This window comes from Vitis riparia, chromosome 13, assembly GCF_004353265.1.
Source record: "Vitis riparia cultivar Riparia Gloire de Montpellier isolate 1030 chromosome 13, EGFV_Vit.rip_1.0, whole genome shotgun sequence".
Lineage (NCBI taxonomy): Eukaryota > Viridiplantae > Streptophyta > Magnoliopsida > Vitales > Vitaceae > Vitis > Vitis riparia.
Genome location: NC_048443.1, coordinates 5409921 through 5482009, shown reverse-complemented (window position 1 = coordinate 5482009; position 72089 = coordinate 5409921). Strand labels below are relative to the sequence as shown.

The 72089-nt window shown below is 34.8% G+C and overlaps 3 protein-coding genes and 2 pseudogenes across 3 annotated transcripts; 2 read left to right on the top strand and 3 right to left on the bottom strand.

The window, feature by feature from the left end:
• Positions 1-32446: 32446 nt before the first annotated feature.
• Positions 32447-34610, bottom strand: LOC117928213 (senescence-associated carboxylesterase 101-like). The gene is made up of 5 exons (XM_034848132.1): positions 34275-34610; positions 34065-34208; positions 33755-33952; positions 33403-33579; positions 32447-33262 (listed from the first exon to the last, which is right to left on the bottom strand). The coding sequence occupies exons 1-5, from the start codon at positions 34608-34610 to the stop codon at positions 32447-32449; spliced, it is 1671 nt and encodes a 556-aa protein (XP_034704023.1).
• A 471-nt stretch (positions 34611-35081) lies between these two features.
• LOC117929331 (senescence-associated carboxylesterase 101-like) lies at positions 35082-37935 on the bottom strand. Its single transcript, XM_034849621.1, has 4 exons — positions 37656-37935; positions 37218-37551; positions 36344-36895; positions 35082-36197 (listed from the first exon to the last, which is right to left on the bottom strand). Exons 1-4 carry the CDS (start codon positions 37685-37687, stop codon positions 35283-35285), a joined length of 1833 nt encoding a protein of 610 aa, XP_034705512.1. The 5' UTR covers positions 37688-37935; the 3' UTR covers positions 35082-35282.
• A 7489-nt stretch (positions 37936-45424) lies between these two features.
• On the bottom strand, positions 45425-48081 carry LOC117927970 ((-)-alpha-terpineol synthase-like). Its single transcript, XM_034847708.1, has 7 exons — positions 47820-48081; positions 47471-47738; positions 46941-47316; positions 46627-46845; positions 46379-46517; positions 46018-46266; positions 45425-45908 (listed from the first exon to the last, which is right to left on the bottom strand). The coding sequence occupies exons 1-7, from the start codon at positions 48042-48044 to the stop codon at positions 45612-45614; spliced, it is 1773 nt and encodes a 590-aa protein (XP_034703599.1). The 5' UTR covers positions 48045-48081; the 3' UTR covers positions 45425-45611.
• Positions 48082-51439: 3358 nt separating this feature from the next.
• LOC117928212 lies at positions 51440-53770 on the top strand (annotated as a pseudogene).
• Positions 53771-69521: 15751 nt separating this feature from the next.
• LOC117928211 lies at positions 69522-70534 on the top strand (annotated as a pseudogene).
• Positions 70535-72089: the final 1555 nt, after the last annotated feature.

Below are 72089 nucleotides of genomic sequence, written 5' to 3'. Positions count from 1 at the left end.
GAGCTTCTATTATTGATATTGGGCTTCGACATTGGATATTCAATTGGGCCTTTATCTATTCAATTTTTGGGCCTAGTTTTTTTTCTTGGGTCTAGACTCTTTTGATAAATTGTAAAACTTTTTAAAAATAAAATAAAGTTAAAATTATTTTGTAATATAACTTTTCTAAAATTGATACACGATCAAGGACAACCAAATTTTAGAAGACTTCTTGTGGGGAGTTTAGATTGTGTTTCTCAAACAACTATTTAAAGACTACTATCTTCTTTAAATTAAAAAATATTGAGGGCAAATTGAAACAAAAGATGCCCACGAGAAAGGAAAATAAAATATTGGAAATAGAAAATGTCATTTTGATATACAATTCTCTTGATGTCAAATCAGACCATGTTTGAGAATGATAGAAAGGAAATATTTTCAAATGGGAAAATTTTTATTAGAATATTACTTTGAAAAAAAATTACCAAAGAAAATTAAAGATTTAGAAGACTAATTTCGAGTCCCACCTTATACACATGACAACGCATAAACATGTTTCATCTTAAGGGGGGAAATTTGTGAACAAAAAAATTGATGGACTATATTCCTACTAAATTAATCATCAAAATTATGAATGCTCAATTCAAAAAATTTGAATTCCGTAGGTGATATGGATCAAATTTAGGAATATGAAATTCAATTCGCAATGTTCCATCTATGAATAAAAGTGATTATTTTCAATTCAAATACGATTTGAAAGTTAAAGCATGAAAATATATCAAGTGCTAGCACATGCTCTTGACCATATTGAAAGGTCAACCAAATCATTATGGGGATGTAAAAGATTGAAACATGCACAAGACGTCTCTTAATTTTGTGAAAGCAAAGAAATCATACACATGCTCCCTACTAAGGATGAAAATATCGGTAATTATGAATATATTAGTACTTGGATTTTATGGATATATTGGAGATATATCGACGAATATTTTGATACAAAATATCGATAAACCAAAATGCATCAAAACTTATGAAAATATAAGAAAAAAATTTTAAAAATGAAATTAGAAGTATAATAGATATTTTAAAGTTGTTTTATTGAAGAAATTAATATATGTATGATATGATTTGTGATATTAAATTTAATTATACAGTGTCGGCTGATAAGAAATGTGAATTTTGTAAATGTATACTAATTATAAAATTAAATTATTACAAATATACTAATTATGTCATTTAAATATATTGCTATGTTAAGTTAATTTACTTATCTCTATTGAAAATACATTAATTAATTGTAAAAATGTACTAATTTAAAAATTTGCTAAGTTAATTTATTTTCAATATACTATTATTACACTTGAATATCAAAATAAAATAAAATTATTAATTTAAAACTAAATTATTGCAAATGTACTAATTATGTTATTTAAATATATTTATAATTTTTATTTAAAAATATTGATTCATTTTGATACAAAATATTTTTATTTAAAAATATTGATAATTTTATTTATGATTCTATATTTGTTTTATATTTAATTAGTATACAAAATAAATTATAAAACAATTAAAATTAACTTATTTATAATAATTTAATTTTTTTTTATTGATTTTTTCACCGATATATCCAATATATCTTCGAAATTTCAGCGATTTTTTCCCATTTAGGGCCAATATTTTACTTGTATCACTGATATATCCGTGATTATATTATCGATATATCGCCCATATTTACTAATATTTACCAATATTTCTGTTAGATGATATATCATACCTATATATCGTATCCACTTTCTCGACAATATATCACCGATATTTTCGTCCTTGCTCCCAACCATCTTCAAAGATCAACAAAGTCACTTGAGAATAAGTCATGTTAGACCCTCTATTAAACTTCCATAAAAAAAATATAAATAAATAAAATAAAAAATATAAAAAATCTTATATCATTATCCTTTGGATCATGATCTCAACAATCAAATTAAGGGAAAATATTATTTTCTAAAGAATATTATCACAAAATATTTACCTCCCATTATTTTAATACAAACAATTGTCTTGATATTTTTCTTGTTACTTTACTTATGATGTTAAATATAATATTATTTATTCAATGACCTAAGTAAATCTTTCAATTATAAGTACTCAGTCATTTAAATTCATTTATTATAACCTTCATAAATCATAGAGCACAATATTTCAATAGGATATTTGAAAATAAAAGTATGACTAAATGAGACATCATCTTTAAATAAACTCCATAATAACTCCTAATTTTGTGATACAGTACATTTAGGGATGACAACAAGGTGGGTTTGGGACGAGCTCCCCCTATCCCATTCTCGTCCCAAAATATATAATTATTTTCCATCCCTGTCCCAAACTTGGGGTGGGGCAGGGTTTGTGGTCCCATTCTTGTTTTCAAATAACCATTAAAATACCATCCCCAGCCCATCCCTACCCGTGTATGTCTTTTCCCACACTTTCACGGAAATCAAACAGAACATAGAGAAAAAAAAAAAAATGATTATGGATTATGGAGTTGTTAAATTCTAAATAGCACATAAATGAAATCTATGTGAAATGGAAAATTTGAAAATAAATACGAAAATAAAAATTATAATAAAAATGATTACGAATTTCAAACTAGGGTTAAAGCAAAGATTTTTTTTTTTTTTTTACAATTAATGAATTGATAAAAAGTAGATTAAAAACATAAAATCATTCATTGTTTTCATGCATGTGAAGCCACTAAATCAAGGCTTTGACAATAACAAATTACATAGAGATTTTAGGAAAAAAAAGAAGAGGAATTCGAGCAAATAAAACCTAGAAATTTAGGGTTTTTTTTATACCTGAAAACAAGAAATCCAAACAAAACCAAAGCCTTTAGATCTCGGATTTTGGTACTTTAGGTGAGCTTCGACTTCGTTTTTTTCATGTTTCAAGAAGGTAGAAAATGAAGTTAGAGGGGTTGTCTTCTCCACAAGTTGTGAGCCCTATCTCCTTTCTCTCCTAACGACTCAAAATTTGAGATAAAAATTTTTTGAGTTGGGAAAATCAATCCGAGAGCTAGGCGTTTGAGAACAGTGAGAAGGGGAGATTTTTGTGTTGAAGGAGAGTAATTGTAAGGAAGAGACAGGAAACAGATATTAATTTATAGGTGGAGTTTTTTGGTATTTTGTAAGATATAAAGGGTAAACTTGTAATTTTATATCTGGGGTGGGGCAAGATGGGGCAGATTATTACAAAACCCGAACTCGCCTCGAACCCGATTCGGGTTTTAAAAATTAAGCCCAAACTTGTCTCATCCCCGATTATTGTGCTCTCATACCCGTCCTAACAAGGGTGGACCGGGCCAGGTGACTCGACAAACCTACGAAATTGCCATTCCTAAGTACATCACATTTCAAAAGGCAACAATCACAAAATTGATAAAATCATAGGTTAAGTTAGTTCCATGATGACCAATTCTTATAACTCAAGCAACATGCAATCTAATTTGTTACATAGTAAAACATGTGTGGATTCTCATTTTTATCCTTTTTACATAATTGATCTACTATCCTAAAATAAAGAGCTTGAATTCTATTAGCAAACTTTGAGATATTTTTGAGTAATTTGGATCATTAAAATATTTGGGATGTATTTGGTTTTTTGCATTGAACAAATAAATTACAATAAGTAAATAAATAAAAAAGGAAAAAAAATGAATGAATTCATTTGAATTGGTTATAAGAACAAAGAATAAGAATTATTTTTTGAATAGAACATGGGTGATTTGGACATATAAGTTAAAATAATTATCAAAATATAAAAATAATTTTTTAAATTTTATTAAGAAATAATTCTTTTTGAACACTTTTACTTCTTTATTTTGTTTGTCTTTAAAAATATAATCTTTCCACTTATTTTATTTATTTCACACAATAACACATTCATCCGTTCATTTATTTTTTTCCCTTGTCCATAACTATTTTATCTCTTAAATAACCCATTCTCGTTCTAATTAAGGTTAATTTAAGAAAAACCAGCAACAAAAAAAACCTAACCAAAAATCTCAAAAAAAAGAAAAAACTTGAAAATCCCACAAAAAAAAAAAAAAAAAAAAAAGAAGGCAAAAGATCACTACAAAAGCCTTAACAAAAAGTAAAGCAAAAATTTGAAAGATCTTGAAAAAAAATGAAAACTACGATTGATTTTTATCTATATATAAGTTTGAACTTCATTGAAAAATTCACTAAAAGAAGGGAAAGGGCATGGAGAGAACTAAGTCTAGAAAATGAGAGAGACAAGATATTTATAAGTAATTTGAGTCATGAATGGTATTATATGTGTTCTAAAATATTATACATATTTATAATTTTTGAGGTCAAAATGATAATAATAATAATAATAATAATAATAATTGTTTCAATAAAATATGCTCAAAATATTTGGTTCTATTTATTAAATAAAGAAATGATAATAAATGAAAGAAAAATTAATAAGAGGATGTTTAATAAATGATGATTAAATGTTCTAATACCAACTTAAATCACTGAATTTATTAATAAAAGATATTTAATTAATCATTTAAAACTCAACACTAACACCATAAGTAGGTGATATATTTTTTTTAAATCTAATAATTTTTTATTTTACATTTATATTTTTTTAAAAAATATTTTATTGTTTAAGCCATTTATTTATTATTTTTTATGAAATTTATGTTTTTTTTAAAATCAAAAATTGGTTTTGTGACTTAATGATGAGGAGCTATAAAAAATACTCTATGCTCATTGCTAAAATTTTGACAAATTCTTATTACTCAACTAACATGTAAGTAACCATCTCCAAACTATCCAATTACATAAATATTTAAGCAAATATACAAAATGGCAAAAGGTTTCAATTTTTAGTTTTAGATTCTTATAGCTAGCTAGTATAAGACAAACTAGTGCTAATCTTTTGCTAATTTTTACCCTTTTCCATGGAAGGAATAATAACAATAAATACTTTTGAATCTTTGAATTTTATCTTTGAAGTGCTTGGCCCAATAATTTTGATATTTTCAAAAGTTTGACTAAATTCAGAAGGATTACCTTTCACTTTTTTTTTTTTTTTTTTTTTCCAACTTGTATAAATCACTTTAAAAAATAAAGTTTGACTTAATGCAACATTATTTTCAAAATAAATTGATGTTGAAAAGGACGTATTTTGGGCCATCGTTTTTGTGTACCATGATGATAACTCCTAATTTTGTCATTAAGTACATCATCTTTTCTTGCATATTATTATGATAACTCCTAATTTCTTCATATGCTATAAGAATTCCTAGTTATACCTTCTTAATACGGTATGCCATTAACTTTGACAATTTTTCTACATGCTACAATATTTTTGCTAATTTTTACCTTTTTCCATGGAAGAAATAATAATAATAATATGTTTTTTTCATGTTCTAATTGTACCTTTGAAATGCTTTGCATGATAATTTTGATATTTTCAAAAGTTTGACTAAATTCAAAAGGATTACCTTTCACTTCTTTTTTTTCCAACTTGTATAAATCACTTTAGAAAATAAAATTTGACTTAATGCAACATTATTTTCAAAATAAATTGATGTTGAAAAGGATGTATTTTGGGTCATAGTTTTTGTGTACCATGATGATAACTCGTAATTTTGTCATTAAGTAAATCATCTTTTCTTGCATATTATTATGATAACTCCTAATTTCTTCATATGCTATAAGAATTCCTAGTTATACCTTCTTAATATGGTACGCCATTAACTTTCACAATTTATCTACATATTACAATATTTTTGCTAATTTTTACCTTTTTCCATGGAAGAAATAATAATAATAATATGTTTTTTTGTCATGTTCTAATTGTACCTTTGAAATGCTTTGCATGATAATTTTGATATTTTCAAAAGTTTGACTAAATTCAAAAGGATTACCTTTCACTTCTTTTTTTCCAACTTGTATAAATCACTTTAGAAAATAAAGTTTGACTTAATGCAACATTATTTTCAAAATAAATTGATGTTGAAAAGGACGTATTTTGGGCCATAGTTTTTGTGTACCATGATGATAACTAGGGGTCTCCAACGCGCGGGCCGTATATAGGAGGCCCGCGGCCCAGCTCGGGCCAGGCATATGGGCCCTTTGAATTTAGCCAAAATGGCTTTCAAAAAAGCCAAGGGAGGGGAGAGGGGGGATTCGAACCCCTCCCCTCATATTTAAACTTTAAGCTTCTAACCAGCTAAACTACATTCTTTTTATGTTTATTAATTGAGTTAGTTATATATATATAAAAATAAAGTATATTATTTTAAAAAAAAAAAAAATTAAAGGCTCCAACGGTCACATGGCCAATTATTTTGAATTTTGAATTTTTTTTTAACCTTCTTATAAATACATTTTCTTCCTTTTCATTTTTTCATCAAATTCTCTCTATTTCTCTCACATTCTACAATATTTCAAATTCTTTTATTTTTCCCTCAAATTATACAATATTGTTGGTGGTGCAAAACAAGCATTGGTGGCTCCAAGAGTTCAAATTTGCTAGGAATTTCTACATCGGTTCTCTAATTGAGTAATATACTTAACCCCTACTACTTTATTTTTTTGTTACATTTTTTTTTATATTCATTACTTTATTATTTTTGGCATAATATTTTATCAATAATTATAATATGACAAGGGCTTCTTCATCTAGTCCATGTGATGAAATATCATCAAACAAAAAATTTACTTCAAATATATGGAATTTTTTTTTTATAGAATAGAAATAATTTTAGAAAAAAAAAAAGGAAAATGTAAAATTTTTAATAAATTTCTTATTGGTGGCTCAAATGCAGGCACAAGTCATTTAAAAAGACATCATGAAAATTATAAAACTAAAAATAATGTAGATATTAGAAATTATATGCAATTAGGTAAAAATGAAAGTGGAAATTTAAAAACATTTTCTTATGATGAATCTAACTGTTGTGAAGAAATGATCGATTATATAATAAAAGCAGAACAACCTTTCAACATGATGAAAACTCATGATTTTGCAGGAACAATTCAACGAGGTATTAATCCTCAATTTAAAGGTTGGTCTGAAAATACAGTTAAAAGAGATATTATGAAAAAAATTTATACACAAAAAGAAATTTAAAATTTTTTTTTTTGCAAATTTTGAAGGAAATATTTGTTTAACATCTGATATTTGGACATCTTTAACTCACACTGGTTTTTTATGTATAATTGCTCACTACATTGATAATGAATGGAAATTAAATAAAAGAATAATTTCATTTAAATTAATAAATGCTCCACATAGTGGTAAAATATAGCATCTTTAATAAATGATGAAATTATAGATTTAGGCATTCGTGATAAAATATTGACAATAACATTAGATAATGCTGCTAATAATGATGCAGCAATGCATAGACTAAAACGATATTGGCAAGTAAAAGAAGATCATGCTAAAATATTTCATGTGCGTTGTTGTGCACATGTTTTAAATTTAATTGTAAAGGATGGATTAAAAAATGTTGATAGTACATTGGAAAAAATTAGAGGCATTGCATATAGTATTAATAGTTCTCAAGCAAAACATGAATTATTTTTTTATTGTTGCAAAATGTTAAATATGAAAAGAAAAAAATATAAATTTGGATATGGCCATTAGATGGAATTCCACATATAAACTTTTACAAAATATTACAAAATATAGAAAAGTAGTCGAATTATATGAAATACAATTAATTAACAATGATTGTGAAGCAGATATTTATGCATTAAATGATTATGATTGGCATATTGTGGATCTTTTAAGAGATCTTTTTGAGATTTTTGATACTTCAACAAACATTTTTATTGTACATAATCATTTATTGTACTTCAAAAATATTTAAGTTTTGAAATATTTAATGATACAATATTTGCAATGATAGAAAAATTTAGAAAATATTGGGGAGAAATACCTTTAATTTTTTATATTGCTTTAATTGTGGACCCTAGATTGAAATTTGAAGCTTTGAATGAATGGTTAACAATTATTTATTTTAATGACCAAATAAAAATTGAAGAAATTAAAAATGAAATAAATTCATTATTATATAATTTATATAACTATTATAAAGAAAAATATGGTAATGATATTAATACTATTAAATTACCACCTACATCTACAAACTCCTCATCTTTTTATAAAGGAGCTCTAGAAATGTTGAAAAGTCGAAAAAAGACAACAAATAGTTCTCCAAATAATACATCTGATTTAGATAAATATCTTAATACTGATATAATTTCATTTGAAGATCAAGAAGATTTTGATATTTTAATATGGTGGAAATCACATCAACCCAAATATCCTGTGCTTTCTATAATTGCTCGTGATGTACTAACAGTTCCTGTGAGTACAGTTGCATCAGAAGCTGCTTTTAGTGCATGTGGAAGAGTAGTTAGTAAAAAACGATGCAACTTAGCGCCAGATGTTATTGAAGCAGGGATATGTGTGAAAGATTGGGAAATAGCAGATAAAATGATGTACGATTCCATTCGAGAAACAGAGATGCTTGCCGATATGGAATCTTTAAAATTATCAAGATCTTCATGGATGCATGATAGTTCGCCATCACCGTCAGAAAATAATGACTAAATGTATATTATATTTTTATTTTTATTTTTGTGGTTGAAAAATACAAATGATTGACAAATAAATAGGTGCCAACCTAGTTGGGATGTATTTATTTTGTAGTGATGTAAACTTTTCCCACATTTTCAAATGTAATTATACATTCAATGAATAAAATTTTGAAATGAATATTTTTTTAATACTATTTATTTTTGTAGTTTTTTTTTTTAAAGGGGCAGGCCTAAGGGCGGGCCTAAAATTAGGCCCGCGGCCCGGCCCGCCCAGAAACGGGCTCGGGCCGGGCTTTAGCCCATCGGGCCGGGCCGGGCCTAAAGCGGGCCGCGGGCTTTTTGGAGACCCTTAATGATAACTCCTAATTTTGTCATTAAGTACATCATCTTTTCTTGCATATTATTATGATAACTCCTAATTTCTTCATATGCTATAAGAATTCCTAGTTATACCTTCTTAATACGATACACCATTAACTTTCACAATTTATCTACATGTTACAATATTTTTGCTAATTTTTACCTTTTTCCATGGAAGAAATAATAATAATAATATGTTTTTTTCATGTTCTAATTGTACCTTTGAAATGCGTTGCACGATAATTTTGATATTTTCAAAAGTTTGACTAAATTCAAAAGGATTACCTTTCACTTCTTTTTTTTCCAACTTGTATAAATCACTTCAGAAAATAAAGTTTGACTTAATGCAACATTATATTCAAAATAAATTGATGTTGAAAAGGACATATTTTGGGCCATAGTTTTTGTGTACCATGATGATAACTCCTAATTTTGTCATTAAGTACATAATCTTTTATTGCATATTATTATGATAACTCCTAATTTCTTCATATGCTATAAGAATTCCTAGTTATACCTTCTTAATACGGTACACCATTAACTTTCACAATTTATCTACATGTTACAATATTTTTGCTAATTTTTACCTTTTTCCATGGAAGAAATAATAATAATAATATGTTTTTTTCATGTTCTAATTGTACCTTTGAAATGCGTTGCACGATAATTTTGATATTTTCAAAAGTTTGACTAAATTCAAATACATTACTTTTCCTTTTATTTTTTTCAACTCATATAAATCACTTTAGAAAATAAAGTGTGACTTAATGCAACATTATTTTCAAAATAATTATTTGCTCTTGAAAAGGACATATTTTGAGCCTTAGTTTTTGTATACCATGATGATAGCTCCTAATTTCTTCATATGGTATATTTCATTTCAAAGAATTCCTAGTTGTACCTTCTTGATAGGGTATGTCATTAACTTTTACAATCTATCAACGTGTTACAATATTTTGCTATTTTTTACCTTTTTCCATGGAAGAAACAATAATAATGTGCTTTTGGATCTTCTAATTGTATCTTTGAAATGCTTCTCTCAATAATTTTGATATTTTCAAAAGTTTTATTTCATTCAAATAGACTATTTTTCACTTTTTTTTTCCAACTCATATAAATCACTTTAAAAAATAAAATGTGACTTAATGTAACATTATTTTCAAAATAAATTGTTCTTAAAAAAGATAGATATTTTGGGGTTTAGTTTTTGTGTACCATAATAGTAACTCCTAATTTCTTCATATGGTATATCATATTTTCTTACATATTATAATGATAACTCATAATTTCTTCATATGGTATATCATATTTCCTCACATACTCTAATGATAACTCCTAATTTCATCATATGGTGCATCACTTTTCAAAGGAATTCCTAATTTTGTCATTAAGTACATCATCTTTCCTTGCATATTATTATGATAACTCCTAATTTCTTCATATGCTATATTGTATTTCAAAGATCTCCTAGTTGTACCTGCTTAATATGATACACCATTAACTTTCACAATTTATTTACATGTTACAATATTTTTGCTAATTTTTACCTTTTTCCATGGAAGAAATAATAATAATATGCTTTTTTCATGTTCTAATTGTACCTTTGAAATGCTTTGCACGATAATTTTGATATTTTCAAAAGTTTGACTAAATTCAAATACATTACTTTTCATTTTACTTTTTCAACTCATATAAATCACTTTAGAAAATAAAGTGTGACTTAATGCAACATTATTTTCAAAATAATTATTTGCTCTTGAAAAAGACATATTTTGGGCCTTAGTTTTTGTATACCATGATGATAAGTTCTAATTTTGTCATATTACCTTGCATATTTTCATGATAACTCCTAATTTCTTCATATGGTATATCGCATTTCAAAGAATTCCTAATTGTACCTTCTTAATAGGGTATGCCATTAACTTTCACAATCTATCCATGTGTTAATACTTATTTTTTAATAATTTAAGTTGATTTTAAGTTAAATTATACTTAAATTATCAACTTAAAATTTATTTCTTAATTTTTTATTTAAGTATTAAGTTTTTTTAATAAAATTAACTTAAAACATATTTAAAATTTTTAAATTGATATGTTTATATTTATAAATTATAATTAAAATAAAAGAGTGTAGACCCCCTTTGAGGTTGGTATACCGGGCAACACTTGAGATAAGTGGGGGCCCTCTTTTCTCTACACCCGGAAAATCAGCTGCATGGCATGGCAGCAGGCATGCTGATGGTCAGAGACTCCATCCTTGCTGACGAGAGGAGCAGTGGAGCCGATAGTGACTTGCTGAGGAAGACACAAGAACAGGGGAAATAGAGCTGGGAGGGATCTGGAGAAGAGGACACCTTAGGGAGGACCGAGCAAGGAACCAGAGGGGAAGCACCTTGAAGGGCGGAGGTTCAGGTATCCTTCTTTTGATTACGTTCAGTCCTCTTTATAGCATTATCCGAATATATATGAGATCCTATATGGGCGTTTGATGGTGTTTTGTTGGGGGTTTTCGTTTATTTTTATAGAATCTAAGCTTGTTTCACTTGTTGCTGAATATGGACCATCTCCTCTATGCTCTGATGATTGAGGAGATGCAAGAAAGGCTTGACCGTAGGCTTGTTGATGGGATACATTTTCATGCCATTTGATAATACCATATGGATCCATCATGCGAACGCCTTACCACCCCCACAAACCCGTTTCTCTCTCTACACCACACCACATCCCCCCACCACCTTTTCTCTCTCTTCTTCTCTTTCTCTTTTCCTTCCTCTTTCTCCTCTCCATGCGTCTCTTCTCTAGCGCAGCCGGCATAGCAAGATCGACGCCAATCCGAAGCGGCATGCGGTGGTTCCTGACCTCGCCATCTCAACCACCTCCGCCCTCATAGTCCTCGTCGCCTCCGGCGCCTTCATTGAGAGAAGATGCGTGGTTCAGCGACCTGCTCCAGCCATCGTGGGCGGTTGCGCCCGCCACCGCAGCGGCAGCGGCAGCGTTTGCATGGAATGCTGCTGGATAGCCGCCCTCCCTTTTCCTCCTCCATTGCGTCGCTGCTGGTGGAGATGGCGATGCCCAGGTGGAGGGGCGGGCTGTGAAGGTGATGGAGCTTTGGGGCCTGCCCATTGGTGGCAGATTTTGGGCTTGAGAAGCAGCCCAGCCCAAGCAAGCTGATGGAGGGCCTCATGCCCTCCATGCCAGCCACCTCCAGGCCCAATCTTGTTTTTGAAGTCCAAGGCCCATTTTTTAAGTCCAAGGCCTATTATTGTTATTATTTTTATTATCACTGTTATTATTATTATTATTGACGAATATTATTATTATTATTGTTAACGAATATTATTATTATTATTGTTATTATTGTTAACGGATTATTATCATTATTATTATTAACGAATATTATTATTATTATTATTATTATTAACGGATATTATTATTATTATTATTATTATTATTAACGGATATCTTCATTATTAATTATTATTATTGCTATTATTATTATTAATTATTATTATCATTACTATTATTATTATTATAACTATTATTATTATTATTATTATTATTATCTTTGTCATTATTATTATTTGTTCAATTTTTCAAATCTTATCATTGTTATTATTATTATTATTTAATTATTATTATTATTACTATTACTATTATTATTATTATCATCATTATCATCAATTAGAACTCTCGAAATTTTATTAATATTATTATTATTATTATTATTATTATTAATCCAAGCTTTCAAAATCTTATTAGTATTATTATTATTAATGCAACTTTTAAAATATTATCATTATTTCAAAATCTTGTTATTATTATTATTTCAAAATCTTGTTATTATTATTATTAATTCAACTTTTAAAATATTATTATTATTATTATTATTAATTCAACTTTTAAAATATTAGTATTATTATTATTATTAATTAATTCAACTTTTAAAATATTAGTATTATTATTATTATTAATTAATTCAACTTTTAAAATATTATTAGTATTATTATTATTAATTCAACTTTTAAAATATTATTCTTATTATTGCTATTAATGCCACTTTCAAAACCTTATTATTATTATTATTATTATTATTATTATTATTATTATTATTATTATTATTTCAAAATCTCATTATTATTATTTTTTGTTAATTCAACTTTTAAAATATTGTTATTATTATTGCTATTAATTCAACTTTCAAAATTTTGTTATCATTATTATTATCATTATTATTTCAAAGCCTTATTGTTATTATTATTATTATTATTTATTATTACTATCTCAAAGCCTTATTGTTATTATTATTATTATTATTATTAAAAATCTATATCCTCGTAATTTAATTTCCTAAAGTTCATTTCTTATTATTACTATTATTATTAAAAATCTACACTCTAGCTGTTCAATTTCCTGAAGTTCATTTCTTATTATTACTATTATTATTAAAAATCTATACTCTAGTCGTTCAATTTCCTAAAGTTCATTTCTTATTATTATTATTATTATTAAAAATCTATATTCTCGCAGTTTAATTTCCTAAAGTTCATTCCTCATTATTATTATTATTACAAATTCAACTTTCAAAACCCATATTCTCGCAGATCCATTTCCTAAAAGTTTATTCCTCATTTCCTTTGGCAAATTTCATTTTAATTACCGAAGCTCTAATTTTTTAAATTTAATTCCCAAAATCTCCAATTTTCCAATAAACTCCAAGAATCCAGTTTTCACCCGAATAGTTTTAATTCCATTTCAGTTCCTAAATAATATTCTGATCTCATTGATTTTACATAAGCAATAGTGAATTCTTCATAAGTCTAAAACACGGAATTTGTGAGACTAGTTCGTGAATAATAAATTGGGCTTTGGTGGGGGGCCCTATGTTTGATCCCTGTTGATTGTCAACTGTTGTGTTTAATATATTTTGCTTGATCTTCATTTTGCACTCCGATATGCATGAGCTATAATTTGTATTTGTTAATTGTGTACTAATCTCATTTCTTGAAAGCGCATTATGGCTCGTGGCCCAAGTACGCATACACTCTCATTATGATATTTCACCATACATGTTCCGATTCTCATATGTGCATGATCATTTAGGATATTAATTGATTTCCTCATCTATTGCCATGATTGCTTCATTCTATTAGTAGAGACCCGACTTTAGGGACTTAGAGGGGTGCTATGGTCTCTACCATACCTTCCCGATAAGTAACCTGACCCCTGAACCCGATCCGGTTTTTCACAGACCACCTTTTCCGAAACAAGGAGTCACACTTAGGGTTTTTCTTTCTTATTTTATTTACCCTTTAAAAACAAAATAAAAATAAGTGGCGACTCCATGTCATTTTCTTAATGAACTAAAAATCAATTTTTCAAAACATCAAAAATCGAGCTCGCCATCGAGTGGAAAACGCATGAGCCGAAATGCGGGGTCCACAAAATGGCGACTCCACTGGGGATCACTAGAGGGTCAAGCTTGAACATAAATTGAGGCAAATGTGGCGTTTGATGAGCCGATTAGTGGGTACCTATTTCTTGATTGCACATTGAGAGTTTTCGATACCATTGGATGCATGCTTGGGTGTTTGTTTTTACTTGGGGCATTGACATGTTGATTATGATGATTATTTATCTTGATTGTGGATTCCGATTGTGGCGATTTTTCCCGTGCTTCATTGCTATATTTGTTTGAGACATTAATATGCTGATTATGTTGATTGCTCATCTTACCTTGCTTAGCATAGTGACTCTGTTTTTGCCATGTTTGTTCTGATTACCTCACATGCATAAACTCACCATTGTATATGATTTGATTTGACATGATTGTTTCTCTCGGTTATATATTATCTTGACTATCATGGAACATGCTATCATTGCCAGATATTCTTCTCGATTAGTTTGTGCGTAGATTTGGATGATATGTTCCTGTTTTGCATGACTGTTTGTTGCATGACTCCCCTCATCCTGATGTGATTGCATGAGTTGCGTGTCTATGTGGGACACACACTTATCCCCTTATTTCCAAGTCCCTAATCTCGGTCGACATTGTTTTCCTTGATCTCGTATTTGATATGAGACTTGTTTGCTCTATTTGCTCTTCGACCGAGCTAGGGATTAGGAATAGGGTCTAGCAACGGGCTATATCATGTTTGGGAGCATTCTGGAGGTGGTCGACATATTGATGCTGGTTGGAGTCCGAACTTTGAAGACTTGTATAGCCCGGAGCTAGGTTTCATGGATATTTGTGCGACCAGTGTGTTTCCTTTTCTGCTCTAGATTCTTAGGGTTTTCGGATGCACCCACACCGCTCGCTGTGCACTTTAGTTGACTATTGAGTGTTGAGAGCTTGAGAGGTTTCCCCATAGGAGACCCCCTGGGTTGTCGAGGTAGTGCATGTGTGGAGGTGATGACTACCTTGCATGGAAGCACCCCGTCTCTTCAGAGGCGTGCAGAGGGTTGCGTACCGCCGGAGGGTATGATCGCTTCTGCTAGGGATTTTTAAAGTCCACCCATATCCATTTAGAGCCACCTTGACCTCGTAGGTTGAGCCGTAGATCCTTCGATTAGGACTCTCTTCCTACACGTAGGTGCATTTGAGGGCTCTCAGAGCCTCTGCGGTTACACTTCGGATTTGACACTCCCTCTTTTTAGCCTCCAGTTGAGAGTGCTCGGAGATCGGTGTGAGTTTGAGTATTGGTTGGATCACCTTCCATCTCGTCGCCTTAGTTTGTGTTTTTCGCTTGATGAGTTTAGCATGTTTTCTCCCTAGAGTTTTCGTTCTCATTTCTTGGCTCGACACACTCCTTTCACTTTGTTGTCACTCACTCGATACTTTGGGATATGTTCATTGATCATCTTTTTACACTGTCCACCCATCACAGGCTCAGTACCTCATTCTTCGTTTGATCCTTGGTTCGATTTTCAACTTGATGCTCATATTTTCATTACAAAAAGGTGAAAGGCATATTTTCATATTCACACATTTTTCGAAGATTCGCCTGGATCACCTTATCATTCTTTTTTTCTATTATAGAGCTTGAGTTGAAGGTCGAATCAAGAATATTTTGTTATAGATGGAGTATCGATCTCATGATAGTGTTGTTTTTCACACCTCATTCATTTTTTTTGGACCGTTGATAGAAATTCTTTAGTCACATTCGTAGCCATCTCATAGTGGACACCTTTATGGCCTTAGAGTTTCTGTCATATTTCCAGTTTTAGATTGACATCACAGGACCATATATCAAATGATGTGTTGTATTTTTGACTTGAGGTGTCTTTTCACTTGCACATTGTGGTCTTGAGGCCTGACCTATCATGGAGGATATTGAGCCTATTAGCCTAGGATCGGAGATTTGACCTAGGGAGTTTGAGACTATGACACATCTTCTTATGATCAGAGTCATACCTTGCTCACTTCCCACACCTTGACTCTTGTTTTGACCTACATCCATCCATTGTGAGCTTTGCACAGCATCGCCATTGAGACCATTATATGACCTTTCCATTCTCAGCTTTTCTAGCCTTTCATATCCCCTCTCTGATTCGACCAGGTAGAGTGTGAGGAGTTTGAGCCCAGGGTTGATATTGCATGACGATGGATGGCTTACGACCTTTCGGTGGCTTACAATGTGAGGATTGGTCGATCGCTTGATGAGACTGTCACTTATTTCTCCGTGAGTACAGAGGTTGATATTGTATGATGAGAGTTAGCTTATGATGGGAAGTCGTGCCTAATGAGATCACCATTCACTTTGCTTTGAGAGGATCATCTTTGAGGTTATTATGGAGCATTCGGAGTACGGTTGATATACGATCCTAGAGGGAAGTTCAGACCCAACTGAAGCAGACCTTATTTCATCAGGGAGTTGACCCCAGAGGGCGTTGCATGGTTGATGGATTTAGATGGAAACCGATTCTTCGAGCTGACCAATGTGGATCAGCTAAAGAGGTACTATGTTTGAGACCATGGTTGCAGGATGGGTGGCCATCATTTCGGTTAGCCATTACCTTGTTATTCATTTGTGATACATAGTCCGTTGCTAGCCCATTGAACCTCGCATGCGCATTATAGCCTTTCTTTCTTATCGCCTTGCTCACATTTTCACACCGGGATAGGGGCCCTTTAGTGTATGCATGCATTGTTTGGGAGTTTCCTGAGCTTTGGACCTAGGAGCGCGTTTGTCTCATTATCTTTTCCCTATCACTGCACCTCTGCATTTTCATCTCATTTCGTTGGTTGTGTTCCTCGTTTCTTCTTCCTTATCCTATCTACTACTTGTTCGTTTCATATTCTCTCCACCTTGAGTGGTGATCCTCCTCAGTTCATCACATGGAGGATAGTTACATCATTTCCACCATCTATCTCGCGGACACTGGTTTAGAGATCCTTAGTTTGAGAAGGTCATCTTGTCAGAGAGAGTTTGTTTGTTACCTTAGCACTTGGGAGTGTGTCCATTTGTTATTGATATCATCTTTGGGGTTCATTTGTTCATGTTCAGGCTACGCGTATTTGTATATATGTAAAAAAAAAAAAAAAAAAAAAAAAAAAAAAAATTAGCGCATGTGTGTATGTGCATAGTGTTCTCGATCATTGAGTATGTATATTGATGTTTGGGGGTCATTTTCATCGAGTATGTTCATTATTGGGAGTTCGTATGTGAGCTCTCTGAGATCCCATGTCATTTGTATTACTTTGTCAAATCTATTTGTGAGAGAGATGAGTGACCTTCTCCTAAGGACTCCGAGTCATTGTCCTTTCCATCATTACATTCATTATTGATGTGACTTCACTCCATGTTTGATCTGAGTCGATTACTACCTTTCTTCACATATTCATTGTTTCGCTGTCATTCTTATCGTTGCTTGTGATTCATCTCATTCACTCCACGTCTTATTCTCTTCTTGCAGCAACCCATCTCGGGTTTGATACTTACTTCACATCATCATTCCACATATCACTATCAGTTCATTTTGCTTCATTTGTCGCCTTATCGACATCATATTCATGTTAGGCATCCTCAGGTCCAGGGCTCACGGGACTTACTATACATGTTGCATTTCATATATGAGGGCATGGTTTTCTGATCGTTGGGTATTTGAGCCTAGTTTCCTTTCATTTCTATTACCCTATCACCCTAGCCTACGTTACGTCCCGTGTCTTAAGACCACCCTGAGGTCATGGGATCAGATGTCGTCTTCGATAGCCTCTACTTGGACCGGTGTTTGAGATCAGGTTGATGTTTGGATGTCGTCATGCTTCTTCTTCTAGGAGTCACCCCTTTGATGTGTAGGGCCAATTCAGTTGTGTTCGAATTACCGGGATCGTGAGTTTGACGATGATTGACTTGGTGTCACCCGATTTTTGACCTACCGTACCTCTGGTGCCACACCGGGGGCATATCCCACTTCATTTAGAGGTTTATGGATCCTCACAGACTTGCACGATCATTATCACTTATTGGATGCTCATTGAGACGTGGACATGATCGTTACTTTACGGAGCCCCCGAGATCCATCCAGCTAGGTCTGCATTTCTCGACACTTGGATGCCATCATACCTCTCCATCTAGGAGGTCATCTTGGATATATGTGCACTATTCAGTTATGGATTCGGATGACCAGTGTTACGTGTGCGACGATAGATGATTTCATGACATTTGTCTTTCGGACCTGTCGCGCACTTGATGTCATACTGGGGCATATTTTCCATTTCAGATGTGATTTATGGATCTTCACTTATGTCACATGATCGATGATAGATGATTTCATGTCGCCCGATTTCTGACTTGTCATACGTTCGATGCCCACACTGGGGCATATTTCCTTTTCGATTGAGATTTACGGATCTTCATGGAGTTGCACGCTCATCCCCACTTGCGAGATACACATTGACACGATGTTTCCTCCGTAGAGCCTCTCGGGAGTTACCCAGTTAGGCCTGCACCTCGCGACGCTTCGATGTCATCATGCTTTCCTTCCAAGAGACGCCCCTTTGATCTATAGGTCTGATTCAGTTGTACACGTGGATGACTTGGATCGCGCATTCGATGACGGGTGATCTGAGCTCATCTGGTTCTTTTGACTCATCATGCATTGTGTTTGATAGCTCTTATGTGAGCGATATCTGGGATTGATTCGGGAGCATTCTGATTGTGATGGACCAGGAGTTATGGTATGGCCTTACACTGGGGCATACCATCTCAGAGAGTTTTATTATCGGATGACCATTATGTCGAGGCATACTCTTCTCAGTCGATGACGGATTTTTGAGCCATGTCCCTTCCTGGGAGGATATCGGATGTCTTTTTTCACATTGGAGCATGAGACATGATTGGCGCGTTTCATCTGGTGTACTTTACACAGGGGCATACCCCTTTCGGTCCATGATGGTTTCTAGGCATAGTTGTTCCTTGGAGGCGATTAGCTTCATTTCCCATTGGAGTACGGGATATGATTGGGTGATATATTTGATGTGATCACAGGAGCATAGCCTTCTCATCATTGTTGACATATTTTTGAGATGATTGGATCAGGACACAGACACTTATGAGAGCATGCAGTGGAGCTTAGTCATTTCAGGGTTTGCCCTATACTAGGCCATAACCCTTTCATTGGCGGTTGATCTTAGAGATATCAGTTCACATTGGGACATGCTCTTTCTTTGGGGGAGGTCAAATATTCTCTTCACATTGCCACGATGGCTTTGATGAGCAGATGTTCATTTTGATAAGATGATGTATGATTGGTTGTATTCTTCTCATGGATGTTTGATTTGGAGATGCTTACACTGGGGAATAGCCCACTCATCTTGGTGATGATTTTGTGAGATGACAGTTTATACCAAACACTTACTTTCCAGAGATCATTCTGCATTGAGAGCTTACCCATTCTGAGATGATGCGTTCATGCTGGGGCATAGCCACCTTGCTGATTTTGACATTGAGACTCCACTTCTTGTTTATGATCGTTGCTCTCGATGGATTATAGAGTTGTTGGCACCCTGGGTTCAATCTTCTCAGCATACCTAGTTAGATTCGGACATTCACTTATCTTTGTTACACACCCATCCATCCTACATTGAACACCGTTATACTTGCACCCATCTTATCAGAGCCTTACATCTTTTGAGCCTACATATTTCATCATCTTACCTGACTATTATCCCTTTCTCTTGATCAGAGGAAGATGTAGACTAGTTTTGAGCTTTCTGGTTGAGTTTTCACATTCCTTTAGACATTATGTTCAACATCTCCCATGATGGTAAGGCCTATTAGATTGTTGATGCACTTGCGATGATGTTCTCATATCGATGGTTGAGACATCGGGTCTTGATTTGCTTAAATTTCAGACTTCGAGTCTTGGTCAGCATTTGTTTGATCCATCGTTTTAGTTTTGCTTTGTCAACATAGTTTCGGTGATGTTTGGTCTTGTTTTAGCATTGGTTCATTGAGGCTATGTATATCATTTTCATTGCATCATCATTGAGCATATCCCAGAGTATCTTGTTCGGTGACATTCTGTGTCCCATGTTGACTACTATCTTACACTGGGGCATACCCCCGTCCTTGAGTTCATCGATTCTCTTTTGCAGACTTTCTCGCTGCTCATTCTATTTCTTGACCTTTGTGAGTTGTCATACTGGGGCATACCCCCATCCTTGAGTTCATTGATGTTTTGCAGACTTCTCTCATTACTCGATCTATTTTTTGATCTTTGCGAGTCATCATACCGGGGCATACCCCCTCTCTTTGGGTTTACCGTGTCTCATGTTGATTTCATGGTTGTCAGACCCATCTGTCGATCTTTATGAGTTATCACCTAGGACATCCCCCTACCATCATCTTGTTTAGGGCATCCCCCTACTGTCATTTCGTTTAGGGCATCCCCCTACTGTCATTTCGTTTAGGGCATTCCCCTACCGTCATCTTGTTTAGGGCATCCCCCCTATTTTTAGTTTGTTTAGGGCATCCCCCTTTATTTCAGTTTTTCACCATCATACTTTTTAATCTATGAGCATTTATTTCAGTTATTTCACCACCATGGATTTTCACCCTTGGGCCTTCGAGATTATCACCACCATGGATTTTTATTTGTGGGCATTTGGGAGTTTCACCACCATAGATTGGCATCTATGGGCTTTTTTTTTCTATTGTATCACCACCGTAGGTTTTCACCTATAGGCCTTCTAGTTTAGTGTTAGAGTTAGTTTTTTTGGTTTGGCTTCCAGGGCCATTATTCTTCTGGTTTAGTGTTTAGAGTTAGTTTTTTGGTTTGGCTTCCAAAGCCATTATTCTTCTGGTTTAGCATTTAGAGTTAGTTTTTTTGGTTTGGCTTCCAGAGCCATTATTCTTCTGGTTTAGTGCTTAGAGTTAGTTTTTTGGTTTGGCTTCCAGAGCCATTATTCTTCTGGTTTAGTGTTTAGAGTTAGCTTTTTGGTTTGGTTTCCAGAGCTATTATTTTCTCAGTTTAGCATTTAGAGTTAGTTTTTTGGTTTGGCTTCTAAAGCCATTATTCTTCTGGTTTAGTGTTTAGAGTTAGCTTTTTGGTTTGGCTTCCAGAGCTATTATTTTCTCAGTTTAGCATTTAGAGTTAGTTTTTTGGTTTGGCTTCCAGAGCCATTATTCTTCTAGTTTAGTGTTTAGAGTTAGCTTTTTGATTTGGCTTACAGAGCTATTATTCTCTCAGTATCGGTGTTCAGAGCCATCCTCGTCGTTTTTTCAGTTTCGGCGTTCAGAGCCAGCACTTCTCAGTATCGGCATTCAGAGCCCATACTGAGGCATATTTCCGTTTCAGATATGATTTTACAAATCCTCACGGGTTTGCATGCTTATCCCCATTTCACGATATAGGTATTGAGATGATGGCGTGGTTGCTATTTTATGGCGATCCTTCAGTGGAGCCTCTTTGGGGCCATTCAGCCAGACCTACTATACACCTGATGCCATGCTGGGGCATATTTCCGTTTTGGATGAGATTTGCCGATCTTCATGGAGTTGCATGTTTATCCCCACTTGTGGGGTATGCGCTGAGACGATGACGTTTTCACTATTTTATGATGATCCCTCAGTGGAGCCCCGATGGAGCCACTCATCCAGGTCTGCATTTCTCGACATTAGGTTGTTTTCATACTTTTTATTCTGAGAGACGTTCCCTAGATGTTTGGATTTGATTTGGATCACAGAGATCACATGTCCGATGATAGATGACTCTGTATTACCGGATTTCTGACTTATCGTATATTTGATGCCACACTGGGGCATATTTCCATTTCGGATGAGGTTTGGAGATCTCCAAAGAGTTACATGATCGTTCCCACTTATGGAGTACGTGCCGAGACGATGATTTGTTCGCTATTGTTATGATGATTCCTTAGTGGAGCCTCTCGAGAGTCATCCAATTAGGCACGCACTTCTCGGCACTCAGATGCCATCATGTCCCTCTATTTGAGAGATGCATCTTAGCTTGAAGAGCGCGATGCTGTTATGGATTCGGATGACCGAGATTACATATCTGTTGATGCATGATTCGACGTCATTTGACTTTCCTGACTTGTCACACATTTGATGCCATGCTAGGACATATTTTCACTCTCGATCGAGATTTGCAGATTCTCGCTTTTACGTGATCGCCCTCAGTTACGAGATGTGTCGGATTGATGATTTGATTTCATTGTGTCCTGATACTCTCTGGAGCCTCTCTGGAGCCTTTAAGCCAGATTCACGTTTTCTGATATAGTCGTGATTCCTGGACAGAGTTATCTCGGGCACGTGGATTCCCTCGTCACCATTTTAGCGAGGTACATGTTAGATCCTTTGTACGTCCCCATGGAGTTACTCTTGAGCTATCAGGACAGATCGGGTATATACGATGCCATACTGGGGCATATTTCCCTCGTTTGGCTAGGGAGGCGATCGTTCTCTCACAGATCCTTCATAGTTTCCATCACTCAGCCGGGATATACTGTATTTGCCTTACTGATTGCTATTCCTGTGATTTTCGTCGAGATGAGCTTTCAGTGGAGCACGATGTTCGGGTTTGGATTGCCTCATTGGTTAGGACTATTCAGTAGATGGTTATGTCGAGATCATGGTGTGTCTCTTACCAGACTACTCCCTGAGACTATCATATTATCCGTTCGAGACGACGATAGGTCCTTCAAGCAGAGCATTATGAGTTAGAGGGGAGTTCGGCTCATTACGACACTCTGCCAGACCTCGTGATTTCTTGGGGGAGGCCCTGAGACTATGTTCATCGTCGACCTGATCATTCTGACTAGCTAGCAGAGCGTCTTTTAGGGCTTATATTCAGACCTTTCCAACGGATTGAGATTTGTAGTGGCATGCCACACTGGGGCATATTTCCCTCTCATCATTTCCTTGTAGTTCGGCGTTCAGAGCCACCATCACTTTTCAATTTCGGCGTTCAGAGCCATCATCATTCTCAGTTTAGCGTTCAGAGCCATCATCGATTTTCAGTTTAGCGTTCAGAGTCATCATGCTTATTCAGTTTAGCGTTTAAAGCCACCATCGTTCTCAGTTCTGGCGTTCAAAACCATCATCGCTTCTCAGTTTTGGTGTTCAGAGCCATCACTATTTTTAGTTTCGGCGTTCAGAGCCATCATCACTTCTCAGTCTCGGCATTCAGAGACATCGGCATTTTCCATTTGGCATCACTATTTTCAGTTTGGCGTTCAGAGACATCATCGATTTCCAGTTTCGGCGTTCAGAGCCATCATCATTTTCGGCGTTCAGAGCCATCATCATTCTCAGTTTGGCGTTCAGAGCCATCATCGATTTTCAGTTTAGCGTTCAGAGCCATCATCGCTTATTCAGTTTAGCATTCAGAGCCACCATCGTTCTCAGTTTTGGCGTTCAAAACCATCATCGCTTCTCAGTTTTGGTGTTCAGAGCCATCACTATTTTTAGTTTCGGCGTTCAGAGCCATCATCACTTCTCAATCTCGGCTTTCAAAGCCATCGACATTTTCCATTTGGCATCACTATTTTCAGTTTGGCGTTCAGAGCCATCATCGATTTCCAGTTTCGGCGTTCAGAGCCATCATCATTTTCGGCGTTCAGAGCCATCATCATTCTCAGTTTGGCGTTCAGAGCCATCATCTATTTTCAGTTTAGCGTTCAGAGCCATCATCGCTTATTCAGTTTAGCGTTCAAAGCCATCATCGTTCTCAGTTCTGGCGTTCAAAACCATCATGGCTTCTCAGTTTTGGTGTTCAGAGCCATCACTATTTTCAGTTTCGGCGTTCAGAGCCATCATCACTTCTCAGTCTCGGCATTCAGAGCCATCAGCATTTTCCATTTGGCATCACTATTTTCAGTTTGGCGTTCAGAGCCATCATCGATTTCCAGTTTCGACATTCAGAGCCATCATCATTTTCGGCGTTCGGAGCCATCATCATTCTCAGTTTTGGCGTTTTGGCATTCAGAGCCATCGCTATTTTCAGTTTGGCGTTCAAAGCCATCATCGTTCTCAGTTTTGGCGTTCAGAGCCATCATTGATTTTCAGTTTAGCGTTCAGAGCCATCATCGATTTTCAGTTTAGCTTTCAGAGCCATCATCGCTTATTCAGTTTAGCGTTCAGAGCCATCATCGTTCTCAATTCTGGCGTTCAAAGCCATCATCGCTTCTCAGTTTTGGTATTCAGAGCCATCACTATTTTCAGTTTCGGCGTTCAGAGCCATCATCACATTTCCATAGTCATTCTCGGTTTGAAGCTCGGAGTCGTAGTCCCATATCCACATCCATAGCCATTACCATTTTTTTTCTTTAAGTTTTGGCATTTAGAGCCGCTTTTCGTACCCATTCATGCATTTTGATTCTCTCTAGTTTTGGCGTTCAGAGCCATTTTTCATACTCATTCAGGCATTCGATGCCACCATCTTTCTTTAGTTTGGCATCCAGAGCCATTGTACATTGTCCCTTCAGGCACCTTGAGTCATGGCCTTTTCGTGTTTTGACGTTCAGAGTCATTCCTTCTCATCTGTATCATTTAGAGTCATAAGCCCCGACATTCATATCCACTAGCATTGCGTGTGTTGCCTTCATGGATTTGCGTTTATCCTCGTTTTCCTCACCTTGTCACCCCGTGCTTATCGCCTATTCGTCATTATCCTTTCATATCTCCCTTCTCACTACTTATAACGATGTCCTTTGAGTTCACGATACATATTTCTGTCATGTTATTGAGCACCCTACATTTGTCATTTTCATATAGTTCACTTAGGATAGTCTCCTTCTGGCACATTCTTTCCCGTACTTCTAGAGTGGTTCGACCGTTACTCATTCTGGTATTTCGAGTCACTTTTAGAGACGTCTTAGGAGAAGCCTGGGTCCTCTATGTGGCTTCGGAAACATTTTGAGACATCATTTTCTCTCAGGTTTAGAGCCTTCGTGTTTGTCTGTTAGTTTGAGTGAGTTCGTGTTTCACTAGCATCGTTGTGGGGGTCTCTTGGTTTCTTCGGTAGAGTTCACTTCATTCCACTCATTACTCACACTTGCTTTCACTCCAGTGTTCACATTCTTTACACTCGTGAGCTCTACTGAAGAGGGGCATATTTGTAAACCCCCTTTGAGGTTGGTATACCAGGCAACACTTGAGATAAGTGGGGGCCCTCTTTTCTCTACACCCGGAAAATCAATTGCATGGGCATGGCAGCAGGCATGCTGATGGTCAGAGACTCCATCCTTGCTGACGAGAGGAGCAGTGGAGCCGGTAGTGACTTGCTGAGGAAGACACAAGAACAGGGGAAATAGAGCTGGGAGGGATCTGGAGAGGAGGACACCTTAGGGAGGACCGAGCAAGGAACCAGAGGGGAAGCACCTTGAAGGGCGGAGGTTCAGGTATCCTTCTTTTGATTACGTTCAGTCCTCTTTATAGCATTATCCGAATATATATGAGATCCTATATGGGGGTTTGATGGTGTTTTGTTGGGGGTTTTCGTTTATTTTTATAGAATCTAAGCTTGTTTCACTTGTTGCTGAATATGGACCATCTCCTTTATGCTCTAATGATTGAGGAGATGCAAGAAAGGCTTGACCGTAGGCTTGTTGATGGATACATTTTCATGCCATTTGATAATACCATATGGATCCATCATGCGAACGCCTTGCCACCCCCACAAACCCGTTTCTCTCTCTACACCACACCACATCCCCCCACCACCTTTTCTCTTTCTTCTTCTCTTTCTCTTTTCCTTCCTCTTTCTCCTCTCCATGCGTCTCTTCTCTAGCGCAGCCGGCATAGCAAGATCGACGCCAATCCGAAGCGGCATGCGGTGGTTCCTGCCCTCGCCATCTCAACCACCTCCGCCCTCATAGTCCTCGTCGCCTCCGGCGCCTTCATCGAGAGAAGATGCGTGGTTCAGCGACCTGCTCCGGCCATCGTGGGCGGTTGCGCCCGCCACCGCAGCGGCAGCGTTTGCATGGAATGCTGCTGGATAGCCGCCCTCCCTTTTCCTCCTCCATTGCGTCGTTGCTGGTGGAGATGGCGATGCCCAGGTGGAGGGGCGGGCTGTGAAGGTGATGGAGCTTTGGGGCCTACCCATTGGTGGCAGATTTTGGGCTTGAGAAGCAGCCCAACCCAAGCAAGCTGATGGAGGGCCTCATGTCCTCCATGCCAGCCACCTCAAGGCCCAATCCCGTTTTTGAAGTCCAAGGCCCATTTTTGAAGTCCAAGGCCTATTATTGTTATTATTTTTATTATCACTGTTATTATTATTATTATTGACGAATGTTATTATTATTATTGTTAACGAATATTATTATTATTATTATTATTAACGGATATTATTATTATTATTATTATTGTTAACGGTTTATTATCATTATTATTATTAACGAATATTATTATTATTATTATTAGCAGATATTATTATTATTATTATTATTAACGGATATCTTCATTATTAATTATTATTATTGCTATTATTATTATTAATTATTATTATCATTACTATTATTATTATTATAACTATTATTATTATTATTATTATCTTTGTCATTATTATTATTTGTTCAATTTTTCAAATCTTATCATTGTTATTATTATTATTATTTAATTATTATTATTATTACTATTACTATTATTATTATCATCATTATCATCAATTAGAACGCTCGAAATTTTATTAATATTATTATTATTATTATTAATCCAAGCTTTCAAAATCTTATTAGTATTATTATTATTAATTCAACTTTTAAAATATTATTATTATTATTATTATTAATTCAACTTTTAAAATATTAGTATTATTATTATTATTAATTAATTCAACTTTTAAAATATTAGTATTATTATTATTATTAATTCAACTTTTAAAATATTAGTATTATTATTATTATTAATTAATTCAACTTTTAAAATATTAGTATTATTATTATTATTAATTAATTCAACTTTTAAAATATTATTATTATTTCAAAATCTTGTCATTATTATTATTTCAAAATCTTGTTATTATTATTATTAATTCAACTTTTAAAATATTATTAGTATTATTATTATTAATTCAACTTTTAAAATATTATTCTTATTATTGCTATTAATGCCACTTTCAAAACCTTATTATTATTATTATTATTATTATTATTATTATTATTTCAAAATCTTATTATTATTATTATTATTATTATTATTATTTCAAAATCTCATTATTATTATTTTTTGTTAATTGAACTTTTAAAATATTGTTATTGTTATTGCTATTAATTCAACTTTCAAAATTTTGTTATCATTATTATTTCAAAGCCTTATTGTTATTATTATTATTATTTATTATTACTATCTCAAAGCCTTATTGTTATTATTATTATTATTATTATTATTATTATTATTATTAAAAATCCATATCCTCGTAATTTAATTTCCTAAAGTTCATTTCTTATTATTACTATTATTATTAAAAATCTACACTCTAGCTGTTCAATTTCCTGAAGTTCATTTCTTATTATTACTATTATTATTACAAATATATGGTAGTTTTTGCCACCTATGAGAGAGGGTGAATTGATAAATTTTTTTTTTTAAACCAAAATCGTCTTTTCAAAAGACGATTTTATTTCCATTTAAAAAATAAATAAAAATTCAAAAGGGAAATCGTCTCTTCAAGAGACGATTTCCCATTAAAAAAATTAATATTTATTACAAATTATAAAAAAAAAATTCCCAAAGGAAATCGTCTCTTGAAGAGACGAGTTCCCATGAAAAAAAATAATATTTTTTTTTAAAAAAAATCCCAAATTATAAAAAAAAAAAAAAAAATCCTCAAGGAACTCGTCTCTTTCCCATGAAAAAAATTAATATTTTTTTTAAAAAAATCCCAAATTAAAAAAAAAATAAATAAATAAATCCTTCAGGGAAATCGTCTCTTGAAGACGATTTCCCATTAAAAAAATAATATATATTTTTTTTAGAAATCCCAAATTATAAAAAAAAAAAAAAAATCCTCAAGAAGAGATGATTTCCCAATTTTATTTTATTTTATTTATATAATTTGGGACTTTTGTAAAAAAAAATTAATTTTTTTTAATGGGAAATCGTCTCTTTGTCTTTGGAAGAGACGATTTCCCAAAATTTTTTATTTATTTTATAATTTGGGATTTTTTTTTAAAAAAATATTAATATCTTTTCATGGCTTGAGGATTTTTTTTTTTTTAAATTTGAGATTTAAAATATATATATATATATATATATATATATATATATATATTATTTTTTTTCATGGAACTCGTGTTTTTAAGAGACGAGTTCCTTTGAGGATTTTTTTTTTTTTTAATTTGGGATTTTTTTTAAAAAAATATATTAATTTTTTTTCATGGGAGCTCGTCTCTTCAAGAGACGAGTTCCCTTAAGGATTTTTTTTTTCTTTTTTAATTTGGGATTTTTTTAAAAAAAATATATTTTTTTTTTTCATGGAACTCATCTCTTCAAGGGTTCAGGATTTTTTTTTTTTTAAAAAAAAAAACAATAAATAAAGGCCTGCGAAATTGGGCCGAATTGTGGCCTAAAATATGGCTTGGTGGGGGTGCCACGTGGAGCACACTCAAAATTCAAACAAAAAAAACAAAAGAAAAGAAAAATGGTGGGGGGCGGTCTGGCCACGCCTGAGCGCGCCACGTGGCAGATGGGTGCTCAGGTGTGGCTGTTGCTCCTTCCCTTTTGCCCAGGAGGGCTGCCGCCCGTCCGTTCTTTCCATGGCGATTCCGGCTATCTCGGGCGACGTCGGTAGCCAAGAGGGGTCTCTTCATGAGATGAGTCCCCTTTGGATTTTTTTTTTTTTTTTATATAATTTGGGATTTTTTTTTAAAAAATATTAATTTTTTTCAAGGGAACTTATCTCTTGAAGACACGAGTTCTCTTGAGGATTTTTTATTTATTTATAATTTGGAATTTTTTTTAAAAAAAAATATTGTTTTTTTTCATGGGAACTCATCGATTTCCCTTGGGAATTTTTTTTTTATTTTTTATAATTTGTAATAAATATTTAAAAAATATTATTTTTTTTTACCGGGAAATCGTCTCAAGAGACAATTTCCCTTTTGCATTTTTATTTCCATTAAAAAAAATTAATATTTTTTTAATATTTATTACAAATTATAAAAAAAAAAATTCCCAAGGGAAATCGTCTCTTGAAGAAATGAGTTCCCATGAAAAAAAATAATAAATTTTTTTTTAAAAAATCCCAAATTAAAAAAAAAAAAAAATCCGCAAGGAACTCGTCTCTTTCCCATGAAAAAAAATTAATATCTTTTTTTAAAAAATCCCAAATTAAAAAAAATAAATGAAAAAATCCTTCAGGGAAATCGTCTCTTGAAGACGATTTCCCATTAAAAAAATAATATATATATTTTTTTTAAAAAAATCCCAAATTATAAATATATATATAAAAAAAAATCCTCAAGAAGAGATGATTTCCCAATTTTATTTATTTTTTATATAATTTGGGAATTTAAAAAAAAATTAATTTTTTTTAATGGGAAATCGTCTCTTCATATTTGGAAGAGACGATTTCCCAAAATTTTTTATTTATTTTATAATTTGGGATTTTTTTTTTAAATATTAATATCTTTTCCCCTTGAGGATTTTTTTTTTTTTTTTTTAATTTGAGATTTAAAATATATATATATATATATATATTATTTTTTTCATGGAACTAGTGTTTTCAAGAGACGAGTTCCTTTGAGGATTTTTTTTTTTAATTTGGGATTTTTTTTAAAAAAAAATATTAATTTTTTTTCATGGGAGCTCGGATTTTTTATAAAAAAGATATTATTTTTTTTCATGGAACTCGTCTCTTCAAGAGACGAGTTCAGGATTTTTTTTTTTTTAAAAAAAAACAATAAATAAAGGCCTGCGAAATTGGGTGGAATTGTGGCCCAAAATATGGCTTGGTGGGGTTGCCACGTGGAGCACACTCAAAATTCAAACAAAAAAAACAAAAGAAAAGAAAAAGGGTGGGGGGCGGTCTGGCCACGCCTGAGCGCGCCACGTGGCAGCTGGGTGCTCAGGTGTTGCTGCTGCCCCTTCCCTTTTGCCCAGGAGGGTTGCCACCCGTCCGATCTTTCCATGGCGATTCCGGCTATCTCGGGCGACGTCGGCAGCCAAGAGAGGTCTCTTCAAGAGATGAGTTCCCTTATGATTTTTTTTTTATTTTTTATTTTATATAATTTGGGATTTTTTTTAAAAAAAAAAATAATTTTTTTCAAGGGAACTCGTCTCTTGAAGACACGAGTTCTCTTGAGGATTTTTTATTTATTTATAATTTGAGATTTTTTTTAAAAAAAAATATTATTTTTTTCATGGGAACTCGTCGATTTCCCTTGGGAATTTTTTTTATTTTTTATAATTTGTAATAAATATTAAAAAAATATTATTTTTTATTATCAAGAAATCGTCTCAAGAGACAATTTCCCTTTTGAATTTTTATTTGTTTTTTAAATGGAAATAAAATCGTCTTTTGAAAAATTTAATATTTTTTTTAAAAAAATCCCAAATTAAAAAAAAATCCCCAAGACGATTTCCCATAAAAAATTTTAATATATTTTTTTTTTTAAAATTCCAAATTATAAAAAAAAAAAAAAAAATCCTCAAGGGGAACTCGTCTCTTGAGAGACGAGTTCCCATGAAAAAATTAATATATATATATATATATTTTTAAATCCCAAATTAAAAAAAAAAAAAAAAAAATTCCTCAAGGGAATTTGTCTCTTGAAGAGACGAGTTTCCATAAAAAAAATCCCAAATATAAAAAATTAAAAAAAAAAATCCTCAAGGGAACTCGTCTCTTGAGACGAGTTCCCATGAAAAAAAATTAATATTTTTTTAAAAAAAAATCCCCAAAAAAAAAAAAAAAAAATCATCAAGGGAACTTGTCTCTTGAATAGACGAGTTCCCATGGAAAAAAAATATTTTTTTTTAAATTCCCAAATTAAAAAAAATATAAATAAATAAATTCCTCAAGGGAACTCGTCTCTTCAAGAGATGAGTTCCCATGACATTTTTTTTTTTAAAAAAAAATCCCAAATTAAAAATAAATAAATAAATTCCTCATTCCCATTATTTTTTTTTTAAAAAAAGAAAATTCCCAAATTATAAAAAGAAAAAAATAATTTCCTCAAATTTTTTTTTTTTTAAAAAAAAAAATCCTCAAGGGAACTCGTCTCTTGAAGAGACGAGTTCCCATGAAAAAAAAAATATTTTTTTAAAAAAATTCTCAAATTAAAAAAAATAAAAAATAAAAAAATTCCTTAAGGGAACTCGTCTCTTCAAGAGACGAGTTTCCCATGAATTTTTTTTTTAAAAAAAGAAAAATTCCCAAATTAAAAATAAATAAATAAAAAAAATTCCTCAAGGGATCTCGTCTCTCGAAGAGACAAGTTCCCATGGAAAAAATATATTTTTTTTACAAAAAATCCTCAAATTTAAAAAAAAAAAAAAAAAAAATTCCTCAAGGGAACTGTCTCTTGAAGAGACGAGTTCCCATGAAAAAAAATTAATATTTTTTTTTTAAAAAAAATCCCAAATGTAAAAAAAAAAAAAAAAAAAAAAAAAAAAAAAAAAAAATTGTCAAGGGAACTCATCTCTTTGAAGAGACGAGTTCCCTTGAGGATTTTTTTATTTATTTTTAATTGGGGATTTAAAAAAAAATATTAATTTTTTTTCATGGGAACTCATCTCTTGAAGAGACGAGTTCCCTTGAGGATTTTTTTTTTATTTTTTTTATTTTTTATATTTGGGATTTTTTTTAAAAAAAATTTTAAAATCATCTTTTGAAAAGATGATTTCATCTTTTGAAATAAATAAAAAAATTATCCGTTCACCCTCTCTCCTAAGTGGCAAAAACTACCCTACATTTGTAATAACTTCTTTTACTACAATAATTTAAAAATAACTTTTTTAAATTACCGAAGAGAAAAGTCCCAATAAAACACAATACACAAACTGGATTGCCCTCTAACCATACAGTCGATAACTACGGTTCTTCATAAAGCTGATCAATGGTGACCCATAGGAATTATTGGAAGCATCTATGTAGTCCTCATACACTCCCCACCATTTCATGAAGCTGCTTTCCCCCAAGAAAATCTCAGGGGACACTGCATAGTTTCCAATCTGTTCCATTACATACTCCCCAAACTTAACCAGATTGTCCCATGATGATTTTCTCTGCTCAAGAGTAGAGTTTGCACTCTTGAGCGATTCGCATGACAAGATAGCCTCCTCCACATGTGCCCAAAACAAAGAATCCTCAGTTAGGATACCAGACACCTTTAGTTTCTTGGAATCGAGCTTATCTCTGGATGGGGGCTTCACATCTTCCTCATACCATTGCTGCAACAGCTTGTAATGAGGAGATCTTCCATTCTTTATGTAGTCTGTTCTACCCTCTCTGTAGAAGGCAGCAATGTCCAGTGGTTCAACCATTCTTCTATAAGTTGTCCCTGGATAGAGCCAACTGGTTCGAAATGATGCTCCTTCCTTCTGGGGCTTCCTCTGTACTTGTGCAACCATGTCTTTCCAGTATATTGTGAGGTGTCCCCTATACTGTTCAATTTTAATGTCCCCTTTTGACCCCTGGTTTTTGAAGCAGTCGTAGTAACCCTTGTTCAGATCTTTTGATTTCTTCTTATACCATTCTAGCTGGGCCATGTGTATTTTTATGTCATTCAGTTTCTTGGCATCAGAAGCTTTATTTTTGTGGGTTAGGATTCTGGCTTCCACTCCCAGTATCCTTATCACAGTGTTGATATCAATGTTGTGCCGCAACAGCTGCCATGAATTGAAAAAATGAGAAGTTATAGAAGAACCCAAAGAACAGGAAGGCAAATCTCAATAGGGCAGTTGTTGCAGGTTTTGGTGAAGTTGAGTGTAAACCGTGCTACATCATTAATTGGGAGAAAGCTGTTTACCTTTGTTTGATCAAATCCAATTATCTCAAGGTCCATGATGATCCCGGCTGACAAGGGATCTGCAAACCTTTCACCCACCTGCTGAAGTCCCTTGAAGATTGCCCTCTCCTTGAGGTTTATTAAAATCTTCCTGTAATCAACATCCCGCAATCCTCCGGCAACCTCTGATGATATTGACTTTCAGCAATTCCAAAATTAAATAAGGGTTGTCAAAACAAGCACAACCAAGTTCAGAGCACAAGAGATAAGTCCCAAAGGGCTTGTAACCAGTAGTTTGTGAATGGGAGGATGTGGGAGGAGATCTGCCGGATGGGAGGAAGAGTCCGGGGACTAGATCTTGGTTGGACACTACATGCAAGAAGAAAGAATTCCAATTGGAGTGTTGGAGGCCAAAGTCGCCTATGAGGGGTGAACCAAAGGTGATGCAAATGGGGCAGCATTTGGGTTTTGATATATTAATGACTTCTAGCAGGCATAAGGTGAAGAGAGAAGCAACGGATCCTCCCAGCGAGTGCCCAGTGATGATTAATCGACCTTCAATCACAGTCAACTGCAAAACAGTAACCATATGAAATCCATGTCAGAATAATCCCATTAATCTCACTTCTAAACTTTCCCTTTTTAGCAACAAGATACATATAAGCTGATCTAAAAACAGATACCAACACCAGTTCTACTGTCTTCCTATTAAGAGTTGAATCACAACCGATCAATGGGTAATGCGATGATGCAACGCAGATGGATATGTGTAACGTCTTCTTCTTCTTCAGGTAGTTTGACTCTATGAGAGAGATCTCATGGTCAAGCTGTTTCATGTCTCCCAATTGTTAACAAAAAGGAAACGAAAATAAAAACAACTATCATATTTTGACCAGAGTTTTTAGTCCAGAGAGATGATCGTGGAGAGAGGTAAAGAGGGTTAATGCAGCTCTGTTAATGGAGACGGACTTGTATTCTTCGGTGCAGAGGAAGTCAAAGAGAGGAGAGGGAACTAAATCTCCTTGTCCAGGAAGAGGGTTTTGAGTGCAGTCAGGCGAAGAGACAAAAGCTACAATTGTGCACTTGGGAGATGGATAAAAAACTCTGTATTGAACGGGGGAAGGCAAGGCTGTTTGGTCTCTTTGAAGCCCAAGAATTTTAGTCAAAGCAGAGTCGATTAGATTGGAGGTCACAATTAGTAAAAGGACATGTTTGTTTACATCCTCCATTGGTTATGTAGTTTCTTCCACCCTCCCTGTGGTAGGCAGCAATGTCAAGTGGTTCAACCATCTTTCTATAATTCGTTCCTGTACAGAGCCAGAGGGTTTGCAAAGCTGCCCCTTCCTGGTGAGGCTTCCTCTTTACTTGTTCTACAATGTCTTCCCCTCGGTTCCATTTTAATGTCTCTTTTACACCCCAGGTTTCTAAAGCTGTCATAATAACCCATTGTGCTCATCTTTTGGTTTCTTTGTTGTACCATTCTAGCTGGAACATATCTAGTTTTATGTCATCCAAGCTTAAAAGGAATTTTTCAATGGGAAGTTGTTGCCAATTTTGCTGGAGTTGAACCTACCCAGCTGTGGAAGTAAACAAACATGTCCTTTTTTTCCCTTGCTTTAAAAGGAAAAGACTCTTTGAAGTCTCATTTGATTTTCTTGTTTACATTTATTTGTTTAGGATATGAATAAAACACAATGTAATGGAACAAAAATGAAAGTGCATCCCCGCAACATCATAATATTCATTTCTTAACAAAAAACTGAGGAAAAGAAGGAAGAAATTAGTGCTGAGAATATGGGCAGCAACTAAAAGAAAAAAAGGAAAAAGTTCACACTCTTTCTAGTTCTATCCATTGGATGCTCACAAAACAATAAGCACAACACACAAACTGGATTGCCCCTCTAAAGATACTCTGCATAACCTCCATTCTTCATAAAGCTGATCAATGGTGACCTATGGGAATTACTGCGAGTACATATGTAGCCCTCATACAGTCCCCACCATTTCATGAAGCTGCTTTCCCCCAAGAAAATCTCAGGGGACACTGCATAGTTGTTAATCTGTTCCATTACATACTCCTCGAACTTAACCAGATTATCCCATGATGATTTTTCCTGCTCAAGAGTACAGTTTTCACTCTTAAGCAATTCGCATGACAAGATAGCCTCCTCCACATGTGCCCAAAAGCAAGAATCCTCAGTTAGGATACCAGACACCTTTTGCTTCTTGGAAGCAAGCTTATCCTTAGAGGGGGGTTTCACATCTTCCTCATACCATTGCTGCAACAGCTTGTAATGAAGAGATCTTCCATTGTTTATGTAGTCTGTTCCACCCTCTCCGTAGAAGGCAGCAATGTCCAGTGGTTCAACCATTCTTCTATAAACCGTCCCTGCATAGAGCCAACGGGTTCGAAATGTTGCTCCTTCCTTCTGGGGCTTCCTCTGTACTTGTGCAACCATGTCTTCCCAGTACACTTTGAGACTTTCGCTTAACACTACAATGTGATTTTCCCTTTTACTGTCCCTTTTAATTTGCATGTCTTCCGCTTTGCGCCTTTCCCTTGACCTTTCAATGTGATTTCCCCTTTTACTGTCCCTTTCATTGTCCTGGTTTTCGGAGCACCAGTTTTTGAAGCAATCGTAGTAACCATTGTTCGTATCTTTTGATTTCTTCTTATACCATTCTAGCCCGGCCATGTCTTTTTTTTTGTAATTCAGAATCTTGGCATCGAAAGCTTTATTTTTTTTGGTTGGGTTTTTGGCTTCCTCTCCCATTGTGCTTATCACAGTCTCGATATCAATGTTATGCTGCAGCAGCTGCCATGAAATTAAAAAATGAGTCTAGTTATGGAAGATCCCAAAGAACAAGACGGTAAATCTAAATAGGGCAGTTGTTGCAGTATTTGGTGAAGTGTAAACCATGTTTCATAACATCATTAGATGGGAGAAAGCTAGCTGTTTACCTTTGTTTGATCAAATCCAATTATCTCAAGGTCCATGATGATCCCAGCTGTAAAAGGATCTGCAAACCTTTTACCCACCTGCTGAAGTCCCTTGCAGATTGCCCTCTCCTTGAGGTTTCTTAAAATCTCCCCATAATCAACATCCTGCAATCCTCCGGCAACCTCGGATGATATGACTTTCAGCAATCCCAAAATTAAATCAGGGTTTTCAAAACAAGCACAACCAAGTTCAGAGCACAAGAGATATGTCCCAAAGGGCTTGTAACCGGTAGTTTGTGAATGGGAGGATGTGGGCGTAGATCTGCCTCTGCCAGATGGGAGGAAGAGACCGGGGACTGGGTCTTGGTTAGACACTACATGCAGGAAGAAAGAATTCCATGTGGAGTGTTGGAGGCCAAAGCCGCCGATGAGGGGTGAACCAAAGGTGATACAAAAGGGGCGGCATTTGGGTTTTAATAAATTTCCATCTAGCAGGCATAAGGTGAAGAGAGAAGCAACGGATCCTCCCAGGGAGTGCCCAGTGATGATTAATTGACCTTCAATCCCAGTCAACTGCAAACAGGTAACCATATGAAATCCATGTCAGAATAATCCCACTAATCTCACTTCTAAACTTACCTTTTTTAGAAACAAGATACATATAAGCTGATCTAAAAACAGATACCAACACCAGTTCTACTGTCTTCCTATTAAGAGTTGAATCACAACCGATCAATGGGTAATGCGATGATGCAACGCAGATGGATATGTGTAACGTCTTCTTCTTCTTCAGGTAGTTTGACTCTATGAGAGAGATCTCATGGTCAAGCTGTTTCATGTCTCACAATTGTTAACAAAAAGGAAACGAAAATAAAAACAACTATCATATTTTGACCTGAGTTTTTAGTCCAGAGAGATGATTGTGGAGAGAGGTAAAGAGGGTTAATGCAGCTCTGTTAATGGAGACGGACTTGTATTCTTCGGTGCAGAGGAAGTCAAAGAGAGGAGACGGAACTAAATCTCCTTGTCCAGGAAGAGGGTTTTGAGTGCAGTCAGGTGAAGAGACAAAAGCTACAATTGTGCACTTGGGAGATGGATAAAAAACTCTGTATTGAACGGGGGAAAGCAAGGCTGTTTGGTCTCTTTGAAGCTCAAGAATTTTAGTCAAAGCAGAGTCGATTGGATTGGAGGTCACAATTAAATTTCCCAGTTCTCTTGCAGAGCTAAACCTGAAATCAAAGACTCAACAGAAAATGGAGAAATTAAAGCAAGAACTAAGCAATGATTCGATTCAAGGATTGAAAAAAAAAAGAGCAGAGAAATTGATTCATACAAAGGAACTTGATTCATCCTCCTTCCTTCCATGGAGATGCCTAGCCACAATGCAACAAGAACAAGACCAAAAACAATATTATATAGGAGGATGAAGGGAATTCAGATAACTTGTAATTGTTAAAGAAAGACTACAAAAGCCAGTCTACGAGCAAAGATTCTTCCCGGTTCTCACACGGTACGACGACGACGACTAAGACTTGGGTATGTGATTTCTTAATTCAGGAAGCAGTGCTGGAAATTTCATTGCAATACTCACCTACCTACTTCATACCCCACTTGCTCATACTACACCAACTATGACTACAAGGCTGTTACTAGTTTTGTGACTATGTTTATCGGCTCATGAAGATTTTCTTAGGCACATGTATTGGGCCACTATCTTTTGGGTGTTTCTCAACCCAAATTCTGGCATTATTTGGTTTTTTGTTTTTTTTTTTTTTTTTTAAGATTTGTTTTTCTTAAATGTACACCACAAGAGAAAAAATGATAAAAAAAATAAAAATAAAAATTAAGGTTTGTTTTTCTCAGCAAGACTCAAAGGTGATTACCATGGTTTACCAACCTTTTGGAAAATCTCTGATGGTATAATCTCTTCATACTCTCTTTGTTCTTTGTGTTTCTAAGATTATGAATTTCCATCTCAAATATTGATATATATTTCCTTTAGTTTTCAAGATAAAAGAGACCGATGAGGAAGAAATTTTCTTTGTAATTTTATTTTCTCCATTTAATTGGTTTAAGAGATATATTTTTGAAACTTAAAACCTTAGTTTTGAATGTGAATTGGTCTTAAAGACTTAAATTTGATCTTAGGTTAACTTTGATCCTAAACCCTACATTGTATAATACTCTTTCTTACAATAGGTTTGATGCTAAGTTATGAAATTCTCTACATTGTTATTTATTTATTTTTAAACATATATATTTTTTATATTTGTGTCATTATTTATTTAAACAGGGTTTCAATTATCATACGTAATAATTAATCTTATGTATTGACTTGGATATGCTCATTAGCAAGAGTAGTTAGTTGAAGGTCTACAAATTGAATATGAATTGGAGTATATTAGGGAATCCTTGCCTTCAATGCTGATAGCAAAACCTCGTTTTCATAACTCAACTACTTCATCGTCAAAAGAAAAGCATCAATTTAATCCATATATTTTACCGGAGTCGCTCTTCCATCGAGAACATAATATTCATTAACCTTTCTTTAGGTGAAGTCATCACTCAAGGTACCAAATGCTCTTAACTATTTTTTTTTTTTTACATTTTCACACATATATAAAAGTCAAATACTATATTTTTACATTTTTACAAAGTACGAAACATTTGTACCAAATATACAAGACATTTGTACTAATTGTATAAGTTTGTCCATTGTAAATATATTTGTATGTTTTTCTTCATTTTCTTCATTTGTTTTTTATATCAAACTATCCAAAATATTGCTTGTATACAAACATAAATGTTGAATATAATTTTTTTTGGTATTTTCACACGTAATGTATAAGACATTTATAATAATTGTACAATGTTTAATGTTTAGATCTTCCCTCGGTTATGTTGTTTCTTACACCCTCCCTGGAGTAGGCAACAATGTCAAGTGGTTCAACCATTGCTCCTTCCTTCGGAGGCTTCCTCTCTACTTGTTCCACCATGGCTTCCCAGTATACTCTTGAGGTTCCTCTCAAAAGCTTCAATTTGTAATGTCTCTTTTAACCCCCGGTTTCTAAAGTTGTCATAAAAAGGTCACACTCTTTCTAGTTTTATCTATTGAATGCTCACAATACAAAAAAAAAAAAGGGACTTTTCTTAATAGTACGGTAATTTTAAAAAATTATTCTTAAATTACTGTAGTAGAAAAAGTTATTACAAATATATGGTAGTTTTTGCCACCTATGAGAGAGGGTGAACGGATAAATTTTTTTTTTTAACCAAAATCGTCTTTTCAAAAGACGATTTTATTTCCATTTAAAAAATAAATAAAAATTCAAAAGGGAAATCGTTTCTTCAAGAGACGATTTCCCATTAAAAAAATTAATATTTTTTTTAATATTTATTACAAATTATAAAAAAAAAATTCCCAAGGTAAATTGTTTCTTGAAGAGACGAGTTCCCATGAAAAAAAATAATATATTTTTTTTAAAAAAATCCCAAATTAAAATAAATAAATAAATAAATCCTTCAGGGAAATTGTCTCTTGAAGACGATTTCCCATTAAAAAAATAATATTTTTTTAAAAAATCCCAAATTATAAATATAAAAAAAAAATCCTCAAGAAGAGATGATTTCCCAATTTTATTTTATTTTTATATAATTTGGGACTTTTTAAAAAAAAATTAATTTTTTTTAATGGGAAATCGTCTCTTCGTCTTTGGAAGAGACGATTTCCCAAAATTTTTTATTTATTTTATAATTTGGGATTTTTTTAAAAAAAATATTAATATCTTTTCATGGGAACTCGTCTCTTGAAGAGACGAGTTCCCTTGAGGATTTTTCTTTTTTTTTTTAATTTGAGATTTAAAATATATATATATATTATCTTTTTTCATGGAACTCGTGTTTTCAAGAGACGAGTTCCTTTGATGATTTTTTTTTTTAATTTGGGATTTTTTTAAAAAAATATATATTAATTTTTTTTCATGGGAACTCATCTCTTCAAGAGACGAGTTCCCTTCAGGATTTTTTTTTTTTAATTTGGGATTTTTTTAAAAAAATATATTATTTTTTTTCATGGAACTCGTTTCTTCAAGAGACGAGTTCAAGATTTTTTTTTTTTAAAAAAAAAACAACAAATAAAGGCCTACGAAATTGGGCCGAATTGTGGCCCAAAATATGGCTTGGTGGGGGTGCCACGTGGAGCACACTCAAAATTCAAACAAAAAAAACAAAAGAAAAGAAAAAGGGTGGGGGGCGGTCTGGCCACGCCTGAGCGCGCAACGTGGCAGATGGGAGCTCAGGTGTGGCTGCTGCCGCCCGTCCGTTCTTTCCATGGCGATTCCGGCTATCTCGGGCGACGTCGGCAGCCAAGAGGGGTCTCTTCAAGAGATGAGTTCCCTTAGGATTTTTTTTTTTTTTTTAATATAATTTGGGATTTTTTTTTAAAAAAAAAGATTAATTTTTTTTTTAAAAAAAAGATTAATTTTTTTTTTCAAGGGAACTCGTCTCTTGAAGACACGAGTTCTCTTGAGGATTTTTTATTTATTTATAATTTGGGATTTTTTTTAAAAAAAAATATTATTTTTTTCATGGGAACTCGTCGATTTCCCTTGGGAATTTTTTTTATTTTTTATAATTTGTAATAAATATTAAAAAAATATTATTTTTTTTTTACCGGGAAATCGTCTCAAGAGACAATTTCCCTTTTGAATTTTTATTTATTTTTTAAATGGAAATAAAATCGTCTTTTGAAAATTTTAATATTTTTTTAAAAAAAATCCCCAAGATGATTTCCCATTAAAAATTTTAAATTATATATAAAAAAAAAAAAAAATCCTCAAGGGGAACTCGTCTCTTGAATATATATATATATATATATATATAAATCCCAAATTAAAAAAAAAAAAAAAAATTCCTCATAGGAACTCATCTCTTGAAGAGATGAGTTTCCATAAAAAAAAAATCCCAAATATAAAAAATTTAAAAAAAAAAATCCTCAAGGGAACTCGTCTTTACAAGAGAGGAGTTCCCATGAAAAAAAAATATTATTATTATTTTTTTTAAAATCCCAAATTAAAAAAAAAAAAAAAAAATCCTCAAGGGAACTTGTCTCTTGAATAGACGAGTTCCCATGGAAAAAAAATATATTTTTTTAAATTCTCAAATTAAAAAAATAAATAAATAAATAAATTCCTCAAGGGAACTCATCTCTTCAAGAGATGAGTTCCCATGAAATTTAAAAAAAAAAAAAAATCCCAAATTAAAAATAAATAAATAAATTCCTCATTCCCATGATTTTTTTTTTTAAAAAAAGAAATTTCCCAAATTATTAAAAAAAAAATAATTTCCTCAAATTTTTTTTAAAAAAAAAAGAAAAAAAAATTTCCTCAAGGGAACTCGTCTCTTGAAGAGACGAGTTCCCATGAAAAAAAATAGTTTTTTTTTTTTAAAAAAAAATTCCTCAAGGGAACTCGTCTCTTTCAAGAGATAAGTTCCCATGGAAAATATATATATATATATATATATATATATATATATATATATATATATATATATATTTTAAATTCCCAAATTAAAAAATAAAAAAATTCCTCAAGAGAACTCATCTGTTCAAGAGACGAGTTCCCATGAAAAAAAAATATTTTTTTTAAAAAAATTCCCAAATTAAAAAAAATAAAAAATAAAAAAATTCCTTAAGGGAACTCGTCTCTTCAAGAGACGAGTTTCCCATGAATTTTTTTTTAAAAAAAAAAAATTCCCAAATTAAAAATAAAAAAATAAAAAAATAAAAAAAAATTCCTCAAGGGATCTCGTATCTTGAAGAGACAAATTCCTATGGAAAAAATATATTTTTTTTTACAAAAAATCCCCAAATTTTAAAAAATAAAATAAAATAAATTCCTCAAGGGAACTCGTCTCTTGAAGAGACGAGTTCCCATGAAAAAAAATTAATATATATATTTTTAAAAAATTCCCAAATTAAAAAATAAAATAAAAAATAAAAAAATTCCTCAAGGGAACTTGTCTCTTCAAGAGACGAGTTTCCATGAAAAAAATATATATATATTTTTTTAAAATTCCCAAATTAAAAAAAATAAAAATAAAAAAATTCCTTAAGGGAACACGTCTCTTCAAGAGATGAGTTTCCCATGAAATTAAAAAAAAAAAAAAAAAAAATCCCAAATTAAAAAAAAAAAAAAAAAAAATTCCTCAAGAGATCTCGTCTCTTGAAGAGACAAGTTCCCATGGAAAAAATATATTTTTTTTTACAAAAAATCCCCAAATTAAAAAAAAAAAAAAAAATTCCTTAAGGAAACTCGTCTCTTCTCTTGAAGAGACAAGTTCCCATGAAAAAAAATTAATATTTTTTTAAAAAAAAATCCCAAATATTAAAAAAAAAAAAAAAAATTCGTCAAGGGAACGAGTTCCCTTGAGGATTTTTTTTTTTTTTTTTTTTTTTATATTTGGGATTTTTTTTTTAAAAAAATTTTTTAAATTTCATCTTTTAAAATAAAAAAAAATTTATCTGTTCATCCTCTCTCCTAGGTGGCAAAAACTACCCTACATTTGTAATAACTTCTTTTACTACAATAATTTTAAAATAACTTTTTAAAATTACCGTACTATTAAGAAAAGTCCTGAGTTGTGAGTCTAATGTGAGCTTTTTGCATCTAAGATGAAAGAAAACTTAGAAAAATATTTCTCTAAAGTTTAATTGACTTATTTGGTTTGGTCTCATGTCCCTCAGGTGATTAGACTGTTTTCTTGTGTTAGATGAAGATGTGAGTTGCGTTTTAGAGTTAACATTAGACAGATTTTATTGAAATTGATAATAATTGATTTATTTTGGTTTTAATATATTGCAGGATTGATTGGAAATATATTTTTGATGTAAATTTTATGACTAGTTTTATTAGTTTTTTTTAAGTAACAAATTAATAGAAATTTATTAAGTTTAATTTTATTAAAAATTAGACCAATTATGAGACAAAAATAGTGACTGGTTTGCCTCCCTCTCACTTTGGAACTTTGTGGTTTTATATATATATATATATATATTGATAATGGGATGGGTGTTTTTTTTTGGGGGGATACCCTTCTTGTCCTGTCCCATGGAGTGGAATGAGTTTTGTCATATATAGGTCTCGCCCTATCCCTAATGGAAATGTTTGTGATAAAGATAAATAAGTTGAGGTGAGTCTAGGAAATTTTTAAAAACTTGGGATAGGTTAAAGGTGAATTCAAGTATGATTTTATTTCATCCCAATTATATATAATTTTAAATAAAAAATTATTTTAATTGATTTTTTTTTCATTTTTCAACTTTTTAAGATAAATAAAGTATTACTTTCACAAAAATAAATTATAAATGTTTATAATATTTATTTATTTATAAATCATATTTATTTTTAACGAAATTTAAAATTTTAAAAATAAACAAGTTGGAAGAAATGAAAAAAATAAAATTAAACAAGTAGGTAGGGTAGGTATGAGAATTTCTTATACCCTTTCCTGCCTCGTTTAACTTTTTTTGTTTTATGTTTTTTGTTTTTTTAATAAGGATGAAAACAAATAAAAAAAAAATGGAACGGGGTTGAGATAGCAATGACCCATCCTGAACCTTTACCCTTGTACATTAGTAGATTTAAGGGGATTAACATAAAGTATTTTTTGAAAGTTAATGTACCATATTAACAATTTAGTGGTAATTATGAAAAAATTAGGAGTTATTATCAATGATTATTTAGTAGGACTTTAGTTTTGAAAGTCCAGTTGTCTCACTTTATTCAATTATTGTACTCTCTTATTTCTCTCATTGAATTATTGTACTCTCTATGCATGAAGATTTTAATAAATTAATTTAAATGATTGAATATATATAACTGAATGATTTAATTTAGTTCATTGAATAGATAATATATGTTATATTTTACAAACAAAATTAAAGATATTATTTAATATTGAAATTAACTTAAAATCAAAAAATCAAATAAAAGCATCAAACTGTTATCATAAAATCTACCTAAGAAACTTGCAGAGGAGATGTTACAATTTGAAACTGAAGATGCTCAAAAATCTTCACTGGCATCATTTGTTGGAAACTCTAAGTTCATCCCACTTAGCTAGAATGAAAAGGCACCTGCGAATGATCAAGAAAATCATTACAAAAGTGGGGGGCCTCCCTTGGAAAACTCTCGCCAAATCTAAAAACTCACTTCTATATTGAGAAACCTTTTTGGCATCCAGAAATGATAGAACAAAATTTTCAATTATTCATGAAGATTTTGTTGCATCTTTAGGAACCTTTCTCACCAAACTAAATAGGAAATATATTAATAAATCTGAGAGAATAATTGTGACAGATGAGAGAATGCAGATCAGAATTACAAATCCATTCCATTTATTAAAAATATAAATGGGAATAAAAATTTTATTTTCATGTAAATCAAAGCTTATCCTTATTAATTTTGATTCTTAGTTGTTTTTGTTGGAGTAATAGCATTGAAAGAAGGATAAAAACAATTACCTAAAGAAAGATAAATAATTAATTAAAAAGAATTTAAAGTTTTATTGTCTTTCATCACTCTTTTCTAAATATTATACAATATTTTATTTATAAATACTCATGCCTAACTACATGCGCAAATTTATGAAATCCTATAGAAAATAAATAAAATAAAACAACAAGAAAAATATGTCAATAAAATTATTTGTATTAAGATAATGCAAGGTACAATTCTCCAAGCTCTTTACGAATACTATTTTTCCATAATTTGATTGTCCCGATCATAATCCAGATGACGATGATATGCATATTTCCCTGGGATCGAAGTTTAATATTAACGGTCTTGTATGACTTATTTTTTACTTTTTTATGATGATTGAGAGCACATCTATACACTGCATGTTCCATGAATTTGTCATCATCAAGTGATTTATTATTTGATGATTACATAATCTTGGAAGACTCAATCTAGCCCCAAAACTAAAGAGATCCATTTTCACATGAACTCTAAAATGGTTCTCTGCTAGAAGTACAATAGGACAAAGTAACCATGGTGACAAATTTAGAAAAAAAACACAATATGGTAACCAGAGAGTCAATGAAACAAATGACTGACTAGAACAAATCAGTCACTTTAGATGATTAAGAAAAAGCTAGGAAATGATGATTCAGTTCCTTTTTTATTTTGCTCTTTTGGTATAATTTTATATTTGCCACGGTTAGGACCTAACCATCTGATACAATTGAATAAAAGCAACTATCAAACCAGAAATCTTTGACAACTTTCTAGGCCAGGGGAATGGGCTCAATTAGTAACGATAATACACGATCCTTGGTTTCTCGATCTTGAACACCATGCCCATCTCCATACTGGTACATGCATTGGGCCATCCTAGCGAGGTTTATTGCAATTCCGATAAAAGTCTGGGAGAAGGGAGATTCCATAACTCGATCTTCATTCATCTTCTTCCATGTCTCCCCAATCAAGCATTTTATGTGTTCTCGAGCGTCTTCTTCACAAGCACCAGTTTCATGCATGTAACATTGTATGGATTTAGGAACATCTCCTCGTTTTAGTTCATCCTGAGGCAATGAATAAAAGAACCGTTATAATTTGTTGTTCAGTCTTGAAATCAAAGCAATCTTTACTGTACATGTTAATCAAAATGAGAAAGAGAGGAAAAATGCATACCGATGAAGTTCCAAGATCATCTGAAAGGCGTAAAATAATCGATGACCAGCGGATTATATTGCAATATTGCTCCAAGCATTCCAAAGCGTCCTCGGTTATTGGATTTGTAACAAAAAAGAACGCATGAACTAGTATTGCTGGTGCTGATATTGAAATCCATGCATTACTAAGGTACTCTTGCAGGGTTGGTGTATATCGGGCGTGGTACCACTTTGCCTCCAGTAAGTAAGACTTACATAAATCTGCCCACTGAAGGATTAAGAATTGTATAATGAGTCCATAGTAAACAGGAGACAGAAAATTTCATGAAATTTAATTCAGAGAGTACTGACACGATCGAGTTTGGAATCCAAAACATTACCGCTTTTCTAAGATATGCGATGATGTGGGAACCTTGATCCTTAAGAAGGTCATAAGCCATTTCATTGGTCGAGTTGTAGAGAGCAAGGAAACATATCTTCATATATTCTGGAAGTTGATCCATTGCATTGATATCCCATCTGAACATATATGAAAACAAAATATTTGAGGTTTTATCATGCGGGTATGTTGGAGTTAACATGCATATATCTAAAGTATACAACATAGAGGAGATCCACTGCCACCAACCTGTCAACAGCATCTGTAAAGAGTTCAAGTTCCTCCAATGTTCCATAAACATCATAAACATCATCTATTGTTGTTATCATTGCATTTACTTTCGTCAACATTCTCCTACAATATCCAAACTGAGGCTCAAATATCACCCCCACGGTCCACAAGAAATTCTCCATCAACCTGTCCCTCGCAAAGCTCAGCTTTTCTCCAAGACGTGTGCTTCTCCACCACCTATAAAAATATAATGTCCACAGTACTAGAATATGATAAGTTGTAGTTGGTTATATCTGAAATAATATAATGTGAATATGCACATTTGCTCTTACCTGGACGCATACTTCAGATCCTCTTGGTGCTTTGCTTGCACCATATTGTAATCTAATTTTGCAAACTCAAGCAAGATAGGGTTCATGTCCTGTGATCTCTCATATGCATCTATGAACCACCTTGCCTCTAACCTTAGCATTCTCCAATGCAGTGGAAGCTCCAAAGCATGGCTCACTAGTATGGCAAGATTTTCATCTATATTTTGCCGCAGACATCCTTCAAGATGTTTTTTTGTGAAATCCCTAGCTTCTTCCAAGATACTTTCACCTTCTATGGAAAGGTAGGAAGCTTCATACAAACACAGAATTCCCTGAATATCTTCAGAAAAGCATGCCTTAAAGTCCCCTATCTCATCCTTGAAACTACTAAAAACATCTGCAATAAAAAAATGCTCATTTTTTAGCTGTTATAGAGACAAAGTCAAAGAAAGACGTTTACTGCTAGCAAAGAATTAGTTAAGATCTCTAAAATGCCTTAGGATGCAGTACTTCATCTTTCTGTACCAAAAATGAAGATATTACTGATATACCTTGAGGAATGCTATACCCATTTTGTCTTAGAATTCTAAATTCAAGAGCTGTGGCATGCAAATTCTCCTTCTTCCACTTGTCATCAATGTTATGATTGCAGTATATGCTGTTCAACAGTCTCTTGATTTCATCTTCGAACTGGTAAGATATTCCAAGTCTTTGCAAGAGATCGATCAGCTCAAGTTGATCCAAAGGCTTCTCCACCTTTCCCAGCATCATTTTCACCTCCCTCTTTAGTTGATCGAGTCTTCCTATGCATGTTTCTCCCTGCACATATAACAACACATTGATATGCAACATCAAGCTAAAAAACGACTACAAACATTGCTAAGAATAATGAATAGCTACCGTATAATCACTTCTTAGTGACTGGACATAGTCGTAGTCCCAAATGGGAGCTTGGTAATTTGCAGTTCGCCGTACAGTGGTTTCATAAGAAGGTCTATTGACAACCACGCATTGTACCGGATGAGCAGGCTTGCCACTAATGGATTTTCCCATCCAAAAATCCTTTCTAGGTGGCAGTAAGCTATAACTTAGAATAGAGGTTGAAGAAAGCATGAAAAGAGCCATTGAGAAGAACTTAGCGAGAGCAAGCTGTAGATGATTGTTTGGGTTGTACTGGGTTCCACATTGACATCAAACTTCACCTTTTATATAGAACATGATATAAGCAAGAGGTGTGTACAAGGTCAGTTGTTGAGCCTTGCCACCAAATTCACATGTATAATATGTGTGCACAAGGTGGTTGTTAGGATCACCGACCTTTGTTTATATATTAATTTGTCTATATTTCAGTGGAGCTGTCGGGAGGTGTCCATAGATTGATTTATAAAATGACATGTGTAATAAGTGGGACTAAACTAGAGTCAGTGATGAGATCTTATCAAGAATTAAAATATCAAATATTACAAAAACATGTCGGTGGTTGAATTTATGAAAATATCAGAAAAAAGAAAAAAATATTAATATGATAAAAAAAAGTATTGGAAGCCTAGATGAGTTGAACCAATCCAATCCAACAAAAATGAGAACCAGGAGTTAAAACTGTCTAGAAACTCCCATTATCTAATCATAAAATAAAATAAAAAACAAAAAAAATAACCTTCTCTCTCTTTGAGAAAAGCCTAAAAGAACACGTTACTATAATAAGTTATTTCTCTTGAATTTATTTGAGAATGAAAGTTAAGACATTTGTGTTGTGAAAATAGAGTGTTTATTAATTTTTGTAATTTTATTCATGATTTGAGACAGAGAATTAGATAATAAAACAATCAATGTAAATTTTGGGCATTTCAAAAGGCAATCCAAAGCCTTATTTCCATCTATAGTAAAAAAAAAAAAAAAGCCTTTAATAACTAAAAAACAAATAATAATACACTTAATTAAATTATTTTACTAAATAATTATATATATATATATATATATATATATATATATATATATATATATATATATATATATATATATATGATAAAATTTATAGTATTTCATAAAAATGTTTAGAACTTGATTTTATTTGTATAAAAAAGACAAAAAAAAAAAAAAAAAAATCATTTGGAATATCATAAGAATGACTTCCTATTTTCAATAATCAGTCAAATAAAATTAAAAAAATAAATTAATTAAAATTTATTAATTCATTAAAATTATATTTCAATATTTAGTTTTTATATGGACACACATAAAATCAGTATATATAAAACATCTTGAATATATTTCATAAGAGTAGCTTTGCCCAGATAAAAAGGGGTCACACTACTGTAAATCTTTAATTCGGGATCCATATTTATTTGCACTTGTGATGTATATATTATTGATTGAAGAGCCCAATGCAAAATAAACTCATGCATCCCTAAAATATCGGTTTTGATAGCTATATTGGTAATTCAATTTTACAGATATATCAGGGTATATTAAGGGATATCAGTAGATATTTTCACATAAAATATTGATAGGGTAAAAATTAATTAAAACTCATGAAAATATTGAAAAAAACTCTAAAAATGATATAAAAAGTAATAATAGACATTTTAAAGTTATTTTATTAAAGAAAACTATATATGTATGATATAATTTATCATATTTACTAATAATATCATATGTGTGGATAAAAAATATAAATTTTATAAATGTATATTTATTATTAAGTTACATCAAATATTATTCAATAATAATATCGTGACATTTAATTATAATATGTTTAATTTTAAAATATATTTAATATTAGAACTATGATACATTTAATTCAATTGTAATTAATGATATAAAATAAATATTGATATATATATATAATTTTTTTAATATTTAATTAATATATTAATGATAAAAAAGATCTATAAAAAAATTATTATGATAATTTTTATATTTTTGGTAATCAATTAAATGAATTTTTTATTTAATTATAAAATAGGTATAATTAATTTATTGATTAAAATATCTTTTTAATATTTTTTTTATGTATTAATTTGTCTTTATTTCAGTGGGAGGTGTCCATAAATTGATTTATAAAATGACATGTGTAATAAGTGGGACTAAACTAGATTCGGTGATGACATCTTATCAAGAATTAAAATATCAAATATTACAAAAACATGTCGGTGGTTGAATTTATGAAAATGTCAAAAAAAAAAAAAAAAAAAGAAATTAGAGAAAAAAAATATTAATAAAATAAAAATTGATCAAAAAAGTATTTGTTCGAGTTAAGTTCGGATGCCTAGATGAGTTGACCTGTCCAATCCAATAAAAATGAGAATTGGGGGAGTTAAAACTATATGGAAACTTCCATATGTAATCATAAAAAAGAAAAAGAAAAAAAACATGTTCTCTTTCTCACTCTCTTTCTCTCTTTTTAAGAAAAGCCTAAAAGAACACGTTGCAATAATAAGTTATTTCTCTTGAATTTGTTTGAGAATGAAAGTTAAGATTTTTGTGTTGTGGAAATAAAGTGATTATTAATTTATATAATTTCATTCATGACTTGAGACAGAGAATTCGATAATGAAACAATCAATCTAAATTTTGGGCATTTCAAAAGGCAATCCAAAACCTTATTTCCATCTGTAGTAAAAAAAAAAAGGCGTTAATAACTAAAAAACAAATAACAATACTATAAACCCCTATTTTGGGGCTCCTTTTTTTCATTTTTGCAGGTTATACTTCTTGCCAGGTGGAGTTCTCTTCCCGAGCCATGTGTTGCCTCCTGATTAGCTACTAAAGAATCACACTAGTGCTTTGATGGGAGCTATCAAGAGGCGACACCTGTAAAGAGAACAGGGAGGAGGAATTGGGTGATGGAAAAAAAAAACTGCAGGCTGTTATTTGAGGTGGTGGTGTTTTTTAGAAAGGGGCAGAGAGAGAATTTTTTTTTTTGGAAAAAATATAACAGAGGGGGGTCTCTTGGGGAGCAGGCCAGAGGTGGAGGAAGAGGCATCCTACTACCTATTGAGACAGAGGAGATTTTGGGAGGTATTCTTGGAGCTGGGAAGCAAGCCAAAGAAATGAGAGAGTGAGCAGACTAGTGAAAAAGGACTTTAGAAGAACTAGTTAGGAGACCGGTGTTTTTGGAGTAGCTCGGGGAGGAAAACCAAGGAGTTAAGCAAAGCTGGAGAGAACAAGAGAAAGAGGAGCATTGGGAAGTCGAGTCATCTCTATTCTAGAGGAACTCTGAGGTAAGTTTACTGCGTACCTTTTTATTCATCTTCATTATCATGGTTCTTTCTTCTCTTTTTCTTACTGTTTGGGAAGTTTGCTTGTTGGGTTGTGGATGACAGAAGTCATAAATGAATCCTGTTAATTCCTGGTTTTTAATGGAGCTTCACTGTTACTGTTTCATTTACTGTTTTTTTTTCTAGTATTGTTTGAACTGAATGAAGCTCCATTTCATTTTGCTTTATTTGAAGATATTGATTGCCTCTTTCTTATTTGAGTATGTTAGTATTCTTCCCACCAGTCCAAACCCATTGAAAATGGCATCAAATGTGGTTTTTCTTGGTTCATATGTTGATTGTTTGATTTTTTTTTTATTCTCCTCTGTTCTAGTTTTTGTTATGTCTTGTTAGTTTTTTTTTTTTTTTTTCCTTTGATGCACTCGATCTGGGATGTGGATTGAATAATTAATTAGTTAGAGAGATGGTCTTGATCTTGTCCTAGGTAATAGGTTTCTGCTTACTTTGCTAGCACAGTTGAACTAGCGTGCAAAGCTGCATAGGCTTAGGATTACTCCTTGTGCTCTTGATGCTTACTCAGAAGTATATGAGGAATTAAAGCATGTTCCCCTCGCATTTGTATATGACGAAGACGATCCAACTTCTCTTGTGGCACCTAAGTGGTCTGAAAGGAGGAGATTTGACATTGTTGGATTGATATCCCCTATTTTAAGAGTTCACATGCATGCATATGATCCACTTTCTTCAATGACATTGAGAAATTTGATAAGCATACATAAAGGATTCTGCTGTCGTGAAGGAATTTCATTGCCCATTTCAGATCTTATTGAAAGGTTGCTCCTTGAAGAATGTGATCCTCCAGCAACTTCCCCAAGGGAGTCTATATGAGGTTTCTCCGTTTGATGAGGTGGATATACAGGCACTTGCACATGCTGTAGAGCTTACAAGACAAAGGGTTATTGATAGCTTGAGTTTTGTCAAGGGTAATTTATTTCAGGCATTTCAGAACAAATTATGTCGGGAGTTCAAACCTTTTTTGAACCTCTAAAAGTCGATCAGCCGGATCCTGGACATTCGTAATCAAGAAGCTGATCTTTAGAAGAAGATTGTGAAACCACTAAATATTCAGAAAGTGAAAGTTCCATCGGCAATGCTCATATGAATAATTCTTCTGAAATTAATGTTGATATGGTGATGTTCATGCCGAGGTTTTGACTGAGAAATCTTCATGGGGGTAGCCAGAAAATTATTGCCGGTAATGAGTTCTCAAGGATGGTGATTTCAATTTATGGCCATATTTACCATGCAGAACACTTGAAGAAGATGGCAGCTGTAGTCATTAGCCTTACAGAATAGTCTCCGTGACATCTCGGGCCCACAGACACCATCCTTATTTGCATGGCTGTCCTTCTCAAGCCCACTTTCACAGCCTTAAACCCTGAGATTTTTTACTCGTTCAACATAACTGTCACGTTTTTTTTTTTTTTTTTATCATGATAATCCCTCCAGGTGGCATCCTAAGTTCAGGTTCTACAGTATCCTTTGGGCCCTTAAGAAGCTCTTAAAATAAACCTATTGGGAGGCTTTCACTAGGTCTATTGCCAGCTGATTCATTCAATTCGTGTGAGGTGGAAACTGTCAGGTCCACATCTTTCTCCATTCTCCCATATGCATGGTGCGCTTAACATTCCTCAGCATGTAAAGAAATGAAAGGATTGGAATTTCCCATGTTAATGGAGCTCATAACACTCCAAAGCTTGCTAGGCTTCTTGAAAACTTTATCAAGGAATATGTTCAATGCTATGGTTGCGGGAAACCTGAAACTAAAATAGTCATTACCAAGACGTAGAAGATTACCCTGAAATGTGCTGCATGTGGGTTTGTTTCAGATGTTGGTATGAGGGATAAGCTCACAATATGTATTCTCAAGAATCCTCCTAAGCAAAAGAAAACATCAAAAGACAAGAAGGCAATGAGAAGGCCTGAGAAGGAGTGGCTCAAGGAAGGGGAGGCTGTTGATGAGGAGCAAAAGAAGCTAAAAAGAAAAGAGGCTGTGAAGAAAAAGGACTCTTCAGTTAGTTCCAGGATGCGGCTTCAAAAGTTGCATCAACAAAAAAGACCACCAGTGTATCTAATGAGGATCGCTCACCAACTGGTAGCCAGGCTTATGAGAATGAAACAGAACCTGCTGACGAAAATGATGATAAAGCTCAATGGCAAACAGACACATCTCTGGAGGCAGCCCAGCAACGAATCAAGGAATAACTGAGTGCTGTTACCGCTGGGATGGTTATGCTGTCTATGGATGAAGAGAAGACAAAATCAAAGAAGAAGTCCCTGAAACATGAAAAGAAATCTGAACCTAAGGGAGCCCAAAATGAGACTAAATCAGGGACTTCCTAAGAAATCATTGACGCCCTATTTGAAGTTCTATCTATGGGAATTGGGAAGGGGCTTGCTAAAGAGGTGGCCAAAAAGAAAACCTACCTGGCAGCAATCACCCAGGAAGATCATTCGCAGTCCATTCTGCTGTATGCTATCGAGTCCTTTTGTGGGAAATCAAATCCTGAGGCGGTAAAATAGGTGGGTTTGGTTCTGAAAGCGTTGTATGACAATGATTTGTTGGAGTAAGAGTTGAGAGGGATGGCCACCAATTTAATCTCTCTGAAAGAACACCATGGCCAACTTGACAAAGAACAATAAATATGCTGCACAAGGTTGAGCCTTATATGACATGCGGGTATCCTCATTTGAAGAGTATCTGAGAATTGATTTGCAAAAGGGTTTAAAGAGAAGCTCAATAAGTAGAAAATTGTTCTGATTGATAACGCAACCATTTAATAGGCTTTGGGGGCAGGTTTTGGGATCATTTGCGTTGGAGATCTTTCAGCCTACGTATCCATCGTGAATGCAATTCAGAAAAAGGCAAGCTTGAGAAAGTGTTTATGTTGTCGGATTCTTTTGTTTTCTTTGGGCGTGAAGCAAAAGATACTCAGTATAAAATGGCTGAAGTGAAGAGAGTTGGAAGAACATCTGGGTACAAGATGTCAAACGCTCACAACCAGAGGCACCGAACCATTAGCATTGGTGTATTCGACCAGCTTGATTTGATGGTGACTGAATCAGCGATTCGTTGGGCATCATGCATACGTCCCTCCCACTCATGCATCTATGCATGGCTGCTTTTAGGCCATGTGTCATCTCTCTATGTTTCTTCATTCTTTTCACATTTTTTTTTTTAATTTTGAAAATAATTTTTCAAATCCTTTTCCCAAATGAATTTTTTTTTGAATTATGGTTTTCTTAAATAATCCCAACTCCCCCATCTTCCATCCATAGAGAGCTTTAGGTCTTAAAAGTCTTATTTTTAATAAAATCTTGATGCCATTTTTCTTTTTGGCACACGATTTTCATACCCTTCCTGATTTTTAAAATGTTTTAAAATAAGCGTGAATCTAATTCGGTAATTCCGACTAATGGAGTTATTAGAATTAATTCACGCCAAATAAAATGGGCTTTAGTGGGGGCCCAACATCAAATAAATTTTCTTTAAAATAAAAATAAACTTGATCGAAGTGTGATACCTAATGATTTATCACTTTGTTTAGTAGCATATGTGGTATATTTTATACTCGTTCTTATGCACTAACCCTATTTTCATGCTAACGCTTCATCGATCATCGCCTAGGTATGCACCCACTCTCACTCTAGTCATTCTCTATGCATGTTTTGATTCTCATATGTGCATGATAGTTCCAAGTGTCCATTGATTTTCTTATTGATTGCCACGTCAACTTTATTTTATTAGTAAAAACCTGACTTTAGGGACTTAGGAGGGTGCTATGGTCCTTACCTTACCTTCCCAATAAGTAACCTGAACCTCGAACTTGATCCGATTTTTCACTGACCACTTTTCCAAAACAAGGAGTCAGACTTAGAGTTTTCTTTTTTATTTTGTTTACCCTTTTAAAAATAAAACAAAAATAAGTGGCGACTCCAAGTCATTTTCTAATAAATAAAATCATTTTTCAAATAAAAATCGAACTCGCCATCGAGTGGAAAACACATGAGCCGAAATGCAGGGTCCACAAAATGGTGACTCCACTGGGGATCATTTAGAGGGTCAAGCTTGAACTTGAGATGAAGCAAATGTGGCGTTTGATGAGTCGATCAATGGGTACCTATTTCTTGATTGCACATTGAGAGTTTTGATGCATGCTTGGATATTGTATTCATTTGGGACATTGATATGCTGATTATCTTGATTGAGGTTTCGGATGTCACTTTTTCTATGCTTCATTGCTAATTAGTTTGGTACATTGACATGCCAATTGTCATAGATTGCTCATCTTATTTTACTTGGTATAGCGATTCTGGTTTTTCCATGATTATTCTGCTCACTTCACATGCATAGACTCACTATTGTACATCGTTTGACTTGCTGTGTTGTTTTCTCTTGCTTGTATATTCTCTTGATCGTCTTTGAGCATGATGTTTGTATCGCTTTTCACCTGATTTTCATAATTTGTATGTGTGCAAGAGTGATGTATTATGTCTACTGCTTGACTGCATGTCGCATGACTGCCATTTTTCTGCATGATTGCATGTCGCTTGTTCGTGTGGGTTGCACATTTATCCCCTTACCTCCGAATCTCTGGGTTTCGGTCATTTCCTTCATTCCGGTTCTCACTTTTGCAAGTGTGAGGCCTTGTGTGTGTTTGTTACTCTGATCGAGCCAGAGATTAGGAGTAGGGTCTAGCGACGGGCTATACCGATGTTTGGGAGCATTCTAGAGGTGTCCGACACACTGATGTCGATTGGAGTCCGATCATTGAAGACCTGTATAGCCCTGAGCTAGGTTTCATGGATATTTGTGCGGCCAGTGTGTTTCCTCTTTTGTTTTAGCTTCCTAGGGTTTTCGGATGCACCCACACCATCACTGCGCACTCTAGTTGACCATCGAGTGTTGAGAGTTTGAGAGGTTCCACCATAGGAAACCTCCTAGGATGTCAAGGTAATGCATGTGTGGAGGTGATGACCACCTTGCATGGAAGCGTCCCGTCTCTTCAGAGGCGTGCAGAGGGCTGCGTACCGTCGAAGAGTATGATCGCTTCTGCTAGGGATCTTTTAAAATCCACTCATATCCATTTAGAGCCATCTTGACCTCGTAGATTGAGCCATAGATCCTTCGATTAGGGCCTCCTCCTTACACGTGGGTGCATCTGAGGGCCTTTAGAGCCTCTTTAGTTACAATTCGGATCCAGTACTCCCTCTTTTTAGTCTCCAGTTGAGAGTGCTTAGAGATCGGTATGAGTTTGAGTATCGGTTGGATCACATTTCGTCTTGTCGCCTTAGTTTGTGTTTTTCACTCGATGAGTTTAGCATGTTTTCTCCCTAGGGTTTTCGTTCTCATTTCTTGGCTCGACACACCCCTTCACTTTGTTGTCACTCACTCGATACTTTGGGATATGTTCATTGATCATCTTTTTACACTGTACACCTATCACGGGCTCAGTACCTCTTTCTTTGTTTGATCCTTGGTTCGATTTTCGACTCGATGCTCATATTTTCATTACAGAAAGGTGAAAGACACATTTTCATATTCACACATTTTTCGAGAGATTCGCCTTGATCAACTTATCATTTTTTTTTTCTCTTATGGAGCTTGAGTTGAAGGTTGAATCAAGGATATTTTGTTATAGATTGAGTATCGATCTCGTGATAGTGTTGTTCTTCACACCCTATTCATTTTCTTCACACCTTGATCATTTTTTAGATCATTGATAGAAATTCTTTAGTCATATTAGTAGTTATCTCACACTAGACACTCATGTGACTCTAGAGATTCTATCGTATATCCAAATTTTGATTGTCACCATATGATTGTGTATCGCACCCTGTCATGTATTGGGTTGTGTTGTATCATGCATTGGTCATTGTTCGTTGCATCCCGTGTCGTTGCATGAGTCGTGTTTGAGTTGTTTTGTTTGGGTTCTTTTGTAGGGGTCTATTTGTAGTCCCAGTCTTAGTTCAGTGCCCTGGGTTGGGTAGGAGAGAGGTTGATTCGTATCGCTGAGCTGCTATAGACAGATTCACAGTCAGTTTTGATTGGTTAACTTATCGCTTCTGTGGTTTTGATTCAGGGGGCATTGACCAATTTGAGTTAGAGGATGGATACTCAGCAGAGTAGGCATGGAGTGCTCGGGGACACGCCATCTGATTTAGTGCCACCAACTGTTCTACCTGTTTAGATACTAGCTGCACAAACTTTGCATACTATTTCACATGATCAGGCTGCTGTGATTCCACCCATTGTCACACCAGTTACCATTATTGAGTATCCTCGTTCTCGTATGGACAGACTCTAGCAGAGGATTAGACAGATGAGAGATCCTAATGAGATGATTTTGTGGGATGACACTGATGATGTGCCAGCGGCCACTTTGCCAGTCGATTTTAGGATGCTTGATATAGAGAGATATACGGGTGTTAGATGTCCTCGTATTCATCTCAGGCTTTATAGCACAATTTGATTCGTGCCTAATTGGTGTCTCAGTTGATTCGTGTCCAGCTGGTGCTCCTTGATTGAGGGATTAATCAACAAAATTTATAACCTATTACACCATATACTAGGGTAGCAAAGACAAAGCTACTATAGCATAGTGGCTCTAGGATCGTTCACTGAGATGGGTTTTCACCTCACAAATGATATTAATTCAAAGCTGAATTGGTGCCTTTTCATTTCAAGGTTAGCTTTAAAAGAAAACATAAAGATGTTTGAATGAAAAATGTTTGGTTTTAAACTAACCAAAAATAGTAACTGGTTTTACTTAGAAAAGTGTTTCTTGGAGTTTCAGATCACTAGGCTCAGATTCCTCATACAAAAAGGGAGTTCCGGTCACTTGTTTCTTTTCCTCGCATTAGAGAATTAACATATAGTTCCTTCTCCAACCGGTGTTGTACAGATGCTTCCCATTAATGGGTTTAAACACTAAATCCCTCTCACTGATGCAACTTGCAATGGCTCGTGCCTCTCACCTAGCACTTGCCATTCAAGGTGATCTTTAACCTTGGATTTCCCTTCACAAGCTCACAAGAGATAACTAATGGATGTCTCCTTGGAGTCCAAAAGCTTACCAAGTGTTGGCAATTCTAGAAAATCCTACCTTCAAGTCACCTCCCAGAGGCGCGCAAGGGGTAAACTAGTGAATCTCCATGGACGAAGATCACTTGCCTTACCAAGTGTTGGCCCAGGTGATTTAAAGGCGTTTTAAGTTAACTAAAAAGATAAAAACCATTAACGGGTCACACTTTCTCTTCATTAAAAACTAAAATAACAAAACTTCCAATTTATGCATGAGGAAACTCACCCGGCTTTCTTCACTCCAAGAGACGAAGAGCCTAGCCTCTCATCCTCTAAGGAAAAATCCTCAGAGTTTGATTGGCTAGAAAGAAAAAGAATGAGAAGACAAAAATATATATGAAAAGCAGAGCAAGTGCTCTGTATTTTACTTCCTTGCAAATTTGTACAAAGGATCCTTCGTCACTTTCTTTTTCGAGAATCCCCCTGAGAGTTTATATAGGAAGGTAATTTACCCTTCCTTGGATACTTCCTAGCTAAGGAATTACATGAGTGGCTGAATACAAGGAGAAAATAGAAATTTAGACACAAAAATATCAGAAGAAAAGATCTAAAAGAGTCGGTGCACAACTATCGGGAAGCTTCAGGACCGTTGCACTGTGCAAAATGAGGTCTGCGAGATTTCGCAGATGTACAAAAAGGGCTTGCGAAATTACTTCGCAGCAACCGGTTAATTTCGCACCGCTGCAAAGTTGGCTTTCATCTTGTGGTGTTTGGCTTCCATCGCGTCGTGAAAATTCAGGGGAAATCCATAGCACTGTGCAAAAAGGCTGCGAAATCATTCCGCAACAAAAGGGTGATTTCGCAACACTTTGCAAAATCCTTCCTTCAGCTTGGAGTGATCGGCTTCCAATGGCTGTAACTCATTCATTTCAACTCCGAATTGTACACCGTTTGAAGCGTTGGATTCTTGACTTCCTGAGCTTTGAAATGGTATATAGAATATAGAAAATGGACTTCGGGAAATGCTCCAAAAGTGTGAAAGAAGACTGCAGCTGCTGTCCTCTATTTTCCTCTTTGCTTTTCTCCTCTTTGCTTCTCTCCTTGCATTCCGGATTTGCTTATGGCAAAGGACTTCAAAGATTTGGTTCTTCATGTTTCTGAGCTCTTCATTGCTTTGCCTTGGATTCCAAATAACTCTCCTCAATCTTGGATTGCTTCGGTGATCAAATTACTAACAAAAACACCAAAACTTACACAATTTGATTAGAATTGATTGCAAGGGTCCTTAACATGTTAATTGGGTTAAAAGGCAATAACTACTACTCAAAAGTGTTTAAAAGGATTAATTACAAGCTACAAAATAACACTTTTTGAGTAGTAATCACAATTATGAGGGCTCTTGGTCTAGATGAGACACAGTTGCTTACTTTTTCCCATTGTCATTGAATGGCATGGCACAGAGATGATACGCTTCATTAGAGTCATCTCGTCGAAGAACTTGGGAGGACTTAGCACAGGAGTTTCTGAGACAGTATTCATTCAGTAGTGACGCGAGCGTTACACGTAGAGAGCTTGAGCTTCTTAGATAGGGATCAGATGAGTCTATTTCTTCTTTTATCTCCCGTTGGAGGGAGAAGGATGAGGAGATGATTGAGCGACCTACCGAGAGAGATTAGATGTGCATATTTTTGAGGAGTTTACATCCTAGGTTTGCTCGGCATTTGACAAAAGTTCCATTCCAGGATTTCAGATCATTGGTTCAGGCTTTGGTTGATATAGATGATGGCATATCTAGAAAATTATGGTCAGATATTACTCCTTCCCCAGATACTGAGGGAAAGGGAGTTGTTGGATCATCTGAGAGCTATGGAGGCGTATGTTCTACGGGCTTTCAGCATCCACGACTTGGTTATCATCCCTATACGAGATCACTGCAGATACCTAGGAGTGATTTCGCACCTTTACAGCATTGTCATCCTCAGTTAATTCAGCAGTATCCTTCTGTGCATCCTCATACTGTCACAGTACGACCTTTATTTTAGTTTCAGCGTCCATAGACTAGTATCCCACGACATGAGCAGTCTCGTCCCCATCGGTGATATCAGATAACTTATTCTGATTTAGGGATGCCTTTGGATAGAGCTTTTGAGCGACTCAGAGCTACTGGTTTTTTAGTACCACTAGCCCCTAGGCCACCCCCGAGTACCTTACCTCCGCGTTTTCATGATCACGAGTTCAGTACATTTCACCAGATGGCAGGCCACCGTACTGATTATTGTGTTTCTCTACGTCATACCATACAGGATCTTATTGACAATGGTGCGGTTAGCTTTCCCGTATCGACCACATATACTGATCTCAGTTCAGATATGACTGCTGATTCCTTTCCAGCCTATTCCACACATGCAGTTCCTCCTCCCTTAGGCTTATACCATCATGTTTGAGACACCCAGGGCACTGATGTTCACAGGACACTTTGATATTGCAGACCTTATTGGTGTATTTTGGAACTACATTGTTAGTTGGTAGTTTGAGTTTTTTTTCTCTTTTACTTTATATTTGAGTCTTGTTTTATAGTTAGTGATTCGAGTTCGTACCCTATGTTTCGAGAGTAGACCTTATTGTCTTATTTTTCGCATGATGTACTCCCATTTCACTTAGTGATATTGTTGTGTTCTTGGGTATGTGTTTATGTCTTCTTTTTATTATTATCATTGTTTCGTATCATGCATTTTATGTGTTGTTATTTTGAGTAGCATCTTGTGTTGCTTTGTTTTTGTCTCTTGCCTGTGTTTGTCTTAGAGTCTTGGACAGTTTTAGTGTCGTGACTGGTCCCTGAGCGGAGATTGATGGCATGATGGTTATGATACAGAGTACATCGAGATTAGACTTCTTCAGCTGAGGTTTACCATGTTGGACGAGATCGCACCCATTACTCTTACTACTCTTCGTGAGATGATGGTGGATTTGACACGAAGGATTGAGAGGATTGAGCTTATTTTATCGGAGTATCCATCGTCATCGAGAGGAGCTCCAGGAGTAGTTATGCCTTCATTGCCACATTTGACTTCACCGGCATCTGTTACCTTAGGCACCTCACATCCATGACCTCGCTCGCATTCAGTGCTCCAACAGCATTCCTCTTCCATTGCGTTGGCTACGTCGACACGACCTCCATCTCGGCTTGAGGGCCCTCCGGTTATTACAGTTCCTCAGGAGCAACTTCACCTTCGTCGACGATGTCGGAGACACTTTTCAAATTTAAGCATACCCCTGAGCAGAGTTTTTGAGACATTCCAGGCCATGGGATTTTTGGCCCCTTTGGCTCCTAGGGCACTTCCAGATCCTGTGCCTTCACAGTTTCGACTTGATTTATATTGTACGTACCATCAATCAACAGGACATCACACTGATCGTTGCACTACTTTACGACATGCCATACAGGACATTGTTGATTCTGGGACATTTGGGCATCCTCAGTCCGATATGTTTTCTATACCTACCTCAGCTCAGGCCATGCATGTAGACACCCTTTCACTAGCAGTCTCTGATCTTATTGACTTGGGCGATTGACTCATGATTGGCTTACCTTGGTACGGTGGCGCTCAGATTTTGTTCCTTCTGTGGCCAAAGATGTGATGACAGGACCAGTCACTGTTTTTGTTTTTGTTTGTTTATTCTTGTTTTTACTTTTGACTTTTAGAGACTATAACTCGATTCTAGAGTATTGTCTTTGTTATCCTTCTTTTGCATGATGTACTCATCGGATTATCCCATTGGATGCATTTTCCTTTATGGACATATGCTTGTGTTTTGTGATATGATGTGTTGTACTTTTGACTTGAGGCATCTCTTCATTTGCATATTGTGGTCTTGAGGCTTGACCTGTCATGGAGGATATTGAGCCTATTAGCCTAGGATCAGAGATTTGACCTAGGGAGTTTGAGATTGTGACACATATTCTTATGATCAGAGTCATACCTTGCTCACTTCCCATACCTTGACTTTGTTTTGACCTACATCCATCCATTGTGAGCTTTGCACAACATCACCTTTGAGACCATTATATGACCTTTCCATCCTCAATTTTTCTAGCTTTACACATCCCATCTTTGATCCGACCAGGTAGAGTGTGAGGAGTTTGAGCCCATGGTTGTTCTTGCATGGTGAGGGATAGCTTATGATCTTTGGGCGGCTTACGATATGAGGATTGGTCAATTGCTTGATGAGATTATCACTTATTTTTTCATTAGTATAGAGATTGATCTTGTATGATGAGGCTTGGCTTGTGATGGGCAGTCGTGCTTGATGAGATCACCATTCACTTTGCTTTGAGAGGATCATCTTTGAGATTATTATGGAGCATTTGGAGTACGGTTGGTGCATGATTCTAGAGGGTTTGACGTGGTTATATCAGATGGACATCGATTTTTAGTATTGATCATTTGAGGGCATGAAAGCACGATGTATGAGACCGTGGTTGCAGGATGGGTGGCCTTAATTTCGGTTAGCTCACACCTTAATACCTTTGTTGACATCTAAACCATTGCTAGCCCTTTGAGCCACGCATGAGCATCATAGCCTTTTCTTTCTTATAGTCTCGCTCACCTTCTACACCGGGATAGGGGCCCTTCAGTGTATGTACGCATTGTTTAGGAGTTTCATAAGCCTTGGACCTAAGGGCACATTTTTCTCATTATCTTTTCCTATCATTGCATCATTGCATTTCATCACATCTCGTTAGTTGTGTTCTTCATCCTCTTCTTTATTATATCTACCACTTGTTCCGCTTCATTTTCTTCCACCCCGAGTGGTGATCCTCTTAATTCATTACATGGAGGGTAGTAATGTCATCTCCACTATCTATCCTGCGGACATTGATCCAGAGATCCTCAGTTTGAGTAAGTCATCTCGACAGAGAGAGTTTATGCTACATTAGCATTTGAAGGCATGTTTATCCATTTTTGACCTCATCTTTGGGGCTTCTTTGTTTGCGTTCAGAGCATACCCATTTGTATATATGTAAAAAAAAATAAAAATAAAAAGGAAATGTGTGTATTATTCTCTATCATTGAGTATGTGTATATTGATGTTTGAGGGTCACTTGATTGAGTATGCTTGTCGATGGGAGTTCGTATGTGAGCTTTCCAAGATCCTCCATTCTTTGTATTCACTTTGTCATACATTTTGAGAGTGAGATGAGTGACCTTCTCTTAAGAGCTTTGGGTCATTGCCCCTTCCATCATTACGTTCTTTGGTGACGTGACTTCATTCCACACTTGATTTGAGCGGATCATTACTCCACTTCGTGTTATTTGCTTCACTATCATCATTGTTTTTGCTTTCAATTCATTCTCTTTGTTTCACATCTTATTCTTTTCTTACAGCAACCCATTTCAGGTTTGGTACTTTCTTTGCATCATTGTTACACATCTCATTACCAGTTCGATTTTCTTTGTTGCTTCCTCATTGATATTATATCCACATTGGGCACCCTCAAGTCCATGGCTTACAAGATTTTCTATACATGTTGCATTTTATACATGAGGGCATAGGTTTTGATCATTGGGTATTTGGGCCTAGTTTCCCTTCATTTCTATCACCCTATCACCCTAGCCTTCGTTACGTCCTGAGTCTTAAGACCACCCTGAGGCCATGACATCACACATTGTGTTTGATAGCTCTTATGTGAACGATACTTGGGATTGGTTCGAGAGCATTCTGATTGTGTTAGACCAGGAGTTATGGTATGTCCCTATACTGGGGCATAGCCATCTCAAAGAGTGTTTTTTTATCGGGTATGCAATCTTTTTACTTGATACATCACATTAGGGCACACCTTCATTGGTCAGAGGTTGATTTTTAGATGACCATTATGCCGAGGCATACTCCTCTTAGTCGATGATGGATTTTTTTAGTCATGGCTATCCCTCGAAGGAGATCAGACATCCTTTTTCACATTGGAGCATCAAACATAATTGACATATTTCATCTGGTGTACTTTACACTGGGGCATACGTCTTTCGGTTGATAAAGGTTTTTCAGGCATAGCTGTTCCTTGGAGGTGATTAGATTCATTTCACATTGGAGTATGAGATATGATTGAGTGATTTCTCTGAGGTGATTACAAGAGTATAGCCTTCTCATCATTGTTGACAGATTTTTGAGATGATTGGATCAGGACACAAACACTTGTGAGAGCCTACAACGGAGTTTAGTCATTTCAGAGTTTGCCCTATACTGGGGCATAACCTTTTCATTGGCGATTGATCTTAGAGATACCAGTTTACGTCGAGGCATAATCATGTCTGAGCGCATTTTTGTTTAGGCATACCACCTTGCTTGATCTTTTTCACATTGAGACATGCTCTTTCTTTAAAGGAGGTCAGATACTCTCTTCATGTTACCACGATGACTTTGAGGAGCAAAGATCCATTTTGATCAGATGATGTATGATTGGTTGTACTCTTCTCATCGATGTTTGATTTGGAGATGCTTACACTGGGGCATAGCCAACTCATCGATGATGATTTTGTGAGATGACGGTTTATGCCAGACACATACTTCCTAGAGTTTATCTTGCACTGAGGGCTTACCCATTTTGAGATGATGCATTCATACTAGGGCATAGCCACCTTGCTGATTTTGACATTGAGACTCCACTCCCTGTTTATGATTGCTGTTTTCGATGGATCATAGAGTTGTTGGCACCCTGGGTTCAGTCTTCTCAACATACCTAGTTTGATTTGGATATTCACTTACCTTTGTTACACACCTATATATCCTACATTTGGCACCATTATACCTGCACCCATCTTGTTAGAGCCTCACATCTTTTAAGTCCACATATTTCATCATCTTACTTGACCTTATCCCTTTCTCTTGATTAGAGGAGGATGCAGACCAGTCTTGGGTTTTCTAGTCGAGTTTTCACATGTCTTTGGGCATTAGGTTCAACATCTTCCATGATGGTAAGACCTGTTATATTATTGATGTATTTGTGATGATGTTCTCACACTGATAGTTGACATGTCGTGTCTTGATTTGCTTACATTTCAGACATAGAGTCTTGGTCAGCATTTGTTTGGTCCACTATTTTAGTTTTGCTTTGTCAACATAGTTTCAGTGATGCTTGGTCTAGTTTAATAATTTGTTCATTGAGGCTTTGTATTGTGTTTTTCATTGCATCATCGTTGAGCATATCCTAGAGTGTCTTGTATGGTGACATTCTGTGCTTTCTATTGGTTACTGTCTTATACTAGGGCATACCCCCATTCTTGAGTTCATCAGATCTTTTGTAGATTTTCTCACTACTCGATCCATTTCTTGACCTTTGTGAGTCGTTATATCGAGGCATACCCCCTTTAGCGCTCTTATATTGGGGCATACCCCCATCCTTGAGTTCATAGGATCTTTTGCAGATTTTACCACTACTCGATCCATTTTTTTACCCTTGTGAGTCGTCGTACCAAGGCATACCCCCTTTAGCACTCTTATACTAGGGCATACCCCCATCCTTGAGTTCATTAGATCTTTTATGGACTTTCTCACTGCTCAATATATTTCTTGATCTTTGTGAGTCGTCATACTGGGGCATCCCTCTTTTTAGCGCTCTTCTACTGGGGCATACCTCTTCTTTGGGTTTGCCACGTCTCGTGCTTATTTCATGTTTGTCGAACCCATTTTTCGATCTTTACGAGTTATCACCTAGGGCATCCCCCTACTATCAGTTTGTTTAGGGCATCCCCCTTCTTTCAGTTCTTACCACCATAGATCGAACATCTATGGGCTCGTTTAGTTTTCACCACCATGGATAGGACATCCACGGGCATTTCAGATTCACCACCATAGATTTCCATCTATGGGCTTTGATCAGTTTTCACCACCATGGATCAGACATCCATGGGCATTTCAGTTTTCATCACCATGGATAGGACATCCATGGGCATTTCAGGTTCACCACCATAGATTTCCATCTATGGGCTTTGATAAGTTTTCACCACCATGGATCAGACATCCATGGGCATTTCAGTAGTTATCACCACCATAGATTTCCACCTATGGGCTTTGATCAGTTTTCACCACCATGGATCAGACATCCATGGGCATTTCAGTAGTTATCACCACCATAGATTTCCATTTATGGGCTTTGATCAATTTTCACCACCATAGATCAGACATCTATGGGCATTTTAGTTTTCACCACCATGGATCAGACATCCATGGGCATTTCAGATTCACCACCATAGATTTTCATATATTGGCTTTGATCAGTTTTCACCACTATGGATCAAACATCCATAGGCATTTCAGTAGTTATTACCACCATAGATTTCCATCTATGCGCTTTGATCAGTTTTTACCACCATGGATACGACATCCATGGGGATTTCAGTAGTTATCATTACCATAGATTTTCATCTATGGGCCTTGATTAGTTTTCACCACCATAGATTTTCATCTATGGGAATTTCTATTGTATCACCACCGTAGGTCTTCACCTATGGGCCTTCTAGTTTAGTGTTTAGAGTTAGTTTTTTGGTTTGGATTCCAGAGCCATTATTTTTCTAGTTTAGCGTTTAGAGTCAGTCTTGTCATTTAGAGTCACGGCTCTTGACATTCATATTCATTGGCATTGCACATTTTACCTTCGTGGTTTTGCATTCGTCCTCGGTTTTCCTCTCTTCGTTACCCTGTGCTTATCGTGTATTCATCATGTAGTCCACATAGGGTAGCTTCTGTTGGGCACACTCTTTCCTGTACTTCAGTGTGGTTTGACCGTTACTCATCTTTGATATCGACCTTCGAGTCACTTTTGGAGACGTCTTAGAGGGAGCCTGGATCCTTAGTGTGGCTTCAAAGGCATTTTGAGACACTTTTTCTTTTAGGATCAAAGCCTCTATGTTTGTTTGTTGGCCTAAGTGACTTTGTGTTTCAATAGTGTCCATGTGGGGGTCTTTTTGGTTCTTCGGTAGAGTTCACTTCATTCCACTCATTATTCACACTTGCTTTTCACTTTAGTGTTCATGTTCCTTATACTCATGAGCTTTACCGAAGAGTGGCATATTTGTAGACCCCCATTTTTGGGGCTCGCTTTTTTCATTTTTGCAGGTTATACTTCTTGCCAGGTGGAGTTCTCTTCCCGAGCCATGTGTTGCCTCCTGATTAGCTACTAAAGAATCACACTAGTGCTTTGATGGGAGCTATCAAGAGGCGACACCTGTAAAGAGAACAGGGAGGAGGAGTTGGGTGATGGGAAAAAAAAAAACTGCAGGCTGTTATTTGAGGTGGTGGTGTTTTTTAGAAAGGAGCAGAGAGAGATTTTTTTTTTTTTTTGGAAAAAATATAACAGAGGGAGGGTCTCTTGGGGAGTAGGCCAGAGGTGGAGGAAGAGGCATCCTGCTACCTATTGAGACAGATGAGATTTTGGGAGGTATTCTTAGAGCTGGGAAGCAAGCCAAAGAAATGAGAGAGTGAGCAGACTAGTGAAAAAGGAGTTTAGAAGAACTAGTTAGGAGACCGGTGTTTTTGGAGTAGCTCGGAGAGGAAAACCAAGGAGTTAAGCAAAGCTGGAGAGAACAAGAGAAAGAGGAGCATTGGGAAGTCGAGTCATCTCTATTCTAGAGGAACTCTGAGGTAAGTTTACTGCGTACCTTTTTATTCATCTTCACTATCATGGTTCTTTCTTCTCTTTTTCTTGCTGTTTGGGAAGTTTGCTTGCTGGGTTATAGATGACAGAAGTCATAAATGAATAATGTTAATTCCTGGTTTTTAATGGAGCTTCACTGTTATTGTTTCATTTACTATTTTTTTTTTCTAGTATTGTTTGAACTCAGTGAAGCTCCATTTCATTTTGCTTTATTTGAAGATATTGATTGTCTCTTTCTTATTTGAGTATGTTAGTACTCTTCCCACCAGTCCAAACCCATTGAAAATGGCATCAAATGTGGTTTTTCTTGGTTTATATGTTGATTGTTTGTTTTTATTTTTTAAATTCACCTCTGTTCTAGTTTTTATTATGTCTTGTTTTTTTTTTTTTTTTCCTCTGATGCACTCGATCTGGGATGTGGATTGAATAATTAATCAGTTAGAGAGATGGTCTTGATCTTGTCCTAGGTAATAGGTTTCTGCTCACTTTGCTAGCACAGTTGAACTAGCGTGCAAAGCTGCATAGGCATAGGATTGCTCCTTGTGCTCTTGATGCTTACTCAAAAGTATATGAGGAATTTAAGCATGTTCTTCTCGCATTTGTATATGACGAAGACGATCCAACTTCTCTTGTGGCACCTAAGTGGTCTGAAATGAGGAGATTTGACATTGCTGGATTGATATCCCTTATTTTAAGAGTTCACATGCATGCATATGATCCACTTTCTTCAATGACATTGAGAAATTTAATAAGCATACACAAAGGATTCTGCTGTCGTGAAGGAATTTCATTGCCCATTTCAGATCTTATTGAGAGGTTGCTCCTTGAAGAATGTGATCCTCCAGCAACCTCCCCAAGGGAGTCTATATGAGGTTCCTCCGTTTGATGAGGTGGATATACCGGCACTTGCACATGCTGTAGAGCTTACAAGACAAAGGGTTATTGATAGCTTGAGTTTTGTCAAGGGTAATTTATTTCAGGCATTTCAGAACAAATTATGTCGGGAGTTCAAACCTTTTTTGAACCTCTAAAAGTTGATCAGCCGGATCCTGGACATTCGTCATCAAGAAGCTGATCTTTAGAAGAAGATTGTGAAACCACTAAATATTCAGAAAGTGAAAGTTCCATCGGCAATGCTCATATGAATAATTCTTCTGAAATTAATGCTGATATGGTGATGTTTGTGCTGAGGTTTTGACTGAGAAATCTTCATGGGGGCAACTAGAAAATTATTGCCGGTAATGAGTTCTCAATGGTGGCGATTTCAATTTATGGCCATATTTACCATGTGGAACACTTGAAGAAGATGGCAGTTGTAGTCATTAGCCTTACAGAATAGACTCCGTGACATCTCAGGCCCATAGGCACCATCCTTATTTGCATGGCTGTCTTTCTCAGGCCCACTTTCATAGCCTTAAACCCTGAGAATTTTTACTCGTTCAGTATAACTGTCACATTTTTTATTTTTTTTTATCATGATAATCCCTCCAGGTGGCGTCCTAAGTTCAGGTAGTATCCTTTGGGCCCTTAAGAAGCTCTTAAAATAAACCTATTGGGAGGCTTTCACTAGGTCTATTGCCAGTTGGTTCATTCAATTCGTGTGAGGTGGAAACTGTCAGGTCCACATCTTTCTCCATTCTCCCATATGCATGGTGCGCTTAACGTACCTCAGCATGTATAGAAATGAAAGGATTGGAACTTCCCATGTTAATGGAGCCCATAACACTCCAAAGCTTGCTGGGCTTCTTGAAAACTTTATCAAGAAATATGTTCAATGTTATGGTTGCGGGAAACCTGAAACTAAAATAGTCATTACCAAGACACAGAAGATTACCCTGAAATGTGCTGCATGTGGGTTTGTTTCAGATGTCGGTATGAGGGATAACCTCACAATATGTATTCTCAAGAATCCTCCTGAGCAAAAGAAAACATCAAAAGACAAGAAGGCAATGAGAAGGGCTGAGAAGGAGTGGCTCAAGGAAGGGGAGACTGTTGATGAGGAGTAGAAGAAGCTAAAAAGAAAAGAGGCTGTGAAAAAAAAGGGCTCTTTAGTTAGTTCCAAGGATGGGGTTCAAAAGTTGCATCAACAAAGAAGACCACCAGTGTATCTGATGAGGATCATTCACCAACTGGTAGCCAGGCTTATGAGAATGAAACAGAACCTGTTGACGAAAATGATGATAAAGCTCAATGGCAAACAGACACATCTCTAGAGGTAGCCCAGCAACGAATCAAGGAACAACTGAGTGTTGTTACCGCTGAGATGGTTATGCTGTTTATGGACGAAGATAAGGCAAAATCAACGAAGAAGTCCCCGAAACATGAAGAGAAATCTGAACTCAAGAAAGCCCAAAATGAGACTAAATCAAGGACTTCCCAAGAAATCATTGACGGCCTATTTGAAGTTCTATCTATGGGAATTGGGAAGGGGCTTGCTAAAGAGGTGGCCAAAAAGAAAACCTACATGGCAGCAGTCACCCAGGAAGATCATTCGCAGTCCATTCTGCTGCATGCTATCAAGTCTTTTTGTGGGAAATCAAATCCTGAGGCAATAAAAGAAGTGGGCTTGGTTCTGAAAGCGTTGTATGACAATGATTTGCTAGAGGAAGAGTTGAGAGGGATGGCCACCAATTTAATCTCTCCGAAAGAACACCATGGCTAACTCGACAAACAACAATAAATATGCTGTACAGGGTTGAGCCTTATATGACATGCGGGTATCCTCATTTGAAGAGTATCAGAGAATTGATTTGCAAAAGGGTTTAAGGAGAAGCTCAATAAGCAGAAAATTGTTCTGACTGATAACGCAACCATTTAATAGGCTTTGGGGGCAGGTTTTGGGATCATTTGCGTTGGAGATCTTTCAGCCTACGTATCCATCGTGAATGCAATTCAGAAAGAGGCAAGCTTCGGAAACTGTTTATGTTGTTGGATTCTTTTGTTTTCTTTGGGCGTGAAGCAAAAGATACTCAGTATAAAATGGCTGAAGTGAAGAAAGTTGGAAGAGCATCTGGGTACAAGATGTCAGACGCTCACAACTAGAGGCATCGAACCATTGGCACTGGTGCATTCAACCAACTTGATTTGATGGTGACTGAATCAGCGATTCGTTGGGCATCATGCATACGTCCCTCCCACTCATGCATTTATGCATGGCCGCTTTTAGGCCATGTGTCATCCCTCTACGCTTCTTCATTCCTTTCACACTTTTTTTAATTTTGAAAATAATTTTTCAAATCCTTTCCCCAAATGATTTTTTTTTTTTTTGAATTATGGTTTTCTTAAATAATCCCAACTCCCCCATCTTCCATCCTTAGAGAGCTTTAGGTCTTAAAAGTCTTATTTTTAAAAAAATCTTGATGCCATTTTTCTTTTTGGCACACGATTTTCATAACCTTCTTGATTTTTAAAATGTTTTAAAATAAGCGTGAATCTAATCCGGTAATTCCAACTAATGGAGTTATTAGAATTAATTCACGCCAAATAAAATGGGCTTTGGTGGGGGCCCAACATCAAATAAATTTTCTTTAAAATAAAAATAAACTTGATCGAAGTGTGATACCTGATGATTTCTCACTTTGTTTAGTAGCATATGTGGTATATTTTATACTTGTTCTTGTGCACTAACCCTATTTTCATGCTAGCGCTTCATCAATAATCGCCCAGGTACGCACCCACTCTCAATCTTGTCATTCTCTATGCATATTTTGATTCTCATATGTGCATGATAGTTCCAAGTGTCCATTGATTTTCTTATTGATTGTCACGTCAACTTTATTTTATTAGTAGAGACCCGACTTTAGGGACTTAGAGGGGTGCTACGGTCTTTACCGCACCTTCCCGATAAGTAACCTGAACCTCGAACCTAATCCGATTTTTCATAGATCACCTTTCTAAAACAAGGAGTTACACTTAGGGTTTTCTTTCTTATTTTGTTTACCCTTTTAAAAATAAAACAAAAATGAGTGGCAACTTCAAGTCATTTTCTAATAAATAAAATCATTTTTCAAATAAAAATCGAGCTCTCCATTGAGTGGAAAACGCATGAACTAAAATGCGGGGTCCACAAAATACACTTAATTAAATTATTTTACTAAATAATTATGTACACACACACACACACACACATATATATATATATATATATATATATATATATATATATGATAAAATTTATAGTAATTCATGAAAATATTTAGAACTTGATTTTATTTGTA

Excerpts from the sequence above, each read along its gene's own strand:
- LOC117928213 (XM_034848132.1), bottom strand. The coding sequence starts at position 34,610 with ATGGAGGATGTAAACAAACATGTCCTTTTACTAATTGTGACCTCCAAT. Across the intron at positions 33,580-33,754 it reads GGAATTCTTTCTTCTTGCAT|TCAATATCATCAGAGGTTGC; the intron begins GTAGTGTCCAAC and ends AATTGCTGAAAG. Across the intron at positions 33,263-33,402 it reads TTGGATTTGATCAAACAAAG|CTGTTGCGGCACAACATTGA; the intron begins GTAAACAGCTTT and ends AATTCATGGCAG.
- LOC117929331 (XM_034849621.1), bottom strand. The coding sequence starts at position 37,687 with ATGGAAGGAAGGAGGATGAATCAAGTTCCTTT. Across the intron at positions 36,896-37,217 it reads TCTCTGGACTAAAAACTCAG|TTGACTGGGATTGAAGGTCA; the intron begins GTCAAAATATGA and ends ACCTGTTTGCAG. Across the intron at positions 36,198-36,343 it reads TTGGATTTGATCAAACAAAG|CTGCTGCAGCATAACATTGA; the intron begins GTAAACAGCTAG and ends ATTTCATGGCAG.
- LOC117927970 (XM_034847708.1), bottom strand. The coding sequence starts at position 48,044 with ATGGCTCTTTTCATGCTTTCTTCAACCTCTATTCTAAGTTATAGCTTA. Across the intron at positions 47,739-47,819 it reads CACTAAGAAGTGATTATACG|GGAGAAACATGCATAGGAAG; the intron begins GTAGCTATTCAT and ends TTATATGTGCAG. Across the intron at positions 47,317-47,470 it reads TGGGTATAGCATTCCTCAAG|ATGTTTTTAGTAGTTTCAAG; the intron begins GTATATCAGTAA and ends TTTTTATTGCAG.